A 72089-nucleotide genomic window follows, 5' to 3' on the forward strand; every position below is an offset into this window, starting at 1 on the left:
TTTTGACAATTTAATCTACTACAACGAAAGGTGTCGGTAATGCTAAGATAATGCCTTTTAGGAAAATTATGAACTTTCTACCACCATAAACTGAATTAGTTCAAATTCTTTTCATTTGTTTCTCAGACAACTGATCGTATACATGTATTCATGCATAAGTGTATAAGTGGAATTTGTGACATAGTTTATCACTGACAATAAGAAATGTTAGCTTGTAGCTACCCATGAGTATATGTAGAAACTTTGCCATGATAGTGAGTAGCTGTCTTAGTGGTGTTTATTTTATTTAGTTAAAATAAAAAACCAAATCTTCGAAAAAATAATGTATTTTTAAAATTGATTTTCCAACAGAACTTGAAAAACTTTACCGGTTATAAATTGGCATTTGTAACTACAGTTTCACACTGTTTAATGTTGTGAGATTGCACAAAGATTTTAATAATATTGCAACATGATGAATAGCTTTTTTAAACAAGATTGTTGATCTGAGACAGATTTAGCTTGCCTCAAGTAGTTAGTCAATGTGGAGCTCATTTGTAATTATACAAGGTATTTCCTGCTCAATAGGGATTTCACTGCTTGCTGTTACCTCCTCTCGTTCACACTCATCTTCCTCCCCCCCCCCCTTTCTCCCTCCTCCCCCCTTCCGTGCACAAGTCTCACATTAATCATTTGTTGAGCATCTGTATATTACAGTTGGGCTATGGTAGGTGAAGGAGATCGTTTACAGCTGTTGCTGATCTTTGTGACAGGCTGTTTATTTTTGCAGACAAATATTTTTAAACATACCGCAAACTGCTCTCATTGTCAGTGTACCTGCATCAGTTCCTATACCTACTCCCGTGGTATAAGAAATTATGAGACAACTCAACATTTTAAAAATTAACGTACACAAAGCTTTAGTTGATTTTATCAGAAAGCAATCTATCATTTCCGATTGTTTATGAGGTATGAAGTGATCTGACTGCCAAGATGTTTGAAGATTAGAATCTACCGAGCTTGATCACACTTGCATTGCTAGGCTTAAGTGCAAAGGACAGCATGAGAGATTGTTGGATGCCATAACTATAACAACAAATTTTCAAGAGTTGTTGCTGGATGGTTGATTGTTACAGCTGTCAGATGGCTGAACTGCCATGTTGAATGTTGTGAGTTCAAATCCCATTAAAAGCAATCTTTTTCTCAATTTTTGACTGTAGCTTCAAATGGATGGATCCCGCTCTTATTATAACAATGACTATGAAAATTTAGGGTAGACAACTTCAAAGCACTATTTCCTGCACAGAACCAATCATTAGTGCTTGCTGTTCTATGTTTTATATAAAGATTATATATATTATCATACTATATATATAATATATATTATCGCATTATACATGTACCTATTACAGTTGTACTGCAGGTTTAGCCACCCAATCTTTAGCAGGTAAGGTTACTTGACAAAATTTATTTTACCAAGTACAATAACTTTCATTAAAATATGCTATCTTGATGCCCAATTAGAAGTTTTAGTGTGTAAACTGCAAGATTAAACTATATAATCAAAATGTGGGTTTTTTCTGCCAAAGGTTTTGGGCACAGGCATTTGATTTTGAAGTAAAAAGTAAGATTATGAATCAGAAGCGGCTGTCTAAGTACTTCAGTTCTAAAACCAGAAGGACTTCAGTTGTTTAACTGCCAGTGGCTAGCCAAGACTAGTAAACATTGCTAAGTGCTTGTGGTAAAGCAGAGACCACAATCATCTAATCAATTGTAAAGATTGTCATGTTTTGCTAGTAGCATCAGTAAAGACAGCGATGAGAGGACTCACGGCTGCGGTAAGGCGAGATCGTACAACAGTTTGTAAGTTGACTAACTTTAAATATGTTTTTAAGACTTTTGAATAAATTTGGGAATGAAAGAATAAATAAATAAAATAAATAAATGAGAATTTGAGAAAAAATACTTTAGAGAACATTTAGGCAAAAGTTTTTTGTAGCTTACACAAAGTTTTTGTAGATTTTATCTAAAATTATCGATATTTTTTATATCGTTTGCAGTTGTTTTTGATGTTTGAGGTGATTTAATTGCCAGGACATCTTAAGATTGAAATTGATAAAATTTCATCGCGATTGAAATGCGATTAAATTATATAGACACTTTTATTAGTTTATTGGAAAGCCCAGAATCATTTTTATGGAAAAATGTTTCTTGGTATCACGAAAACTATAAAAAAACAGATTGTAAAGCTGTCTAAAAGATTTTACTAATGACCAAAGTAGATGAGGGACTTTAAATGATAAACTACAACTAAAATTATTATAATTCGTTATCATAAGAATCATGGAAAATGAAAAAACCTAAACTAATTTTTTAAAAATCAATGTGATTGATTTAAATAAATTGAAATAAGAAACACCAAAACTAGTGTAGAAGCAGGATCAAAATTTGGAGCAAAGGCCCAAAGCCTGTGGACCCAAATAATCAATAGATACAATTTGCTGCCATTATAAACCAAAGTTTTCAAACATTTTTAAAGAATTACTAGTTAATACAGATTAATGTCTACTACTACTCAGTTTTATTGCTATTGATTTTAGTTTAATTTTAAATTTCAATCAATTTTAGAAAACATCGCGACATTGAATCAAAAAAGATTTTATGCAACTCACCTAGATGCATAAAAATGTTTGTATATGATTGGTCTTTTTTCACTAAATTTACACAAGAAGACAGTTTAAAAGTCAAACTGTCTTTAATAAGAGGCAGTAGTAATCCATCAATTTTTTTAGGTAATTGGGGCTGTCGCTTCCCAACCAGTAAAAATTCAAAAGGTAGGAACTAGGTAACTCAGATACCATAAAGTATCTTTTTCGTTAATAGTACGCATTTTCCATTTATTTTCGAGTTTGTTAGACAGTTTTTATTAAGGGTGTCACAATTACTTTACGCTTCAAACATTTACAAGTTTAAATGAGATACTAAACCACACTGGCTGCTGTTATAATGCCCGTCTTTGTCTTTATCACTGCGCTTCCATGGCGGGCATCATGCACATCATGCGGATTTGCAGTCGTGTTACCATGTGAATTAAGTGTTTCTATGGACATTCGCATGATGCGAATTGATTCTGGCGCCTTGTTGAAAAAAGGTAAGAAATTGCACTGCATAAGTTAATAAATAGCAACGCAGTTCGCGGCACACGTATTAGTGACGCAAACGGATTAAACTCGGCCAAGAAAGGACGACGGAAGTATTGAAAATGTTTTAAATTGAATAGCTGGCGCGGTATTTGAATGCGCATCATTCGTATTGCTGTTTGTATTATTCGCAAGCAAGATGAATTCGATAAAGTTTTCTGAATCGCAAAACTCGCTAATCTTGCGGATTTGTGTTGTTTCCAAGATGGGGTTAACTTGAGGATTGGTTCAAAATTGTGAATCATGCGTTGTCATGGAAACATAGTGGCTGGGTTAGAGTATAGAGAAGTTTATGCATTTCATAATTTACAGCAAAAAAATATGGGCCTATCATCCTATGTATAAAACATATATATGAAGTTTGTATTATTTCCATATTTTTGTTAGTTAGTTTTTAATGAATATTTTTACCTGTGAAGTATTGAAGCCCTGAAAACTGATACTTGGGCTGAGGGATAGCTGTAAATCAGTAAGACATGTGTTTAATCAATAGCTACAGTATGTCAGCTAATCTGTGTGAGCTTATTTGATAGTCAGCTCTCCCTTCCGCTAAAAGCCTCTTACAGGCTCATATTGTTGATAGATATAGCGAGTCATCGGGTTACAAAGATCTTAACCTACGCGCTGTTCCAAACAGGTCACATGACATGAAAATATCTAAAATTATGTTTAACATAATTCTGTCGTAGAGTAGTTTATGACATAACCAACACAAACAATTGTATACTAGTATCCAGCTGCAGGAGATGAATTTGCCTTGCTGTGTTTATGGTGGAGGAATACAGCATCAGGGCCTTACTGTTTCAGTGGTACGGCCTGTTAACCAGTTTTTGTTATGTCGCCTGTTTGAGTCTTGTTTTCATTTTTGACTTCCGTTATGACTTTAAAATGCAAGGCAGATTCTTCTAAAGGTATGTATCAAAGAGAAGAAAAGGACATTGTCACCTTACACCAAACTTTGGTTGAATTTTTTTCAGAAATTGTTGGTATTTTCTAGCAATTCTAATTGTTTTTGATGTTTGAGGTGATTTTACTGCCAAGATGTCTCAAGATTAAAATCAATAAAGTTTGATTATACATATAGTTAAATCGCTCAAAAGAAATATATGTGCAATATGACATCACTAGTTGCTGTAGGTGATATCGGCTATTACGTTCCAGTTGCAGCTTTACGCGTCTCTATTCTGCCGATCTCTTTACAACTATAGACATCGTAATTGCATATTTGCTTGTTCTGAACCGCAATGAAACTTTGTCAATTTTAATCTTAAAACTATCTGGCAGTCAGATCGCCTCAAACGCTAAAAACAATCACAAATAACAGAAAAATATGATACTTTTTGATAAAATTTACTAAAATGTTGTTCACCTTTAACAAGAATACAGAGTAATTTATTCATGTTGTTCTGACTTACAATGAAATTCGAGTTACACCCGTCTTAACAATGTGTCAAAGACTCTCCTGCGCAATAAAACTTTTAGAATTAGCTCAAAAAGAATACAGCAAGCATTCACACACAGAAACAAAAAGCATTTCCTGCCCATGCTCTCATGGTATGGTCAGCAATGGCTACCTTATGACTCTATCAGCATCAGGTTTCACCACCAGCTAACAATAGATCCAAGGAACTTATCAAAGTCTCAATAAAAACAACGACAGCCAACTAATTTTGATTAGCCATGACAGGTGTGAGACAATTGCCATTTAGTGCGAAAGTCTGTTAGCTGAGCATGTTGGCCATATGATGTTGTTACAAATGTTTTGGGATGGCTTCCATGTAAGGGATACTCATATTAAGTGTGCATGTAAAACAGGCGCTATACCACACATTCCTAAGAGTTAGAGGGTTGGGGTAATTTTGTGATGATGACAAGATGCCAGCTGGTTTGTGGTGAATCACCAGCAAGCAGTTGAATGCCTCTTAGCGATGTAATATAATGTAATTTAATATAATATAACATAATACTATTCATAATATACAATATGTATACATACTAGATGAATGCCTAGCGTTGCACAGATAGTAGAATAACTACATAAAGAGTTTGGGTAACTTATCTGGAAAGATAGATCTTTACTAAAATATTTACTAAAACAATAACGACATGTTGGGCAAGCTTAATAATCATTACGTGTAACAGACAACAATGCTAGTCATTAATCTCAAGCAAGCGATTTAGGCAGGAGTATCTTAACCAATGCAATGACTATTTGCCGAATGAGTTTAGCGTATTCTGTGTAGTTTATGGTTTATTTTTTTCAATCTGAAGGTCTCGAGGTCAATTCCAGTGCAATGCGGACTTTTTATTGATATGTCTGAACAGGGTTTGACAAACAGGCAAAATTACGAACACTAAAATTGATTTATATATTAAATATGTATATTTAATAGTGTTTATATTGTATATAATTTGTTATCATATAAATATAATATACTAATAATATATATATACGTGTAAATACGTATGTAATACTAAGGTATAGATAAGATAATAAATACAAGTAGGCCTATATAATATGATGAAAGGACCATTGAATGTTAATTGGGTACACTGTTAAATTCTCCAATTTCAGAAAGAGCTTCTGAACTGCTGTCAAAATGGCAAAAAGTTTTACTTGAGCCCCTCCAAGAATATCTGGAAACCTGGTCTAAAGAAATCTATTTATCTTAATTTTCTACTGTATCTTGATATCAAGTATGAATACATGAGGCAAAAAACATAGCAGAAAGGTAAACGTGGAAAAAAATTAAAAAATTTTTAAAAGCTCAATATGGGTTTCTCTCGGATGTGATGCTTTGTTAATGGTCAACTAAAAACACATGAACTGTCAATTGCCTGTGTTGAAAATCTGTAACTAGAAACAAGCATACACCGGTGAAACTTCCATGGATTCATTTAGTGTAACATAATATAATAAAACATATTATAGTATAAGCTAATATAATATTATGAAATACAAAATGATATAATATAAAAGAATAAAATATAATGCAGCATAATATAATAAATTTTGGTAAGTAATAATGTTGGAATTTTTTATAGTAATTTGTTTTTTTGCTAGATTTGTTTAGTATTTATCATGGAATAATCTAGCTAGACTATTTTCATGTAGTATTTTGTAATAGAAAATTATGTTTTACATTTTTAAGTTTTAATATACACGTTCATTTTTATTTACCAACCTGTGTCACTTTAAAAAAGCTACACAATGGATGTTGAAAATTATTTTGGTTGAAGTGTCAAATATGTTGAAATTTTTACTACAATAAGAGCTGTGTCCATCCATCTGTTCAAATACACGCTTAGACGTTTGGAAAAAGATTACATCACATGGGATTTGAATTGCGACATTCGGTTTTGTAGACTGACACTGCAAGATCTACAGCTACATTCCGATATTTAAGAATAACTATGCAGATAGTTCCACATCTAACCATCTTTCACAGTCCACTTGATTGCTAAGGAATCAGGTTGAATAATAGAGCAAATGTATTTAAAGATTAGACTTAAATTAAATTTTAGATTTTAGCCCCTAGATTTAAGTAGGTTTACTTGAAAGTATTAACAATGAGTACGAAAAGTTAAAGGGTGTATATTTCCTTTCAGATAGCAGTTGACCACATAAAAAATTTAAGTTATCTCAATTTCTGGCTTTTTGGAGAAAGAAAAATTCACTTTTAAACTGCTAGAAAGATCAAACCTTTCAGGCTGCTAAGAGTGGGCAACTTCAACTTGTGAAAGCACCTGTCAAACTTGCAAATTGACTGACAAATTTAATTGATCAATGCAACTGGCAAATTCAACTGACAAATTCAACTAGCAAATTCAACCTTCAAATGCAACTGGCAAGTTCAAATAGAAAATTCAACTGAAAAACGCAACTGGCAAAATCAATTATGATAGGATAATTAATTAGTTTTTATTGTAGACATCAAGCTCAGTTGTTGGACTCACTTGACTTGAAAAAATAAATGGCTGCCTTAGACATATGCTGCAAACCCATATTTTTAAAAAACCACAAATTCAAATAGTCTTCTTTCAAATCACAGTGTTATACTCTGAAGACCTTGTTGTTAAACAATTTCATCATTAAATGAACTCCCTCCTTTCGCGCCTTTGTTGCACACATATGGACTACTAGCCGAATGCACAGAGTTGCACTGGTATTAGAAAACAGTTTATAAACAGTGGCAAGTAATATAGTCGCCTGCCAGTTGCCATTATTAGCCTGGCACATTGCCAGTAGTTAATTTGAGTAAGCTGGTAAACTAATGAGAGCCGAGCCGTGAGAGCAAACTTTAGTGGCCTTGCGCAATGCAGAGTGCTATGTGTATTTTGACCCAAATAATGACACATATTGTTCAATGAATCTGTTGCATTCCACGTAGCCTAATACATGTATGTCAGTTTATCGCCTGATGAACTGGATATTCCGAGATCACATATTTAGCGATACGGATTTGTCATTGCTAAATACTAGCCAGCTATAGTTGGACAAACTGAATGACAGCCTTTGAAATTGATATATACAGATTATTGACATTTATGACTCCTAATGATACCAAAGGTGGACGCAATCTCCAGTTTAACATCTTGAAAGATGTTTTATACTATTATTGTTACATATTGTAATAAAGTTACTCAAAAGGATCAGCTGGACCAAACTGAGCAGATTTAGAAATTCTATCAATATATCACATATTGAGTGGCTTACAAATACGCATAAAGTTTTGTTGTCGTATTTGTTTGTAGTGAGTGATATAGGTCAGAATCTCAGCTTTTAGGTGATAACTATATAGAATGGGTATTTTAAACAAGTACTTGACAAATTACCGTTGATACAATACTCCCAAATGCACATCTACATGTATAATGGATAGGCCAAAATCCAAGGGATGCTAACATTTATGATCATGACTTTAGCCAACTTTGTGTTTCTTCGCCATTTTTTATTTGCTTATAAGATTTTTAACAATAAGTCTTTTAACAAGTACATTGAAATTTAACGTTTTCTTTTTATTTACTGTAGATTTTGTGAGTACACGAGCAGGTAAAAAAATGCTAGGATTCTATAGAGTACATTGCAATAGATGTCACATGATATTACATGTAGATGTTTCTATAAAAAAAATTTCATGTAGCTTCTTTTATCATATTTTTGACAATTTTCAACAAGTTCTGATACTAAATTTGGCAATTTGGACAATTTTGACAAGTTTGACAATTGTTTAACATGATGTAGTAACTCCGAATCATTTTTAAGCAAGCTCATCACCAGATGAGCATTACCTGTAAGTGTCTTTTTCTAATGCTACAGTTGTCTAACGACAACTTCACTCATACAACACAATGTCATATTAGCTGTTTATCTTGTCAGACTGACTCCTTGGTTCTATTTTCAGAAGCTCTTACTGCTGCTGCAGCATTTCAATATGGCAGCATCATGGGAGAAGTGACCTTCACCGACATTAATCAGCAGTATGTGGAAGTGAAAGTTAATATTACTGGAATACAAGAAGGAGATTCGTACGGCTGGGAGATCAGATCGCTCCCCGTGCTTGCTGGAGGTCTGGATTGTACGGGTGACTCTGTTGGCACTATGTAAGAGCTTTATAAAATTTACAGACATGAAGGTTTTTGGTTAAAATAAGCTTATGATAAAATAAGCTAACAGTTTTTTTAAGTTTTAGTTTTAAAATATTTAAAATTTAATTAAAAGTTTGAAAATTAAATTTGTTTTGCGATAATTTTTAAAATTAAAAGTAAAATTTTTTTGATTTCAAGTTTAAAATCCAAAAAGAAGTTTAAATTTAATTGTTGAAAAAATTAAATTTATTTGAAATAATTTTTGACTAAAACAGAATTTTTTGTTGAAATTGATATAACGTAGCTGTACAAAACTGTAATAATTGTAGTCATTAAACTGTTATGTATAACATAAGTTATGGCGTATGTAATATGATGTATATGCACACTACGTGCATATGTATAGACCTACATGTACATGTATATCTGTATGTATGGAATCAGTTGCATGTGTCACAGAGCTATACAAACATAATTAATTTTGGCAAAAGAACTGTTTGAATTTAGGTTTCAATTTAAAATATTGCTAATTTGCTATAGCACAAATATTCAGCGTTAATTCATTTGACAGATACGCCAAACCATTTAATGTTATTTTTTGTATATACGATACATACCTCATCATTATAGTCATAGGATAGAAGATTGAAAAATGTTATTTTAAGCTGGGTAGATTGTCATCCTTACCTCCAAATAGTGAGAACTATCAGTTTTCACAAAAACAATTACCATTATTATTAATTTATTTGTTAATTTATGATCTTTTCATTTGTGTGAACTGTTGAGAAGAGTATATTTTGTTCATCAAAGTTTTGATCTATTCAGATAAAAAATCAATAGTTTCTGTAGCGGACATCAGGCTGTCTAACAAGCAAGCAAAGGGTACCAGTTATGACTCAGTAGGTGAAAGGTCAAGTTGAGTCCCTTAAAACACGTCAACATAGGAGTACCCCCCCCCCCTCTCCTTTCCCCCCGGCCCTCCCCCTCCCCCTCCCTCCCCCCCCCCCCCCCGACATTTAAGAAAATATAGATACAAACAGAATTTTGAGCAGGTTTCTTCTTTGAGATTTGAGTAATCTTTGAAACATGGTCATATGAGCCGGTTCTAGATGGCCACTAATATTTATAATAATGGGTCGCAGTCACAGAAACCTTAGTGAAAATGGTTAAGTCGCAAATCACGGAGCTGAGTTATCGGTCTTTAAAGTTGCACTAACTGAATTTATAATATTGGTAACGATTTTTGTAACACGTGTTTCTGGACCAATCAAAGAGTGATCTTTCTGAATCTGAAGTCAGTTTAGATAATAAATGTCTTTAAACCTCGGAAAAAAACTCTTAAAACCGTTGCTATGCTAAACAGGAAGTACTAAAAAATGGCATCCGAAAAATGTAATCGTTTCTTTTTTGCAGATTTGAAAGATAATTCTGACATTTGGACTCTAATAATTAGTACTTTGGTATTCTAACTGATGTCAAAAACAGTGAAAGTAAAGGGAACGACGATGATATATTCCTAACAATTATTATAAGAATATTACAATACTTAATTATAAGAATAATTATTTGACTTTTTTAAGATTTGATTGTAAGAATAATTATTCGAAGTTACAAAATCGAAGCATATAGTGACCGATAGTGTGCAATATGTTACTGTTATTATTTTTTTAAAGATTTTGTTGATCATACTACGGTTGTGCAAAATATCGCGTTACTGCCAAGCCGTTTTTAATATCTGCAGATTTAAGTAATACATTTTTATAAATATACAGCTAATTCTATGACAACCAGCTAAAATCTGTTTACATTTTTAAATTCAGCATAATGTTTTGGATATAAACACAGAAATCTAGATAAATATCACAACTTCCTAATATTGGTTGCTATGACGTTTTGAAATGTAAACAAAAATGTGCATCGGCTTTTGTTTCTCAGATTTTAACACCAGTTTTCCCGGAACTATGTTTTCGCACTAATGGTAAATGTGCATCCAGTTTATTGACCATAAAATCGGCTGTATTTAAGCTGGAATCAAAATTTTTTTTGCAAGATAACTGTGAGGAGTTTCTCCTTCTGATAGTTTAGATAACTTTAAATCTTATAATCCCGACTTAACCATGGTTTCTGTGATCATGACACATATGGCCAAGTATGCGAGAAACCGCTTTCGAGAACTGCATCACTTAGTCTTACTTGTCAAATCAGTTTGAAAAAGGTTTTTAAATTATATAATAAATACAATGTATTAAATTTTATAAATTTATATAATATTAAATTATAATTATTATAGTTTAATATTTTTATTAAACTAATTATCAAACTATTTATTATTATATTATTATTATTTAATATTTAATTAATTATTTAATATAAATATCGAAATATAAATAATAAAATATTAAAACTTAGCTCTAAGTGTGTGTTTAGTGAGCCAAAGTCATTCAAGTTAAATTCAAAGTTTATGTTACGCAGTGTGAGAAAGGTTTAGTTTACTGAACGCATTGCTGTCAAGTCTCTCTCCGACTGTTAGTGACTACGTCTGTCTCAAAGGTAAAAAATTTACAGCAGTGTACATATTAATGTTACATCTTATTACAGATTTCAATTACTAAATAGGTATTTGCTATTCTTTTAGCGTAATCTTTGAATTAAAATACTTAAAAACATGTTTTTCCGCCGTAATACATGTATCCTGTTGTATGTGGCTTTTTTGTAGCATGGTAATGGATTAATTTTTATTTAGTTATTTGTGTAAGAAGTAATGCCTTGGCCCTTGAGACACGAGTAAATTGACTCAGAACTCATTAGGTTTGTATTTCGAGGTGTGACTGAACCGTCAATTTGGACGAGCGGCTTTGGCCTAGTTGTCAAAACCGCTTGACCGGTTAGCAAGGACTGAAGTTCAATGCCCCAAAAAAGGCTTACAGCACCCCTAGGCTCCAAATTTTCACCACAACTGGACATGTCTTCCTTGCCATTGCTCAGACATGTACGGCTGAGAAGCCACTGTCAGTAACTATGTTTGTATTGTACGGATTATGTAGATTTGCAGTTGTGCATATAATATGTTCACATAAATATGGGGGATATTTAGGGGATAAAAATAGGAGATATGTTCACATAAAAGCCACATCGTTAATAATATCGTAAACATAATTGCGTAATCAAATAAAATGTTCGCTCGCCATGCCGGTCCTATAATGGTGACCTTTACCCGTACAGTGCATTTCGGGAAGGTTTTACCTGCGGAAGGTTTTGCCTGCGGTCGTTTGCGAAATTTGAGCAGCGCTAAACTATTGCGGTGCCTGCCGCCGGTAACTACCGGCGGTCCTTGGCAGTACCCGGTGCATACGTTCCCATTTCATCGCTAATAGCTTGCGGTGCTGTCGCCGGTGCTTTGCGACGTATATGGGAACCAGGCTTTAGCCTTTTGAACCCTAATGGATAGTTATCCCACATTGGGTAGGGTGTGTCAGAATACGTACATACCTACATTCCGGCATTCATGTGGCTCTGTTTACAAAAGCTGTTTCTAAGTAACAGCGTAAACCAATCAAATTATTTCTTGCACAGGATTTTAGACCAGAAATTTTACTTCCATTTGTAACAGTTTTCGAATATCTTCGTTGTTTTTTTTTGTTATATTAACTAATTCTATTAGAATGATATAACGAAAAAATTGATACAACTCGTTTGTTGGTAGCTCATAAATGATTGTGATGCAAATAAAGAATTTTATAATACTAACTTTAGTTTTCCAGTATAATTTGAGTCATGAAATGATGATGAGCGTGTGCTCGATAGATATGATACTACTGTGAATGTTTTCATGAGGTTTTAAAATCGTACAAATTTTTATAGGTTTAACCCAAATAATTATGAAATACTGTTTTTTTCTTTTTGATGGCGTTTGTTTTAGGTTGCCCGACTTTTTTACTAGTGTTTTACTAAATATCATTGTATTATGAGCACATTTAGATATATTTAATAAAAGTTTTAAAAACTTTGGATCGTTGGACAAATTTCCCAGGGTTACTAACACTCATTGACAAAAACGGCCAGGGTTCAAAGGGTTAAAAAGATAAGGAATTCTGTCAGTAGCCATAGCAGTGCACTCCTGACTCTCTTTCCAGCATACTTAAAAATAGAAATGATTTAAGTGTAGAAAACGTTTACAATGGATAAGCGCGAGCGGCATTTGCTTGCGCATCTTTCTTGTCTGTATATTTTACCAATATGAAACAGTCGATAAATAATTGGGAGTAAAAAACTTATTTTACTTTGCGGACAAATTTTCGGATTAATAGCGGATTAACAGCAGATTAACGGCGGATTAACAGCGGACTGACGGTGTCACGAAAACACATTCTTTGTAAAAGGTTGTACAGCATTTCTCTGCAGCCAGTGAAGCAGACATCACACTTGACCTTTGTCAAGTTGCCCACAATTTGACCACAGTGTTTTGACTGCGTACTGATGATTTTAGTTTCACACGATTCAAAATCTACGCATTCGTGCTTATCGAGAGTGTTTACTTTAGGTTGATTAGAGGAAGTGATGTGATGGACATGTTTACGTCTGATGTGCGGCTGATGTGCGTACCAGATGTCTCATAATCGTATTGGCACCTTGAGCTCATCAACTATTAACCTGAATTCCCATTCATGTCATTACTCTAGAAAGTTAGCATTACAGTGTTTTAGGCAAACATTTTTTTTTCGAAAGGAGGGCACTTTTCACAAACCTGCAAGAATTAGCAAGTGTGAATAATTGAAAATTGAAAATATTCCAAACGTTTTAACCATGATCAAGTTTTGTCAATTTAAATCTTGAAACATCCTGGCTGTCAGATCACCTCAAATGTCAAAAACATTCACAAGTGATAAAAAAAAATAAATAAAAAATAAAACAAAAAAAAATTGCAAATGGTCAAAAAATACTGATACTCTTTAATAAAATCAACTAGAATTTTGTGTAAATTGATCTTCAAAAGATCGGCTTTGATTAGTTGGCATTAAACCTTTCACTTCCCCACGCAAGTTTATGTGAAATCTATGATCTATGGCGGATTAGAGTGTCCTGGGCTTGCAGCCCAAGTTGATAAACCGAGATGGAAGCCCAGTATTACAACCCGAGTTCACAAACTCGAGTTTGTAAATATAAAGTGCAATATACTGGTATTACGGTAGCATAACCGTAGATCTGGTTATTTTAACAATGGTACACCGACAGGCACCCGTTAGCTAATAGAAATTAAACTATGTATGTACTGTAAAACTAGAACTTATTTTTTTACCAAGAACTCAAGTTTACAACGCACTAGTTATATGCCAATTTTAAAGAACTCGACTTCTGCAAGCCGGTTTGTAGAAGCCAATTTTGCTTTCTAGCAACCGAACTTTTTAGTTGATAATATGGCTGCCGCAAGCAACCCGTGTTAAAAACAGAATAGCTGTTGTTGATGGCATTATAGCTGATACAGATTTGAAATTAATTAAATACTCAGATAATAAAAATGACAGCTTTGACTCTGATGGTGGTGAAAGTAATGGTTTTGTAAAAGTAAGAACATTGTAGAGGACCGTTATATATTTGTAGCTGTCGTAGTTTTATATAGCTTTAGCAATTCACATAATATAGATATATTAAATTTTTTGGCATAGTTCTGGTTGTTAACATCTTGGCAACATAAAATATGTAACAAAAATGCCTTAGATAAGGTTTGAAACTAAAAAAGAGTATACATATCAGCCAGAAAATCGACAATTTTCAGTAAAATGGCTGGCACAAGGCAGTAAGCTAAATTTGTACATTGATGGTAGTGAAAGGGTTGTAGAGAGATGTATTTTTAAATACTCTTTGATACAAGCGCTTTTGATACCTTTGATACCCCTAACACATATTTGATTATACAGATTATAGGCTCTATGCTTACATTATTCAATGGGTTTTTAGTCAATTATCACCAGACAGCCCAGTCAGCATCAAACACTTCGTGTGCAGTTTTCATTGAATTTTGCAGATACCATGGAGGAGATCTTGGACGGAGTCACGGATCCTTAAGACTAAATGGCGCTGTTACCTACAGAGATATTAGATTAGCACTTGAAGGTCGATACAGCATTGTGGGAAGGTAGTATATTGTGTACACAGAGGTATTAGAATGGCACTTAAAGAGAGCTATAGCATTGTGGGAAGGTAGCATATTGTGTACACAGAGGTATTAGAATGGCACTTGGAGGGAGCTATAGCATTGCGGGCTGTAACAGCTATAGCTAGTGAATATTTATAATAGTTTTAGTTAGAAGCAGTTTTAGGGAAATAAAACTTGACACATTTACTATGCTTCCATGCTGCAAATGAATTCAGAGTTTTTTTCACTTCAAATCATAGAAATGTTAAAACCGGAATTGATTTGTAACAACTACGCCGTGCAAAATTGGTCCAGTCATTTGCAGTGAGACTACTATCTTACATCACAGAAGTGCTCACTGTTGATGGATTTGAATTGATACTACCCAGGTAAACTCTCCCCGGTGAAAGTAAAAGAATTCAGTATTTTATCACACTACCAAGCGGGTATATTCTAACTTTGATTGCCGACAACAAGTTACTCAAACGACAAAAACAAGTTAATTACTTTTTTATTTATTTTATTGTCTTATTCATTAAATAACTCAAAACACCAATTGTACAATTTTTTACTGCATTGTTGCTGACCTCCTCCTAAGCTTAACTCTTCTAGCTTAGAAAAAGGTTCTTTTTTGCTAAAAGCGACTGTAGTTCATGCGACCTTTAAAGTAAAAACTGTATAGCATGTAATGAAGTATGTTGCTGTTTGAAATATAGAAAAATTTTAATATTATTAATAATAAAGAAAATTTTGATGTGGTATCCTGGCTGAGTTAGTTTAAGAAACTTGTGAAGTGTGAATTGAAAAGTAATCATGTCCCAAAAGCGAGTCTACTTTAAGAAGTTCTGTTTTAAGGAGTACATCGCTAGTTTTGGTAAAATCAATAAAGCGCAAATCCGAATCCTTGAAACGGTAGGGTTCGTATTTGTTAGCAGAGGTTAACTCTAAATCCATTCAAAGCATGAAAACCCAGCGATTACCAATGGAACTTCAAATGCGCAAGTTTTAGAGAAATTCAGCCAAAGTCTATTTCAGTTTCCAAAAATATATATATTATTGAAAACTGTATATTAATTTATGCTTTAAATTTTGAAACAGTCTCAATAATCTATATATATATTTCTCAAAGTCCGTCTGTATGTCGTATATCTGTCTGTTGGTTTTTCGGCTATAGCTATTATTAGAACACTTGAGCTGGACAACAATGCAGACTCAAAGTCATGGCTTACTGACTCAAATCATTGGAAGCCTATCCTTATTAACTAGCTTTGTGGAATTTCCATTGGCAATATGCCAGGCTACTAGCTTGAAAGGTACAGTTGTTTGACAAAGTTTTAAAGCCTTTACAGTTGTTTTTTATTTTTTTCATGCTATGTAGTGATGAAAGTTAGAATGGCAAATGTTGTTTTATATTAAATACGAATCAATTTTCTGTCCAAATACTCTTCTATTACACGGGCAACGCCGGGTGGTACAGCTAATATATTTATATAGTTGAGATACTGAAGATCAGGTTTATCTGTATGATTCTGAATTAAAATTCTGAATTAAATCACGATTCTGAATTTTTAATAAAAGATTTTAATAAACAAATATTATTTGTCTCTTCATTATTTTCTTATTTTCATTATCATTATTCAATCTTTGTCTTTCAAAATCTTATCATTATTTTCTCTTTCAAAATATTGAAAACATTACAGAATAAATATTTAAAAATCTTATATCATTCCCATTAGCTGTTGACAGTGAATTTGCCATAAATGACAACTACTGACAGGTGATGACCATAAATTATCATGTTGCATTCCTGTGTGGTTCCGAGTTTTTAACAATCACAAGCAGTTAATTTCAGTTCAGTTGAAAAGTTACAGCATTCCGTCATCAACTTATGTTTACAAGTCATATACACATTACATAAGCTCTGAACAATAAAAATGCCATACATGACAACTAACTAACAGGTAATATTTGGGTTTCCGCTTTATTACAGGTCTCTGCTACTGATCAATCAGAATGAACCCGAAAAGAGGATATGTGCAACCATCTTGCCTCCCCATTCAGAGGTCGCTGAAGCACAGTTTGACTCCAAATCTGACGGTGTCTCTGGCAAGATTACATTGATGAGCAATAAGAACAACGGAGAGCTGCAGGTATGACACAGCAGTAACACTTTAGTTAACCCTTTCAACTCTAATTGCCGGTACTCCGGCATTGTGTAGGGTGTGTCAGAAACCCTAACGGCCGAAGTACTGGCATTCACTTGGCTCTGTTTACAAAATATCTTTCTAAATTACAGCGTAAACCAACCAATTTAATTATTGCACAGATTGTTAGACAAGCAAATGTCCTACCTTTGTTAGACAAAGGTAGGACATTTGCTTTTATTTGTAACAGTTTTCAAGTATCCTTATCCACTTCCTTCCTAATAATAACAGATTTATTAGAACAAAATCGCGAAAAAAATTGATACGGCTCGTTCGTTGGTGGGTCATAAATGATTGTGATGCAAATGAAGAATTTTTTGGCACTAGTTATAATTTTTCAGTATATTTTGAGTCATGAAATGGTGATGAACATGTGCTTGATGGATATGATACTACTGTTAATGTCTTCACGAGTTTTTTTAAAATCGTACGAACCTTTTATAGTTTTAGCGCGAATAATAGTGAAATACTGTTTTTTTATTTTGTTTGATGAGATTGGCTGTGGGTTGTCCATCCTTTTTACTAGTGTTGTACCAAATATCATTGTATTATGTGCACATTTAGATGCATTTAATAAAGGTTTAAAAATTTGGAATCGTTGGACAAACTGCCCAGGGTTACTGACACACTTTGACAAGGACGACCAGTGTTCAAAGGGTGAAGAACCAACTATCCACTTATAAATGTTAAACTTTGGAATAAAATGACTCGGCAATTCAACAATTACAATTTTATTTTCATTATGAAGCCTATACATTAGCTAGACCAATCAAATTTTGTCTCCAATGAAACAACTTGGTTGCCAATCACGTGCAATTCCATTTATAATTATTTTTCAAAACGGGAAAACCAGATCGCTATTATCATGGCAATAAGAAATTCATCGTGCTCATTCAATGCCAAGGAAGCACCAGAGATTTTGGGAGAGCAAAGTTCACTAAACAATTTTATATTTATCTTTTAGAAAGTTTTGTTTTAAATGAAATGCATTTTACAGTAAAACAATACCTGCATTGATTTTTGAGATACTGCATAAATACTAACGGTATAACGAACTTCCGAAAATCTTTTTTAATTAATTTGGTCAGAATAGCGATTTGAGCGCAGTAATGAAAAAGGTAAACTCAGTATGGCTTTTCATGTATATAATTTGGTATAAACAATTTAATTAAATTATTTGCTTCATAAAAAGATGATATATTTAATATAAACATTTTAGCAATAATAATAAATATTTATTTTAATGTTGGTTTTATTTGTATAAATTTTATCACTATTTTATTCATAGTAATTCAATTTGCTTTTTTTTAGATAATATCTGACCTATATTTCACATCTGGCACGGAGCCAAGATTAGTGGAATGGGCCGTATATAATGAGCTCTATGATCCAAGCCAGCCAATCAGAGAACAACGCTTTAACTACTTGATAGCAGACCTGAGCTCAGACTTAGGACCTGTTAGTATTGGCTACAGATCAGGTGACTGCTTTAAGGTTATTGTAAACAAATACATGTGGACTATACTACTGGATTTTTTATAAAACAATTTCGCAAGGAAATAGAATTTAATTTTTAGTTTCACACAAATTTTAAAGTAGACATAACAGCAAGTCTTATAATAGTAAAGATTACTGCATGATATGGCAATTAGTTTGAAATGTAGATAAGCTTCAAGAACCGCTAAACTGTTTTAAGAAACCCTTTAAATAACTGATTAAAGTTTAAAAACAAGTGGTTATTTCTATTTTTATTTATTTTTCATTTTATTTTGAGTTTTTTACATTTATATCAGACATTTCAATAAAGGCATAAATCAAATTAATTAAGTTTTTTGCTAAAAAGGTTTGCAGATTCATTAGTTTTATTTAATAATAACTTTTGACTTGTACCGTCGTTTGCTCAACTATATTACCAATTTGATTCAACTCACAAAAAATCTAACTTTTTAAAATTTTTAAATTTTTTAAATTTAAATAATTTTTCTAAAATTTTTCAAAAAAATCAATCTAAGTTTTTTTAGATTGATCCTAAAACGCCAGTTGAAGATCATTCACTGCAGGTATTATAAAAAAAAAGTATAAAATACGAGGGTGACTTGCTAAGAAAAGATAATTTCCTTATAAGTTAAAATATACTGACACGTGCAGTCTTTTAGATTTATGTTCTTTTAGGTGTTGTCTTCACATTGTAATTTTTCTTAATAATCTTCACTATAATAAAAGCAATGTCTGTTAATCTGTCTGGTGTTCCGCTAAGTGTAAAAACAAATTGCTTCATGTGGGAATTGAACTCCCTCACTATGTTTTACAAACCATCCTTCAATATTACTGCTTAGCCACCTTACAGCTTCAATGAATCATTACGAATAATAATAATATTAATAATAATAATATTAATAATTATTAATAATGGTTACTCATGACAATCTCTCAAAGTACGTGGAACTGCAAAGCCTACTAGTTATTATAATTTTAGTAAAAAAATTTAATAATTATTAAAAAAATGAAAAAGAGTATCCAACTCAACTATAATTTGACTAACAGTAAAATCATTTCCACTTATCAAATCGTTTCTGTATTTTTGCTTTGATAGTTTCTCACACATTCATTAGATTTAATAAAAACGATCCTGTTCTGTTATGTTTGCAGGGTTATCACGGACTCTTTTAACCTATGGAAAGTTTCTACTGTCCGACCTTATCGGTCACTCCATTCTGTTGACTGACTCCAGTCTTGACCAAAGATTTGCTGCTAACATCATTGGCATAGAGCCGACAACTCTTATAGCTGACTTCCTTTTTGAGGAAATGGAACTTGGTAAGCAGATGTATTTAGGGTAGCTTTAGAGTTTTAAAATAAATAGTGAATCATGATAAGAGTTTTTTTAATTTGTGTGGTTATTTTCGCAATTTAAAATGGGCTCCAACTAGTGTTTAAATAAATTTTTTAATTGTTATGTTCCAGTTATGGCACTTATAAACTCTAAAATTTAAATAAATTGATAATTCGCAAAATTCTTATAGAAATATTAACAAACGTGGTAAACACACATTTATAACAAAAAATACTCACAAAGTTAATAAATACATTATTATAATAGAAATATTAATTAAATTAATAAATACATAATAATAATAAAAAAAATAAGTGAACTATTAAACAAAAAACTATGATAAAAATATTAATTAAATTAATTAATTCATAATTATAATAGAAATATGAACAGAATTAACAACACACAATTATAATAAAAGTATTAACAAGATTAATAACCACATAAATACCATAAGAATATGCCCTAACTTTGATGCTTTTGCACATAAAATTGTCAACCTTTATAAAGTTGTAGGATATTTTTAGACTTTATTTTAAAGAGAAGACAACTCTGAGTATCATGTCTAATTCATTTTGAGCTGTATATATACTATACCATCGCATTCCAAACAAAAGCAATGCTGATTAGAAAAAGGTGTCGCTGGGTACCAAAATAGAAAACCCCAAGTATTAACTAAATAAACAGATAATTATATAATAAATATAATATATATCCATATTATAATATAATTATAACATATATATAATTATATTATATAACTTATATATTATATAACTTAATATATACATGTATAATATAATAATATATATAACTTCTATATAGTATATAATTATATATACATAAATTATATTAAATATAGTAATTATATAATAAATAAATAATAATAATAAATAACTAAATCTGCTATAGCTGTTTGCAATGAGTTTAATTAGAAGGCTAGCTATAAGGAAAAACAACTCTTCATTACGTGGATAATTTGGGCAATAATGATTATTAAATATGAACTTACACAGAATTTTATTAAGATTTTATTATAAAGGATCGGTATGTTTTTACCATTTGTGAGTGTTTATGATGTTTGAGGTGATCTGACTGCTGGGATGTTTCAAGATTAAAATCGACAAAACCTGATTGATGTCAAAATGCTCAGATCAAGCGAAAGTGCCATTATGACATCACTAGTTGCAAAAAACCGACAGAATAGAAATGCGTAACCCTTCAACTTAAATTCAATAGCCGATATTAACTATAGCAATGATAGCAACTCATGACATCATTTTGCACATTTTGTTTTTGAGCATTTAAACTACAATCAAATTTTGTGGATTTTAATTTTAAAACGTCCTGGCAGTCCAATCACCTCAAAAATCTAAAACAATTGTAAATATTAAAAAATATGGATACTTTCTGATAGAAACTACTAAAATTTTGTGTAAGTTTATTTGCAAAGATTCCAGAATTTTAACTTTAGTTTTAATTTTTTTAAGTGATCATCAACTGTGTTTTATTTCACAGGTAGTGTAACTTTAAGCCAGACCAGCTTATATCACCCAACAGAAGTTACTGTCCAACTGGATGGTTTAGAATCTCTTATTATTTTGAATGGCAGATGTGAGGGTGGGCGGGTCTACGACTCACTCCAGTCATCTTCCAAAGCTTCAGGTACTCAATTTGGTGTCTAGTTAATCAAGTATTGACAATATACATAAAGTTTTCTTAGGAAACTCTACAAAACGTTTCTGATTGGTTAATTAATTATCCTATCATAACTGTATTTAACCAAAAGGAAATAATCATCTGTCTGCATTGAGCAAATAGAAAACATGCTTCCAGCTTACGTTGAGCTTGGTTTTGCTGTTGAAAAACTTTATCATTTTTTCTGAAGAATCGGAAACTTCCTGTTATTAGCGATCAATGTAGAATTACTAGGGAAAAAAGATTAACGATTCAAGCTGGAAGCAAAACAACAAACCAAGTAACTGGAAATCATTTTTAATGAACTAAGAAGAAATAGGAAAAACTATAGATGACTTAAGTTTTGTTATTCTAGAATATAAATGTTGAAAAAGCTTAATTTTGTCTTTTTTATTGAAAAAGCTTAGTTTTGACTTTTTGAGTTTTTGTGACCTAAAAAACTTGATTATGACTTTATAGACTTAAGTTTGTTTTTATTGTAAAACTTTTCAAAAAATGGTCAATTATGGGTAATATCTATATCAGACATGATTATCCGTGTCAGACGCATTTTACCAATTATAGATCAATGAACTTTTGATAATTATCTATTGAGTGATAGCACTGATGATAGCGATATTATACATATTTTCATCAGTAATAATAATAATGACGAAAGGTATAGTAATAGTGATAACTCATCTGACTCTGATCACACTCAACTGGTTATTCCCAGTACCAGCACAAGTGACCAAGAATGTCCAAACTTATTATGCAAAAAATTTAATAATAATGAATGTTAAAATTTAAATGTTAAATTTAAAATAATTATGTTTCAGTAAAAAAAACTAATTAGACAGCGAAAGAGTGTTTTTTCTATAAAATTTTTCAAAAATGCTCAAATATATGTTTTAGGTAGTAGTTAGTGCTCAAAACAAATTTGAGACTTAAACATTGGGCTGCCCTAATCACTAGATATGTAGTTCGCTGACTTTGCATCTAAACATGTTGTTTTCGTTCCACAGCCATTCCTGTTGGAGACCTCACGGCACGCCATCCTAACACTATTCATCAGTTTACAGACCACAGGCTTCTTTTACAAGGAGACAACTCAGTTCACGGAAAGTTCATACAAGCCAAACTAAAAAATGGTCTAACAGTCTGCGCTCAGCTCAAAAAGGACAGCCGCGAGAGAGATGGTGAGTGGGTAAATTACAATACTGCTTCATTATATCTTAATTAGCTGTGGCACCCGGCGTTGCCCGTGTAAAGAAGAGTATTTGGACAGAAAATTGATTTTTATTTAACATAAAAACACATTTGCCATTATAACTTTCAAACTACATATCATGAGAAAAGTTTTTTGTCTTATAAACAATGAGAAGTAGTGAGGTTGCTCACTATTAGGCAGTTTAATAATGTGAGTGAAGAGCTTCTCGTGACGTTATGCTATGACCCGCGTCATACGCAAACCAGTTAGGTTTTGCTCTAATATAATGACTTATATTGGCTAACTAGTAATTCAACTTCCGTAGTCTAGTGGGCAAGGTGTTAGCCTGGTAAACGGTTTCATCTGAGATCAAATCTTTCCAGTATGTATTCCTTCATTTTTTCGTGATGTCATTTTATCGTTGTTGGCCATTTTTATAGAAAATTTTATCGTTAGAAACACGAAGCTTTTGCAATAATAATTTGAAAACAATGTTTTTGTTTGCAATTTTATTATTATAGTATCAAAACAACACTTAAAAGTACTAATAAATCAAAAGAAAAATAATCGTTTTCTACAAATGTGGCGGCTTTTTCGTGAACGAGCGCATGTGCAAACGACTTGATGACGTAAAAAAATGATGGATATTTATATCGAGATTTTAAGATCTATAGCCAGAAAACCTACATATATACGATGACATACTTTGAGAAATATATATATAGATTATTATACAGTAGACACTCCTATAATGTATACTTCCTATAATGTGACTTAGAGATAATGTACAGAATTTATCGGAAGTTTTTGCTTCGTACTCCATCGAAAATTCCATATAACGTAAAGTGTAAAGTCGGGTGAGATCTGAAATTTGATTTAAATGTTACTCTATCTCGCCACACTTGCGAGAAGAACATTGATGAATCTATTTTTGTGGAGAGTAAAACAGACTGACAGTTTCATCTACTGTTAAGGTTAAAACACACTAGGCGATATTTAGCGCGATATCACTCTGTGTGGCGCTAATCTGCGCTAGAACTCTTTATCACTAGACATTCTTCATCACAACTTTATCGCTATCGAGATGCATTTCGATTGGATGGTTTTTTGCCCAGAATGCATTTTTATGGCGGGTAATTATTTTGTATCAAAGTTCACCAACATACAGCAGCAATATTTTGCTACTTTGTTATGATTGAAACATCATCAGAACAAACACTGAATCGTTCATAAATTCAATAATAGCACTCCGTATCCTGTACGGCATAACACACAAAAATTACATATTGTTGAAAATGTTGAAAACCAACATTTGGAGTCAAACGTTGCGCAGGTTGACCATCTTGAAAATAGTAAATATTCAATACTCTAAATATAAAAAGCTACTTTACAGTAAACTATATATAAAAAACGTAAAATATTACTGTTAAAAATAGAAGAATCGTATTTTCTTATGTTTTCTTGGAGTGTACAATCCGTGAAAGTGACATAGGCTTAATAACAAAAGCGGAAATTGTTTACATTGTTGCCTAGAAGGCACCATATTTATGAACAGCTCCAAAGAAACTAATGGTACGGAATTTTATTGACAGTTTGTGAGTGTGCCCACGTTATCGTTTGCTGGTGAATCGCTCAAGTTTGTTTAGGCACACGTCAGCAATATCTCTGCGCTTCTCATGATGCACGCAATAAAATCGCCATTAAATATGAGAGGAGGAAATATTACCTCTTATCAATAAGGTCTATTTTTAGTGGCATAGATGAAGATAAGGGCTTCAACATAGAAGTAACACACATGCAGAAAAAGGAAATGGAGCTAATATGATTGTGAATATTAAGCTAGTTGATCGTCCTTATAGCAGCCTTCATCTCACTAACATAAAACTTTTAACTTTACCATTTGCTTTGGCAACAGAAAGTTTTGTGTTCATTTTGCTGTTAGTAATGATACACTGCTCCTTAAAAAAATTGTTATATACCTAAAGCAGCAACGTCACGCACCATTTGCCTCTTCCATATGGAGCACCCTACTCAGCTACTTCAAGGTGAACCAGAGGATGGAGGGTTTCTAAACCTCTTTCTGCATCTGTGTTGAACGCTTGGCCACCAAGCCTTGTGTGCACCATGTACCATGTACCGATACTAAAAATATGAACTGTTATTATTTCAAAGAACTTTAGAAAAACACATAAAAATGATCGGTGGTTAATACAATAACCAATTATGTTTGTAGGACAAGTGAAGGTCAAAGGTAGTCTGCAGGCTGACCAGATAAAGCCTGACAGCTATAGCTATGTTGTTGCACTTTCCGTATCTATTGATCTCGAAACACTGAGTGTAAGTTTACCTCAATATTTGCACAGAATATTGAACAGAATCTGTTAAAATCTGTTGGATGGATTCATGAATAAAAATCTCTTCACCCATAGGTCAGAAGTCGCAAGGTCAAAGATCGCTCAAAGATCAAAAGCTCAATGATGGCTATGGCTGACATTCATTTGTTCATTTTGATTATTATAATTGAAATTGTTAACAAATGCTAATTAAAATTATGGTTAGCATTACAATAACATTTAGATTAAAATTAAATTAGGATTAACAAAAAGAATTGTCAATATTTCCATTGGCCATTTAAATGATAATTATATACAACTCTCTCCATTTATCCATTTATAAGCCTTCTTAATTGATGAGAAACAATTTATGTCTATTTGATTGTTTGGAATGAGTCCTCATTAGACGAATTACCATTTCCACTGTAATATCCACAAAAGTAATCATTTTAATTGTGTCACCTTTCAGGCAATCGCGAAGCTCTGTACATGCGGTTAATAAAACAACTAAAATTGTGGCCAAAATAGAGCTTGAATCCATGAAATTCAGATTATTAGATTTATTCTCTAACCAACAGAGCTAATTAGACACATTATCAAAAGCGCTCTAAATAAGATTTTGCAATGAGATGATTAAAATGTTGGTCAATACGGGGTTGGATTCAATGATACTCAGCTTAGTACAAAGTGTAGAAAGACACTTTAACCAACTGAACGATTCGACGAGGTTAACTCAGGCGCATTGAAAATGAGACTATAAAAACATTGGCCAATATGGGACTCGAACCCATAACATTCAGCTTATTAGACTGACGCTCTAACCGACTGAGCTAATCGGCCACTTGATCAAAAAGGAACTTACACACATTTTTCATAGATTTTATCAGAACATATCAGTATTTTAAATATCTATTGCCATTGTTTTTGATGTTTGAGATGATCTGACTGTTAGGACTTTTCAAGAAAAAAATTGACAATACTTGATCGCAGTTAAAAATAGATGGAAAAGAAAAAAAACGGGCAAAAATGACGTAACTAGTTGCTATAGTTCATATTGGCTATTATGTTCAAATTGCAGCGTTACACATTTCTGTTCGATCAGTTTATTTGTAACTATAGACACCATATCATTATCACACTTTCACTTGATCTGAGTGTTGAGTGTTTGATCTGGCAACCAAGTTTTATCAATTTTAATTTTGATTAGTTAATATAGTTTAATTAATTTTAATCCTAAAACATCCTGGCAGTCAGATCATCTCAAACAATAAAAACAATCGCAATTGATAGAAAAATACTGATTCTTTCTGATACAATCTGCTAAAATCTTGTGTAAGTTCCCCTTTAATCCTACATTGGCGCACATGCTCTTATCGACTGCCCATGAGTCAATGCTTACTTGACCAAGTCATCATGTAGCATCGTGTACCTAAATCAACAAATAAAGCCTACCACTTTTTTGCGATTGTAGTCCGAATTTCTCAGGTAGACCAAACCATGTACCCCTTACACATAGGAAACCAGAAAGCCGCCATGATTCTATATGAATGAATAAACAGGACCTTTTCACTTTGTTACAGGAATACACAGTAAAATGGCAATCAGAAAAGCCTTCATCCAATCAGGTTGTTTCACACAGAATATTTTACAAAGAATATGGTACAGAAGAGGTGATTGGTTACGAGGATGTCCCATTGGATAAGCAGGAAGTTACGATTGTCGGTAAGTAGCTTCAAGTTTGTATTATTTTCCAAGTTTTATTGGATTACAATTTAAAATTTACCTTTGAAATTTAATTTTAGATTTTTCCAGCGTGTGATTTAAAGCCAAAATTAATTTTAAGTATACACAATTTTAAATCAATATTAAAAAATTCAATATACGTTTTAAATTTTTTACAAACATCATGTAATTTAGAGCTAAAACAAATATTCAAGTACATAAATTTTTAACGTTAAAATCACAGATTAAAAATTATTTTTACTAGCATGCAATTTAGAGCTAAGACATATTTTTAGTACATCCATATTTTTTTTTAGATTTACTATTTTTAAAAAAGTCGAAAACTCTGTGAAGTTTCTAGGATGTCCAAACATTGAACTTAGAAATTTTAATTTTATCAATTTTTTCATTAAAGAAAACTTATTCCATTTCTGACACTAATGGCATGTTAATCCAAATTAGATTTAATTTTTAACTGTGACCATCTGTGATCATTTGCACATGGAATTTGACTTGACACAGGAGCAAATGTGGCTGAAAGCCCTTCACAGCACCATCAATGGTCCTTCTGAGATTTGAACCGCTGGTCTACTGATCACATGCCAGTTCACTAACTACTGAGGCACGGCTGCTCTATACAAATATATTAGAAGTGATTCAGTTTTATTCCCTGTTCAGTTGACTCAGTTTATGAATAAGCTAGTTTTGTTATTAACTGATTTTTAACTAGAAGCATGAAATATGAAAATAAACTATGCGCTACAAAAAAGTTAGTAAATTAAAATGTTTTTTAACATTTATGTAATTATTTAAAGCAGTAAAAAATTTTGTTTTTATACTATTTTAGTTTTTAGTATAATTTTTTTGATTTGCTCACATAAAGTTGTATAAATATTTAACACAAAGAAATTTTGAAAAACTTTATATTTGACAAAAACTTCAAAGATGTTTTAAAAAAGCAGATTTAAATAAAATGTAAGTGAAGATGCAAATGTTATAAAATTTTAAAAATTTATTCTAAATGAGATCTCATGTTGAAAAATACTGAAAAGTTTTGGCAAAATTGTTGCCACTTCATAAATTCATTACATCAACGCACAAAAAAGCAAAATGCTATCAAAACCTCAATGTGTTAGAAAAATCCAGTTTCAAGATTTTTAACAAAAATTGATACTAATTACTACTGGTAAATTATTTTTACAATTTTATTTTACAGAATTTTATACTGAATGGTTGTATTCTTGCCAATATAAAAGATTATTGTAAATGTGACCAAAAGATTTTAAAGGATGTTATATTTTCAGAGATGCGTCAGACCTTCAAGAAATAATCTTTTTTTATGCGCTTCACAGCTTCATTTACATGTTTGTGTATTAAATTGGTTGAAAATATGAAAATACATAAAATTCTGCTACTAGTAAATAACAGTGTCAACTCATCAACCTGAGCTCACCCAACCTTTGTAGGCTATAAGCTCATTTTCGATAATATTATAATATTATACACGATTATATAATTAGTATTTTTATAAACAGCTATACTACACAGTGGGCTTTATTGTAATGCACTGTAGTTTACTATCTATATATATGTAAACCTCAGTCTATCGTGAGTAGTGCGGCGGTGTATATCCAGGTATCGCGCTTGAAATCTAGCAACGAAAAATTTGCATATTTGCATCACACTGATTAAAATTTGAAACCACTAGTTTGCAAGACAACAATCTAACCCATTAAGTTGCATGGGCCACTGGTGATACAAAAGATTGATCGTACAAATAGCCTTGGCATCGGTTAAAATTCGCACAATGACGCTGTGTGACCTGTAATGCCACTTCACAGCTCTTATTATAGTAAATTTAAAGTGGCTAGCTTTAAGTTACTCATATTACCCAATGGCAACTACATGTACATTACCTGCCACCATTTATACGCTGTTTTATTACTACCCGTGCTACATCTGGCATTCAACTAGTAATGTTATATATTGTATAGTACTGTACTGTCATGTACTGTACTGTGTACTTTAGTAATTTGGCAATAATATTCACAATTGTTTCAAGCATGTAACTGACAAGCTGTAATTTAAACTATTTTTGTCATTATAAATTGTAGCCCGAAGTCTGCAAAAAAATCTTTTTATGGAAACATTTTATTTTTTAGTTTTTCAGATTTTTTTCAAATTTGAGATTGCCATTTTCTGAATATTGGTTAAAAATATTATAAGCTGACAGGGCTCTCTTCTAGCTAATCTTCATGATATAATGCAGCTGAAGTTCAGAGTCAGCAATCTGTTGCAGATAAATACAGAGATCTAGAGCTAAGGTGGATGGAGCTAATGGCAGATGGTAGTGAAGGTCTGGGCACGCCCTTCTTTGACAGCTTCTATGAAGGAGAGTATGAATTCACCCTTAATGTTGCTCATGGACCAGCTCCTGGTCAGGTACGACTTTTTATGGGATCTAAGGAATGGTAGCTCTGAATTATTTGCAGCTAACTAGCTATCTTAGAAATTAAGTTGAATAAAATTATTATTACTCAGTATGACTCTCTATTTTTAATCAATTAGGAAATTAAAGCCGACTTTAAAAAATGCATTTTAAATGTTTTAGGAAAGAAATGTTTAATAAAAACGGTTGATGGAAATACAGTTTAAAAATAAACATGGTCAGTTATGTTTAGGCTAGTATTACAGAGTAAGTTTTTAAAACCAAAGAACAGGCTATACATGTTTTATGGAAATAATTAAAAAATAATATTTGATAAAAACAAACAAAAAGCCAGGTTTTTGTTTAAGAAAACAAAAGACAAAACAAAAGATCTTTTAAGACTTACTCAGAGCACAGCTGGACATGTTTATTTTTTATTTTTAAACTGTATTTTCCTTAACTGTCGTTATCAAATATTATTTTTGCAATTATTAAATAATTACAAAAAACATCTGTTTTGTGATTATTTGACAGTTATAATATTTCATTAACTGTTTTTATCAAATAATGTTTTTTGTAATTATCAAATAATTACAAAAAATACTATTTGTTTTGTAATTATTTGATAGCTATAATATCTCATTAACTGTTTTTATCTAATAATATTTTTTCTAAAACCTTTATAGCCTGTTTTATATTTTCAAAAACATGTTTTTTAACACTTTGAACTCTGAACTCAAAGGAATTTAGGATGTTGTTTCCTATCAGATCTTACACTGAGAGAACTGCGTGGCTTTGCTTTGTTTTCATCTACTTTTGTTTCAGGTAGGATTACAAAAATCTGGCCACTTTGCGTGATATAGTTTTAATATAACCTCTAATTTTAAAGTAAATTAAACTACTAATTCACAATACATGACCAAATTAACAGGGGCATTTCAACCTAGTCTAAAAAGGCAAATGGCAGCTACCAGGGAATTTGTTTCTGATGACACACTGATTGAAATTCGTCGATGCCACCGGTTCACATAATCAACGATGAACGTCGAAAGAAAAAGGCTGACTAACAGGATATAGTGTGAACCAGCCTTAAATTGGAGTATTGGTTCTAACATTATTGCCAAAATACCAAGGACACTTCTAATTGACAGAAAAATGAAAAAGGGCTTCTAATGGAATATTAGTTTTTAATGACACTCTGATTGAATTTTTTGGTAATTGGTAATAGATGGAGCTAGAAAGTTTCTTCAGCAACAAGAGCTTTACAATGAAACTATTTGTTATTCTATTTATAATAAACATACACCATCTACCAGATTTTGTGTAACACAATAACTATGTTATTGTGTTACACATGTTAATGATGTTATTTTGGTTACCTCTATAACATCCTTTTTTTGAGAAAAACTATTGATTCTATTTTATTTTGGATTTTTATTGTTTTCTACAAACTTACAGCATCAAAATGAAATTCAGGTCAAAAGGATTTGTGCTATTCTAAGGAGTTGTGCTATTCTAAGGAGTTGTGCTATTCTAAATACTTTCACAGTTGATGGAAAGTTGTTAATCCGGTCTAGAATCTTGGGTCCCACTTGTATACAGTACAAGGTTAGGTTTTAAAATGTTAACAAACTTTAAATAACATTCTAAATACTTTCAAAGTTGTTAATAGTCTAAGATCAGGGGTCCTGTTTTTACATTTATATACAAGAATATGCGTCAAAGTGTTAAATCTAACTCTATTTAATGAACATTCACTATTATATCATAATATTATATAATATTATGATACACTATTATATATATTATATATAATGTAATATGATATAGTTATAATATAATGTATATATATATTATACACTATATTATAGCGAATGTTAGAAGCTTTCACTTGAAGTATAATACTTGTAGCGAAAATTTCTAACATTCGCTATACAATCTAGTTGCTAAGACTATATCAAGGGCACTTTGATCATAATATCTCTATGAGTCATCCTACCTTAGACCAAACTAATCAAAATCGCTTCTAATCGTGTGAGCTCTATGAAATAGTTGGGTTTGATATAGCCTTTGTTCTTTAGGCTAAAAAAGTTGATCATGTTTTTTGTGAAAAACTACTATTTTATATCAGTTTAAATTTAGAAAACAGTTACTGCAGGCAAAATTTTGTGTGCGCAGAAAACTTTGCCAGTGCAAAATTTCCAAGAAGCAGCTTTCCAAGAGCCGAGAGTTGCAACTGGATAATTGAAAAATAAAAATTGCTAATTTGTGAATTTGGTCATGTTTAATAAACTTTCAATAAGCTTGCGCAGCAAATAGTTTTGATTTTTGTTATGATTAGCAAAAAAATTCAACTACAAAAATTCTTTGTGCTTTCTCGGTTTAGATTATTCTAAATTGGGAGTTGCCTCCAGCTAGCGATGAGTTCATTGATGTGATACCCGAGTTCATAGTTGAGTGGAGAACCGAGGGTGGGCAACCATGCACAACTCACATTGTTGGTGAATCTAAAACTATCCTACAAGATCTGGTACCAGGAATGATCTATTATATCAGTGTCAAGGTAAGTTTATAGATTGAATCTGTTTTCATTCACGTTTTCATATACAATCTATCAAGGCACAGAGAATAAGAATGGGTACAGCTGGTATCATCATATGTTAAGAAGGGGATGATTAGATAAAGTGTAATTGCACCAAGCCACTAATCTCGGGTTCAAATCTCATCTGATGCCATCTTTTTTCAACCACCAAACATTGATTTGGAAGAGTTGGTATCAGCTTCAGTCTAATGCACTGTGAAAGGTCATCAGGCGTAATAACTATAAGTACAATTATTCTTGCTATCCAAGTGGTGTAGTTGTTAGAGTAGCAATTTGTCATGCTGAAAGTCCTGTGGTCGAATCTTGTATGGTGTGATTTTTTCAACCTTTATTCGTGGCTTCGAGTAGACACTCAGTGAACAGGGCTCTAGTTATAACAAGGACTTGTCCCCGTGGTGGTTTGGTATGCCTGTTAAGCAGAGAGAGTAACTATGTGCGCAACTATTCTATTACTGTTGCTGTGTTACTGCGTTGGGCTACCATGCTAAAAGTTGTGAGTTCGATTTCTATAGAAAGCAATCTTTTTTCTCCAACCGTTGAGTTTTTTTGTAACAGTTATGTTTTGAAGGCAGCTATTTTAATGTTTTCAAGAAGGTAAAAACAGATTTCAGCAGCAATTTGTTAAAATGATTTACAATATAAATAACTAGCGGCAAGTCTTGCGTTCGCACGATTTCTTTCATTTCCAATTAAAAAGCCTGTCACCCGTGTAGACTTTTAGCAGAAACAACTGCGCTGCTTTCGGAACAACCATCTATGAATTCGTTCATTGAGGACAGTTGTTCTTAATGTATGCAAAGCATAGACCTATTAATTATCTATATATGTAGCCTATATATTTCTCAAAGTCCGTCTGTCGATCCGTCAGTTGGTTTTCCGGCTATAGCTATTATTAGAACAGTTGAGCTGGACAACAATGCAGCCTCAAAGTCATGGCTTACGGTCATTGGAAGCCTAACCTTATCAACTAACTTCGTGGAATTTTCCATTGGCAATATGCCAGGCTATTAGCTTGAAAGGTACATTTGTTTGTCAAAGTTTTAAAACCTTTACAGTTGTTTATATTTTTCTCAAGATATGTAGTTTGAAAGTTAGAATGGCAAATGTTGTTATATATTAAGTACAAATCAATTTCCTGTCCTAATACTCTTCTATTACACGAGCAACGCCGGGTGGTACAGCTAGTACATGTATAGTTTATAGGGCCATGATGATGCAAAGGCGCGTTCTTGAGTTTTTAAAAGGCTGGTTGTCAAAAGCCAGAAGAATTTTGAAACTAAATATTTTCGGTGATCTGGTGAAAGGCACCAAGCATATGCATGTGCGGTTTGGACAAAATTAAACCAAATTGCATTCATAATCCTTCTCAATCAGACATCGAAACTAAAAGAACGTTTATGAAACCACATTACTTAGTATATAAACAGAGAATGTAGATCTTTAACAATAAAACATTGCTGAACCATAAAAGAATGACAGCTGATTCAAAATAAATAAAAAATGTATATTTTTGAGTCAAATATGAGGAAAATTCATAGGATTTAACAAAACATTTTGGTGGGAAGATAATTACAAATTATCACAGTTCATATTTGTGTTTGGGGTCTTTGTTTTTCAGCGTAACCCATCATCCAAAAGAACTGCTGTTTTGCTGATGTAATGCACTGCTATCTATATTATTTTTTGCAAAGCTGGTAATTTTATTAATTTGCTTCTGTAAAATTTAAGCTCTGGCTCAAAGGAACTTTTTCACAGAAAACCCGGTAGTCAAGTTTAATTTTTGAACATGCCAGCGCCGAGTGTCACCTTACTAAAGTTTGACTTAAAACTTTGCTTAGCTATATGCTCAGGCCTCTCTGCAATCAGATAGGAAACAAGGTTTTTTCTGGAACTACAGTCAGCAGGTAAGATTTAAAAGTTGTTTTTTTTTACTAGTATTCACATTATTGCTTTTCATTATTATTATTGTTTTTTATTTGTTATATCTTTATTTAGCTCAAACCAGAAGATTGTTTTCCAACAAACTTTACAAACTGATTGAATAATCAATAGTTTGTACCTAATTCTAGGACGACTTATATAGAAAATCTTAACGGATCAGTTTGTTTTCCGTAATTTTTACCATTTTTAGCATTTTTTAACACTGAACAAAATAATTAATTCAACGACAACCATATTGTAAACGTTTTTTCTCCAAGTGTCTATCTTACTACACAGTGACTAGACACCGACCTACAGAGTAGATGATTAATATGATTTTTTTTTTGTCAAAAGTTTTGACAAAAAAATATGAGGCTGCCAGCTGCTAAAGTCTAATGCTGAGCTCAAAATATAGTAATATTTTGGTCAATTATTATGTATTGGTTAAGTCTTGATTTTTTAAATAAGTTCATATAAAAAGCTAACGATCTTTTAATAACAGACAATGAATTATTAAAAATTCTCTTTTATAGAGATGTGAGTCTGAACCATGTTACTATACTGTGAGGTCTCTATTTTATGGAAGACTAAAATGTATTGCCAGTCCAACATTTTATATATGATAGCCTTGCATCGATAAGTTTAAAGTTTACAGTTTGGGAGAAAACAGAAAGGAAAGCCTTTTGCTGATTGGTTGGTTCAGGAAAATAAAACTTTAAACAGTCAATAGTTAATCACTTCAAGCTTGTTTATTTACTTGTAGTAAACGAATACAATACAGTTTTTAAAATACGTTTGAAATCATTACTATAATTATACTTGTCTAGATATAATTATAATATATTATAATTAATTTAATATATATAATTGTAATATATTACAATTATACTATTATTTTAATTATAATCATGATAGAATAATATATTTAAAATAAAGCAGATTGAAAGATGTGTAAAATATTCAGATTGTAAGAAACAGCCTTCTTTTAATCTATGGTTGCCCTCTCTATAAACAGTAACAGCAGACAACTCCTATATTTTTTCTCAATTTGAGCTAGCATTTTACCAATTTGGTGCTGAATTATTTTATACAACTTTCATGTTCTTCTAAACGTCATTTCATGAAAACTATAGAATTATTGGATTGAGTCAATGAGGTTGCCAAGAAATGTAACCATTGCTAAAGAGTGAGTACAGTGTTGACATATCCAGAATAATTTACACAAAACTATTTTACCAAATTTTACCTTATATTTTACCTTATTTACTAAAAGGAGAAAACTTCAATAAATTCAGCTCTCATAATTATACGGCATCGAATTGTTTTATCAATTTTAGTAATTTTAAATTTTAGTTCAACATTCAAGTAGCTTTGGTAGTCTAGGTTCTTTCAAGGAATTGTCAATAGCTAGTGCCCTGGCTGATGTTACATAAGAAATCATCAGGTGTGCTGATAATGCACAGAGAATGACTATATGTGCTCAATAAATCAGCACTGTCTAATGTGATAGACTGGTGAAGATGTTACTGCATCGGGTTATCAAACTGAAAGTTTGGAGTCTGAATCTCGATGATAACGGTATTTTGTTCCTAATCTTTAAAACATGATTTCGGACAGACCGGTGGAGAGTTTAACGGACGCAGCTCACATATAAACCAAAATACTAGTACAGTGGCAGCCCTCGTGTGTTGTGCGAGATCGTCGTGTGTAATAAGTATGTGTACAGTTATTATTAGTGATGGTACGGCATTTGACTGGTGCAGATGGTAACACACTTACTTGAAGGTTGACTTAAAACAAAATTCACATTACGATTATTTAGTATCAAACGATTCACCATGTCTTACTCTGCTGTGTTGTTGGTGCAAAATGTGTGGAAATGTTATTAGAAGCTCTTAAAAGCTCAAAAACGAAAAGCCGCCATAGATTGGAATCAGTTTATTTCTCTGACGTAGTCAATCCATTTAGTTATTGTTTTGTCATGTGATGTTTTCATGTGAATTGAAAGGCCAATAAAAGGCTCAATATTAAACGACTCGTAGCAGTAGTTTATGACAAACACTTCCGGTTCTACCGGAAAGCCCTTATTAAATATAAATGCTCGCTACTTTTCAGTTTGGTTTCAGCTTGGTCTAATCATCTAGTCATCATCTGATCATGTGACCCATATTTCCCCTCAAATGACGCGAACAATTTTTGCAGCATTTTTCGATCATCACAGGTGACCAACAGGCTCCTCATGTGAAAATCTGGGTTTAGTTCTCATACAGTGCATTCTTTTTTCTAAATGCTCAAAGCCAGGCTTTAAATAGAAGAAAATGGCTGCTACTCTTGTAAAAATTTAGCGTAAACATTATTTTCAGAAAATAACTGCAAGTTTGTTTTCTTTTAAAACGCATAACAGGTAAAAACAGTGATAAAGTACACTTGGCAATGCAGAAGCTAAGGTTTAAATTAGTCTGATTTGGCATGCTTAAGCAGTAGTAAATAAATAAAATTTGTGAAAAAAATTGTTTTAAATAATTATTCAACTTTTTTTCTTCTTGGTTCTGCTTTAGCCTTTATTTACTGAAAGCTTTGAGAGTTTGAATTTAGTTTATTGCCATGGCAACTTCTAAGAGAACTCTGCGAGATTATTCCAATACTGCAAGTACTAGTACCAGAGTTACTAAGAGATTCACATCTGATAGTGACTTTTTAGATTAGTAGATATATTTAGTTTAACCATATGGACATATACATGTATACATATACATGTTTATACATAAATATATGCACATAATAACATACAAAAAAATGTATAAACCTTTAAAAAGAAATTGATTTGCTGGTAAATTAATTCACTCTGGGGGTCTGATATAGTCCTGAAAATTCGCCTGCGAAAGGGTTAAATTCGTGGATTTAGTTATTAGCTGGCTACAAGGAAAAGCTGAGGCCATTTATTATCAAGCCCTTAAAGCTAACATTAAACACCATATAAAGGGTGTTAGCAGAGGCAATTAGGAAAGGTTGGGTAAACCCCTTTTTTGTTGCAGTCACTGACGGAGAGAATTTCTAGAATTACCAATATATTTTAGTTTATCTTATCAACTTTTCGCATCGCTGACATTGATCATAAGAATCAAGACTTCTAAGGTAAGTTTTATGAGGTTATTTCTAGTTTCATCATATTGCAATAGTTTTTACTGTAGCAAGAAGACAAACGAGAGACCATATAGAGACCATAAACATATTTGCTAGAAGAATTTTTGCATATTAGCTAAAAGTTTCCATTTTAAAGCCTAAGTTTGTTTTCTTTTAAAGCTTCTCCTTTGGTTTTGCGTTGTTATGCACATGTAGATAAGTTCCCATGCTAAAACCAATTTTGTTGGTTTGTTTCGAAAACTTTTTTTGTTGTTTTGTGTTTATAACATAAAGTATAACTTTACTGACTGACAGTTCACTCTTCAAGAAAAAGCTCTAAAATTTTTTACTGTTTGCAAAATTCTAACAGAACGTTTTAATTAGTTGCATTCATGGTCAAAGAATTTTGTAAAAAGGTTATGCTGAATAATGTATGATCATATAAACATCGTTACTGAGATTTTTATTCCAAATACATGCTTTCTTAACACATAGATGTAACCGACTAGTTCCAGAGCATTGCAGCACTATAAAAATGAAAAAGATAAGTTCCTTTCAGCACTTGGATATTCTAAACTTGAATATTTCAAATTTGTAACAACAATCGTTTTTTATTTATGACATATCTTGCTTTTGTTTAATTTCAAAATAATTGATGTTATAATACCTTTTCATTTTTATTCAGTTTTAGTTTCAGTTATTTTTAGTGTTAATTATTATGGTGTGAGTTCTTTGTATTGGATATAGACTGCACAGATGTGTGGATTTGATTGTATTTTGGGTTAATTTTGCTTAGATTACTACAAATTGTTTCGATTAACATTGTTCTATGCAATAGATCAATATGAAGAAAACCTCGGCGCAAAGACTAAAAAAGCCAACACAGATTTCAAGGCTCCCGCGTCAAGTCACCAGCTGGAGAAAACACAAAGGTCGTCTCCACAGACAGAGCATTGCTAAACTGCAGCAGTTGACTGACCCTGAATTGTGTCTCAACAGATTTGTCCGAATCCAGAACACGGTGACCAAACTGGAAAGCATGACTATGGTAGAGTTTGGACAACAGTGCCAAGGAGTAGACTTGCTGGAAATGGAATCCACAAATAAAAGCTATTCGCAGTCAAGTCATGAAGACGTAAATACTTCTGCAGTTAATTTCAAGAAAACGTCATTGGACAGCGAAGATGAAGAGCTAGCAAGCATTAAAGAACAAGAAAGGTTGTGTATAGAAGAGGTTAACAGAAGGTTTCACTTTCTTGACGAGGAAGAAGAACCTATGTTTAGTGATTCTGATGAAGAGATGGACATTGTAATCGATTATGAAAAATATCTACCTTCAGCTGCAGTAGAGTTACAGCTCACTACAGCGGAATCGGAACAAAAGATTTTTGCTGGAGAGTCTCTTCACGGGAGTTTTATGTCAAAACGTATGTCTAATGAAGAGTGAAGTTACTAAAACCATTGTTATTCTTTTCATTATGTAACAAACAAAAACAGTTCAGCAAGTTTTTAATTTTTTTGAAAACTTCTATATTTTCCCACAACGTACAATTTTGTTTGATTCTAACTTAATTTATATATTTTTGCAAGTTTTCGGGCAGAAAATGCAAATAATTCAAAAAAAATTTTCATTTTTCATTTGAAGACTCCTCCTTTCTATATATTTTTGCACAGTGTTGTACATTCTTTGTTTCATTTTAACACATAATATATCTATTTTTTGCAATTGTTTCTGACTAATTTGCTTTTTATGGATCTGATTGTTTAGGAGTTTTGCTCCAAACCATTCTGGAATGTTTGTTACTGTTTTTGTAGTTATTTGTATAAAGCAGATACTGAGTTTAATGAAAAATATTGATATTCTCTGATTGTTTTGCCTTCATCAAATACACTACGAAACAAAAAGATTGTCATGAAGGCCAAAAGTATTCTTTCTCCCCAAGGTGTAAGGATTTGATAAAGACTTTGCTAAACATAATTCGTCTTGTTTCCAATATTTAGCACTAGTACGCTAGCAGTTCCATGTGCCATAAGAGATCGGCAAGTGTAATCACTAAATCCATAAGTATTCTATACTGCAGAAAGATTATCAAGTCGTGCAGTGGTGTTGGGCTTACCTTTAAATGTGAAGCCCATGGGTTTGATGCCTGTGTGAGGCGATCTTTTATTATAACACTCATAGCGTTGTTTCGACTTTTTGCTAACTCTTTTAACACTCCTTCGGACAGATGGACAGACACTGTTTTTATTATAGTAAATATTGGGTAAAATGAAGGCGCAAATGCCCAAATGTTTCATGTTAGCTGCACTTGGATACTGATATACTCATAGATTTTTATGCTATTTGCTTGTTATCGTATGTCTGCTTTCAAACATGAATGAGTCAAGAAAAATATGTTACTAAAAATAGCTGTTAAGGATGCTACTGTGATCATGGAAAATTCTTTGTTAAGAATATTGCTGTAGTCACTGAAGAGTTCCTGTTAAAGGTGTTACTTTAGGCACTAAAGAATCCCTGTTAAGGATGCTACTGTAGCCTTAAGACATACTCGATCAAGGATGTTCCTATAGTCACTAAAGAGTTGCTGTTAAGGATTTTACTGTAGTCACTAAAGATTTGTAGTTAAGGTATCCGCTGTTGTCACTAAAGAGTTGCTGTTAAAGATGCTAGGTACTGTAATCACTGAAAGTTCTTGGTTAAGAATATTGCTGTAGTCACTTAAGATTTGTAGTTAAGGTATCCGCTGTTGTCACTAAAGAGTTGCTGTTAAAGATGCTAGGTACTGTAATCACTGAAAGTTCCTGGTTAAGAATATTGCTGTAGTCACTTAAGATTTTCTGTTAATGGTGTTACTGTAGGCACCAAAAGTCCCTGTTAAGGATGCTACTGTAGTCAATAAAAATTCTCTGTTAAGAATATTACTGGAGTTATTAAAGAATTGCTGTTAAGAATGTTACTATAGTGACTAAAGATTTTCTGTTAAGGAATCCGCTGTAATCACTAAAGAATTGCTGTCAGGGCTGGTACTGTAACTCAATACAATGCCTTTTGCTAATCTACTTGCAGCAAGTGAGACTGGGAGCTAGAATTGAGTCACGGTTGCCTTGGATTCAATATGAAGCATCTGGTATGAAAGAGGGGGAGTTGCAAGGAGCTCCTCAACCAAACATAGACTTGACCGGTCTGAGAGCTACAGTCCAACAACAATCACCATTTGTGAGTTGAAGTATATTTTAAATAAAATTTATTAAATTTTTCAAAAAACAGAAACAATACAACTCAAGTATTGGCCTTATTCATTACTTTATTGTCATGTCTATAGAAAGCAGAGGAAAACATCTCGTTCCCCCCCCTCCTCTCATCAACTATAAGTAGTATTATTTGTCTATAAAATTTTTAGAAGTACACCTTTGCATATTTTTGTTAATATTAAAGAGTAGGAAGAAATAAATATTAACCAATCCACAATAAAGAATAACTTCATTAAAAATGAACTTACACCAGTTTGTTGTATGTTTTATCAGGAATTACCTGTATTTTTCTACCATTTGTAGTTGTTTTTGATGATTGTGGTGATCTAATTGCCATGATGTTTCAAGTGTAAAATCGATATAACTTCATTTTATTTAACAAACTCAGAAAAAGCATACGTGCGAAATGACATCACTAGTTGTTATTATTGCGATAGTTGGTATTGGCTACGACGTTCAAGTTGAAGCATTTTGCATCAAATTAAATCGAAATTGATCTTGAAACATCCTGGCAACCAGATCCTTTCAAACATCAAAAACAACCGAAAATGATAGAAAAATACCAGATAGAATTTATTAAAGATTTTGATCAATTTAATCTTTAAATTGCTAGTAATTTTGCTATGAAATTTGACCTCTTGACCTCTATGACCTTTTGAAAAGGTATGAGCTATGTGCATATAGTTTATAGGCAGCATGGGATGCATAGCAAACAGCGAGCATCGAAGGGGGAAAGCATTGGAAAAATGCAAAAAATGAACATTTGAAATAGGCAGTGACTAAAGCTAAACTAGCAATGAACAGCAAACAATAAAAATAAGCAAGAATTGATGACATATTAGCAAGAACCATTTTGAATAAGTAGTAAACCGCACTATGCAACTTTAAAAAGTGTTTAGCAAACAACTTTAGTTGCTATTTACAGGAGCTAAGGGTACGCTGGACTGCGCCCCCTTTTACTGTCAACTCGTACACAGTCTATTATAGAAATTCATCAGACAGTGCTTCAGCAATACAGACACAGTACATATCAGGAGAAGGTAACTATTAATATCCAATATTTTAAGCAATGAAGTTGGAATTTTACTTTTATTTCATTTTTTTCATATTTCAAGAACCTAAGATTTCCTCAAATCGGCAAGCCTTCAATTATCGATTTTTTCCACTGTGCTCAAACATGTCTGGCTGAGATCACAGATACATCTTAAAACAACAATGCTCCTGCAACGGCACAGCTTTTGTTTCTAGAAAGTAACATTGGATACCACATCCAATATTTAAGAGATTTCTTACGGAAGTCCTACAAACAATCTTGACCAAAATTTTGGAAACAAATTTTTGTTTTGTCTTGGGCAGATTTTAAATAATAACATGATAAAACTGTAAAATTCAACTCAGATAATTTAATTTAATAATTAAATAATTTAATTAGCCTTGTAAGAATTGTAGATATAAAAGGCATTCGGTTGATTGGCAGTTTTCTTTTTTCCATTAGCATAGTAGATTCAGTTTGTACCGATACAAATTCATGACAGATGATTGCTTGTAATGGAGCTGATTAGAGATCTGCTATCAAATGTCAGTCACCATCATAGACAGTCTTAGTCACCTCCGCTGACTTTAGGGGAGAGAGAGAGAACAAATCCGACGTTGAATTTCCAAATTGAGACTGTAAAGAGCAGAGCCTTGAACTACCTTGAAAAGTCATAATATAGTGATGGTTATAATCATGAGCCAATTTTAAATAATTTGTCAGTAATTCATAGTTTTTTAAACAATTTTAAAATTTAAAAGTTTTAAATTATTATTAGATGAAGTATGGCAATTTGCACATCAATTTATATGCATATATCTCAAAGTCCGTCATTCGATCTGTCCAGCTATCGCTATTAGAATTTAGGAATGATAGAGCTGCTTCATGCTGGAGTTGATCTCAGAATTTCCCATTTACCAGGTGATAACCTAACCAATTTTGTGATGGTTAAAATACACGTAGCACTCTGTGGTATGCAACGTCGCTAAAGCTTGTTCTTGTGGCTCTTATTAGTAAGTTTAGTAATACGAATAATAGCTTACTCAAATTAGTCATTGGCAATGTGCCAGGCTAATGGCAAGTAGCAGGCAACTACATTACCTGCCAATGTTTATAAGCTGTTTTTAACACCCAACAACGCCGAGCATTTGGCTAGTGGAATGCTAGTGGAATCTTTTACTCATGGATATTTTGTATTATTTTTATCTACATAAATCTCTCAAAGTTTGTCTTCCTGTAAAGTTATAGCCATTAATATCTAAGATTTAAAAATCCACATCACATATGATATGATCTTGGAGCCCCCCTTTAGCAGATCAGCAATCTAATCCACCACACTACGATAATCAAGTTGTTAGCACAATCATTACATATGTTAAAATATCACGCTTGAAGCTCGTTGGGTCATTAGCTAGCACGTTTGACAGTTACAAGTATCGTAGTGATTTTTAAGCCATCTGCAAACACGGCAATTATTTTAGTAAAAGTAAGCTTAGATTTACTGGCTTGCAAAGGTAATGTAAGTTACTCAAATTTATTCGGTGATTGTTTTAATACCCGTGCAATGCCAGGGATTCATCTAGCTATTATATATCTACTGTAACATTGCTGTTCTGTCACCATTTATAATACTTAGGGTCACAGATTTCTTTAGAATATACTGTTGTGATATAATTTAATTTGATTATTTTTTAAATTATTTGGTTTAACAGAATTGTGTGTTTTTCAAATAATAAATATAAAGGTAGCCGTAGATAGCAATAATTTTTTTTAATTTGTGTCAACTGAAAATAATTTACGTTAACTTTTTAAGTCTTTATTTAAAGTTTGTTGCGCAGCAGCTCAAAAGGTCAACACAGGTCATCAGTGTACTAGATGTAACAAGTAGCTTTACAGCAATGTAACTGCTCAATCTCCAACAAAAAAGTTCTCAAGAAACGCCACTGGTGGTGACAGGAATGATATCCAACCTTAAATTGCTCTCTGCATCTGGTCATGTCTTCAGTTGTTGAGGGTTCCTTGCCACTAAACTCGGACAAGTTCAGCCAAGATCACAGAGCCATACTTTTAAATCCTGCACAGCCTCTGCTTGTAGTATTCTAGGCAGACATCATAGTTGATCATTGAGGGATTGCTCAAAGGCACATAACGAACCACTTTTTTAGAATATTCTGTGTGAAGTATGTGATAAGATTTGAACTTATAATTAAAATGGTCAAACAAATAGATAATAAAACAAATATTAAAAATTGATATTTGGAAAGTCGGTCAAATATACTTTTGGAAATATATTTTCAAAAATCCTTTTTTGAAAGTTGGTCTTTTTCAAAAGACCAACTTTTTTAGATACGTATTTAACCAACTTTTACAATATACATAGCATTGTATATAACTAAACTACTATAACAACCATACAATTTCACCCACCGTATTTAAATATACTCTCATTTATCAATTTAAAAGATTTTTGTTATGTGTGCAGCAAAATGCTTTAAATTTTTTTTACTTGTTCCTCTTTAACTTGGCCAACATTGCTCTGATTTTATGCAGGTGCAACAGATCTTTTGTTAAGTTCTGTCAGCGCTGACTATGAAGTCAACCTGGTGATGTCAGGAGACTTTGGGAGGCTGCAGACTGGCTGGCTGAGTGGTGAGCTCCTATGTATCTCCTGTATCTTTTTTCTAGTTTCAATATGGAAAACACTGTAAATATGTTATTAGGCAAAATTATTTTTAACTTATTTTTGTATAGTTAACATTTTTTTTCTAAATTTAACATGTTTTTTGAACATGGAACCACTGTATATGAAAATTAATTGGTGGCATTTGAAGTATTATTAGCGTCTTAATATTTAGCCAGTCAGCTGTTATTACAATGAAGGGTTAAGATATTATAATGATTGCCCAATAAATACGTAGTTTGGCAGCTGACGATAGCCGGGCCAAGAGCCATTACGGCCGGCGGTACCGAGGCCAAGAGAATAGCTCTGCTTCTTTGAGCTGCTAGAGATTCAGATAGGCCTTGCCGAACAAAGGCAAGAAAAGACCAAGCCAGCCCTCGATCCGGCGGGAAGTACAGCCGACCAGCCGTTAGCCAGTAAGGAAAACTAGGTCGACCATCAACTTGGCAAATGAAAAAACGACCTGCTACTGAGCCGGCCTCAGAAGGACCAACCTATCACTGAGTCGGCTTTCCCGCAAAAGTGGTTGAGTTGGCCAATGTTTACGATATAAGAGAAGCCCAACGAGCGGAGGTTGGCGGAGAACAAGAAAGGATAATTAATTTTCATGCAGCAGTTTGTTGATCATACATTACATGTACACATTTAATTTTGCAAAAACGTTTTGCAAAAATACTCAAAGTGAATTGATTTTTTTATGGAGTAGTAAAGAGTGTCGCTGCAGATCCTTTACAATAATTTATATTTTTTGAGAATAATTTAGCTGACAGGTAAAGATAGAATAAAAAGGGTGCCCAAGATTGTACTTCTTGAGAATACTTTTGGTTTGGATAACGGACAGTGTCTAAAAAACTACTTTCTTAAATATGTATAGTATGTATGGTCTGAGATAATAAAGGAAATGAGTTTATGTCATAAAGGACAAACACCATGAAAGAATTATTAGGTGGTTCCACCACTGTACATGGTGCACATCTACAGTGTATTAAAAATTTGACTTGGGATCATTGCATGAAAAGGAATGCTTTACATTCATGTTATGTTATTTTAGTTTAGACAACTTGAAAGCTCTTTTGCTGCAATTTTATTGCTGCAAGACAACTCTCCTTTTGATTGGCTAACAGCTGTATTTATTTGGCAGTGGGCCAGACTGGTGGATTTTCATTTGCGGAGGCAGACGGCTTCAAGCGGTTTAGTAATGGCAACATTGGAACCAATGAACAAGTCGTCGCAAGTGGTGGATCAAATGGTGAGGGGCGAGTCGAGCAGATTATTACTGGTGGTGGATCCAACAATGGAGAAATAGTTCAGCAGATAATTACAACTGGAGATTCCAACAGTGAGCAGACAATTACAAGTGGTGGTTCTAGAAACAGCGGAAACATAGAGATAAGCAAGACTGGTGGAGGATTTGGGGAAGGTAAAAAATCATGTGTTTCTGTCACCAATACGGCATTTAAAATAATTCAACCAATAAGTTGTAAATGTACCAAACACGTATTTTTTCTTGATTGAAGCGCCAAGGAATGTCAAGATCACCATTTCTGGTCCTGAAGCTGTCATGTCATGGGACTCCATTACTGATGCCTCGCTTACAGGTATTCCTTCCGGATTATTCAAGGATTTTAGTAAAGATATTTTAGTAAATATATTTTTGAAAAAGTTTTAGTATATTTGGAGCTAACTTGGATAGCAGCTTTTGTATGCTGATCTGATCTGAGAGTGACTAAGCACTCACAAAGACTTGATTCAAAGAATTAAAAAATTTTGTCCAACTTAAGTTGTAATGTTTTCCATATTGTTGAGGTGTGTCAAAATGGCCCAAAAAACTTATTTTATTGCATTAGGCAAAATGAGAGAGTTTCGCCTATGTTTTAGCAGTAGTTAAAACCATGCCACTCTTATGTCAATGATGGTCCAATATTGAGAGGTAAAGGATAAAAACTTTACCAACAAAGCGACCAGCAAGCTATGACTTTTGGTCAAGTGGCGTCGGAATTCATCCTATATTAGTATTTGAGTTGTATTCAAATGCATATACAATAAATTAATATTATATATTATTTTTATGGTTTGTGTTTTCGTTTTTTACATAACAATTACAGGTTCTCAACTCATTTCAACTTACGTGATGTGAGCAAATTGCCTACAACCACTAACAATTATTTTAAAAATGTCATTGTCAGCTGCTTTAACAATCTTCCACCAGATATCTGCTCTCTTAGCAGAGAAAGACATTTTTAACACTCTTTGTCAGACTATTTATTCAATTTTAATAGCTAACTGTTGCTTTTTTCCCCTTTTTTTGTTTAACTATTGTTGTATGGCCTAATTTGAAAAACATTTCTATTTGTGAAATGAAATTATTGCCAATAAAGTACTATATATATATATATATATATATATATATATATACATATATTAGATATATATATTATATACATATATTAGATATATATAATACTAAATATTATATATTAGATACATTTAATTGTTTGCGGTTATGTCTGCTACTTTTAAAAGGATTAAAGTAAGTATAATTTTATAATCATGTGTGTAGTTAATAAACTCTGAAACAATGAAAATCTATAGAAAAAATCTAAAATTTAAAAAAAACTGAAAATCTAAGAAGGCTTTTCAACATAAATTTTACTAAAAAATCAGCAGCAATCAGCAGGAGGACTTGTTTAGTTGTAAACCAAAGTAAGCGAGTCGCATTTCACTACTTTTTCTTATTTTTAAATGCGTGTTTACAGCATTGAAAATCTTACCTGCAGAGACAAATGCTCTCTCCTGACCGCTTCAGTAAAAATCAATCATGGTACCAAAGCTTTGTTTGATGTAGCAATGGTTTTACCCAAAACTGTTTTTGTATTAATAAGGAAACTTTTACAGACACAAAAAACATGTGTTTGCTTCTGCCCAAGTAGCTAGCAATTATTTCTAGTCCAATTGCCAAATCAAATTTCTAGTTTTTTTCATGTCATGTATATACATGTACGGTTTAATCTATCCTATTCCATCCGGAAACTTAGTTGCTTATACCGTATATGTAGCATACCCTTTCCACTCCTGATATCATATATACTAATTAAAGTTCAGTTTAGTTTTTTCTCTGCTATTATTAATGAAGTAGACAAATTTCTATTTTCTCATGCTAATCTCAATAAATACTATATAATATATTATGTAATATATATTATATAATATAGACTATATAATATATATTACATAGTAGTACAATATATATTATACTATATATAAACAAACGATTATGAATTCAAAAGCTGAAAACTATTAAATGTTGTAAACATATTATAAGCTTAATTGATTGCTTTAATTTTATACAATACCTAATTTTGTAAACCTTTTCTGCTGGTCAATTGTGGCTCATCCACAGGGTGTCATTGGCTAGGGGGCTTCAAACATATTACAACAGAGCATAATTTTCAGTTCATTTTGCATATTGGCCTACATTAAAAAAGCTATGATTGTGGCAGGACTTGAACCACGAGCCCACCACACCACTTCCCAGCGATAAGTGCTCACCAATACACCACAGCTGCTCCCTAGTGTAGACTTAAGAATAACTAGTGAAAAGTATTGATCAAATATTGACTTGTGTGTAACTAATTATTATTTACAAGAGTCATATGTTTCTGGAAAGCCTTTGAGGAAATTTTTTTATAATTTAATTCCCTTAGGTTCAATCTTAAATAATGCATTAAGCTTCACTGCGGAAAAAATCCATAAAATGTTGTTGATTATAGTCTTAATTTTGCAAGTTAAATTTTTGCTTTATGCGAATATCCAAAAAGTAAATAAATAGTATATCAGTTGTGAATACTATATGTCAAACCATTTATTTAATTTGAGTGGCTAACTGTTGCCTTTTTTCACAATTCTTGTATGACATAATTTGAAAAACATATTGAGTTGAAATTATTGCAAATGAAGTAATATATAATATATATAGTAGTATTATATATTATTACCATTATTATATTATTTTGATGTTATATCAAAATAATCATATAATATTCTAATAATGTAATATTATATATATATTATGAATAGTTATTTTGCCGTGCATTATAATATGCTCTCACTTAAAGTAAATTATATTCTAGAAAATGGTATTGCGTTATACTATAATTCTGCACATTACATTATGCAATATTATGTTACATCATGTTATGTTACATCATGTTACGTTACATCATGTTATGTTACATTATGTTATGTTACATCATGTTATGTTACATCATGTTATGTTACATCATGTTATGTTACATCATGTTATGTTACATCATGTTATGTTACAACATGTTATGTTACATCATGTTACGTTACATCATGTTATGTTACATCATGTTACGTTACATCATGTTATGTTACATCATGTTATGTTACATCATGTTATGTTACATCATGTTATGTTACATCATGTTATGTTACAACATGTTATGTTACATCATGTTATGTTACATCATGTTATGTTACATCATGTTATGTTACATCATGTTACAATATATTGTTTTTGTTTTGCATGACCTTTTGTATATCACAGCGACTCGGCTAATAAAGGATTTTTTCATGTTACATGTTATATTTTTACAGCTTTCGTAATGCCACAATTATATTATTGTAAGAATTCTTAACTAGAAGAACTCGTGAAAATTTTATGACTGTGCTTTGTTTTGTTACAATTTTCACGAAGTTCAAAAACTATGAAACATTGCCTTCTATCAGTCTTGAAGTCCTGACCTTCAGATTTTTTAACTGGCAATCAACCATTTGCACCACTTGACTGCATGCCATATTAGAGGAGTAATCTTTATTATAAGAGTGACTAACAAGGCTTGTGAAAATTTCACAAATGCATACGCTTTTCTAGTTACAGATTTTTAACACTTCTAACATCAACACCACTTGCTAGCCTTCATTAAAGGTTGACTAGCAATAAAATTTACATTACAGTTATTTGGTATCAAAAGATTCACCATGTTTTACTCTGTTGTGTTGTAAGTGCCAAATATGTGGAAATGTGATTACAAGCTTCTAAAAGCTCAAAAACGAAAAGCCACCGTAGATTGGAAGCTCTTTATTTCGATGACGTAACAACGAAATTTGGTTATTGTCTTGTCACGTGATGTTCTCACGTGAAATGAAAGGCCAATAAAAAGCTCAATATAAAACTTATCGTAGCACTAGTTTATGACAAACACTTTGGGTTTTTCCGAAGACCCTGTATCAAATATAGATGCTCGCTACTTTACAGTTTTGTTTCGGTTTGGTCTAATCGGCAAGTCGTAATCTGATCATGTGACCCAATACTTTGTAAATAATTTCTGCAGCACTTTTCGATTATAAGAAGTGACCAACAGGCTCGTCATGATTATCAGACATTGATATGTACTCTTTCAAGATAAGGCTAAAAAATTAAACAAATTTTTACGATAAGTTTTAGGATATCACTGCTAAAAGTGACAGCATTACAATGACGATCAAACAGACGCGTAAAAACAATAGACATGGTTTTATTGAATGCGTGAAGTATATTTGTGAAAATATTTTGGTGAATCAGGTTGCATGAAAGTGTAAACAAAAACCATCTTTCACAACTACGTCACATTTGAGCCGTTTTGGAAAGAGAATCCAAACTACAGCTGTCTCGTGTGGCTGCGATTTTCTGTTCGTTTTTTAGCTTTTAAGGGCTTGTAATCACCTTTCCACATATTTTGCACTTACATCACAACAGAGTAAGACATGGTGAATCTTTTCATATCAAATAACTGTAATGTGAATTTTGTTGCAAGTCAACCTTTAACCTTTAGCAAAGCTGAGGGAAACCCATGTTAGCTTTTCCTCCATTTTTCGTCATATTTCGTTCACCACCATATTTTCTTTCTCTTCTGTTTACTTTTTCTACAGCACTTTTTCTCAAGTGCCTTGAGTTACTTGTTTTGTACACTTAATATCAAGATACATTTGAAGATCAATGTAAAACAAATCCTTTGGGATGACCAGATATTCTTGGTGATGCTCAACTAAAAATTTTACAACATGGCAGCAATTTGGGTGGGCAGTTATTTCCGCATGTCACAATGCGTTCAAATTGCACTGGTGATAGAGTGTTGGTTTACCAATTTGAACGATGCTCGTTTGAATTCCATTTATGACAGTCTTGTATCTGATGACAACCATGGCGGGAGAAAGCGACACGCAGCAAACGAACAAACAGGCACACTATTTAAATATATAGATAATAATTATTGTTGATTATGCAGGGTATGAAATAGTCTACAGTACCAGCCCGGACATGTCAGCTGGCTCACTACAAAAAGTAACCATCTCACCTTATTCCAAAGAACACATATTTAACAGCCTTCGTTCTGGTACCCAGTATTACTTTCAAATCCGACCTATGAGCATCTCTGGTTATGGGGTCTACAGTGAGGTTATCACTCTAAAAACATCTTCTTCAAATGTTGTGGTGCCTACAGGGCTTCAGGCAACAGTAGAAGGCTCAGACATGCTTCTTACATGGAGCAGGTCGTCTGATCCCACCCTATCAGGTAAGCATTACATCAGAGCTTTGCATTTCATGTACTAGTCTCATGGTTCTTGTAATGCATTACATAATAATCTATCTCTCTTTCTTTCCCTCTATATCTCTTTTTCTCTCTCCCCTCTCTCTCTCTCTCTTTCTCTCTCCTCCTTTCTCCTTTTCTCTCTCTCTCCTTCGTCCTTTCCAGCTCTCTCCCTCTCTTCCTCCCTCTCTCTCCCCTTCCCTATTTCTCTTTCCTCTTCTGTCTCCCTCTCTTTTCCCCTATCTCTCTCTCCCCCCCTCTTCCTCTATCTCTCCACCTCTCTCTCTTTCTCCCCTACCCCTCCTCTTTTTCCCTCTCTCTCCCTCTCTCTATTTCTCCCTTTCTCTCGCAGTTGGTTGTTTCAAAAAGGTCTGTTTTATGGTTTAGGCTTCATCACTGACTTTCATGAAACTCTGTTTTTCACCTTCTCTTACCATCTGTTTGGGTCCAGTTCTCTCAACTTCATGTTACGCTTAGTTAGATCTTTGTATCTCAATCTGGGCTTGTCCTGATTCCTCTTTCCTTCCTAGACATGTACATATAGTAGTAGTTGTTTTGGTGATCACTCATGACTCTTCCTGTTCCCATGTCTCTGCCAGCTAGCTTAGGCATTTTTCTATTAGTATGTGAGCCATCAATGGTATACCAGCCCGTTTTAGGATTTCGGTGTTCTTGGCCTTATCTTTCCAGGTGAGAGTCTTTATGACTGATAGCGGTCTCTTCATCACTATTTGGTCCACTGTTCAGGTGTTAGCTCCATATAATCGGGCTGTTAGAATTAGATTACGTAATATAACCCTTCTTTAAAGATTGTTTTTAATTTAATTTAAAAATAAAAAATATGCGAGTGTTACCATTCTTTCTCAACTTAATAAAGTGGTTTAACTTTAATTTGTATATTCGGTAAATTTTTGTATACAACCGACTTTTAGCTATAAAGCTACAAAGACGAGCGCAATACATTTTGGGATGCAAGAAATAAACACTATTTACACCAGTAGTCAACTCAAAACATAAAAAACAAAACATGAAGCTGCCATTATTAAAGTGAAACTATCTGATTATAGAAAAATTTATTTTTGTTCCATCTGTTAAAAAGGTCCTGCCTCCATTTACATTGCTCAAGTTGAACACTGAGGAATCTAAGTGACTGTAAATAGATGGACCATAGACTACAAGTTTCTTTTACAATCAAATAATACTCCTTCTTAAATTCATGCCAAACATAAAATCTTTTTATCACTTGTTTTACACTTTTGGTAATTAAAAATTTCTGTCTAGCATATTTGAAAAAGCAGTTTTTTGTAGGTTATGAAATTGCCTACACGACTGACGTATCTGGATCTTGGAGGACAGTAAGAATAGCGGGAGATCGTCAGGAATACAGACTGACTGGTCTAGAACCTGACACACAGTACTTCTTTAAGATACGATCTTTTGACAGCTCTGGTTATGGAACTTACAGTTCGGTAATGGAAAAATCTATGGGAGCTGTCAGCAGCTGTAAGTACAGCATGGTTCAAATTGCCGTAAAACCTGTATTTGAACGCTATGGCACTCTATTTTTCAGCCTTCCTTTATATTGGCGTTCAAATACAGGCTGGCGCTTTATTTTTCAATGCTTTTCTCATAGTGGCGGTCAAATAGAGGTTTAACGGTGATTTGAATTTTTGTCATGATTGTTTTAAAATCAAATTAATTTTCTTAGCAGATCTTTGTGTAATTTTATTAATTTTTTCCTTGACGAACAAAATTAAATCATGTCTGATAAATAAAATTATTGAAAAAATGATTAAAATTTATTGTCCTCTTACAGAATAGAACAATAGTAGAGGAGTTGTTTTCTCATGCTTCTCTATTTGCTTCTATGGTACTGGCTGGGTATTGGACTTACCCATAATGCTTTGTTTTAACCATCTCAACTCTTCCTTGTGCTTCTGCTTAAAAAACTGAAGCTAAAAAGCGGATTTGTTGCATTTCTTCAACAGGTTGAAACCAGAAATGTATATTGTCATTTCAAAGACACTGAATTGCTGCAGACATGGCATTTGCTGTAATATAAGTTTGTATAAAACTTTACAATGACGGAAAGCAAAATTGCAAAATGGTTTTTTAGTTTTTTTTTAATTTTAGTGTTAAACCCTTAAAATTACGATGTTTTTGCAAATCATTTTTAAAGTATATTATATTGAATTACGTTTAAAAGTTGGAAAAAGAAACTTAGCATTGTTTAATATGCAAACGCCAAACTTTGTCTGTAAATTATTGTAAGAAAACCAAAATTAATAAATAATAATAATATTTTAGCATAATATTATCTGTGTTGTATAATGTTCCAAAATAGTTTTCCTATTTGCAACTTGCTAAATACGTTTGACTGTAAATTTATGGTATGTCTTTGTACAATACCACCTACTTTACAAAAATGAAAAAACTGAAAGAGGGTAAGTTTTTTATCTTTTCAAACAGTGTAAAAATGAAAAATACACATTTTTGTATTTCAAATTTACACAAATGCTATTCAACTATGGGATGTATACATTTTTTAATTAAAAATACAAAAGCTTTGGTTTAGCTGAAAAGAATAAATTTTTCAGTGTTGGGCATAAAATTGCACTGCAACAGCACAAGTTATGTTGAAAGACCTACTTTTCAATAAAAGTGAGAAACTTTTGTTTCAAGCTAGAGTTGTGTTCTCTTAGCCAAAGAAACAACGACTCCTATTTACATGTCAATTTTGTTAAGTCAATATTTTTCGTTTCTCAGCTCAATTTGATATAACTCGTCATGAAAAAGATTATTAAATGCTGGTGATTATTATTAATTAATAATAATTAATTAATAATTAATTATTATTAATTAATTATATGGTGATGATTATTGAACATTATTAAATGTTCAATGAAAAAAATGCAAATGCTGTTTAAATGATTTGCAATAAATTATTATTTGTTCTTTTTTGTGGCTTAAAGTAACACTTAAGGTAACACTGAAAGTGATTTTTAAATTTTTCCAGTATCCTTATTTGTATTCAGCCAGAACCCGCCGTGGCGTGTTAATTTTCATCGATTCATTTGCACTAAGTTCAGTAGTTGTTGATAGAGATCCGTAAGTAGTAAATATACATTGCAGCTTCGTATGGAGCACCTCGAGATCTAAACCTCGAGTGGGATGGGACAGATATGACAGTGTCGTGGAGACGGGAGGACTCAGGTCGTGCCATTGCAGGTAAAGCTGTTAGTGATAACAGAGCAAGCAAAAGTCTGATCAGACCTTTGAGCTGAAAATAATTGATATAAATGAGAGTTGTTATGAAGGGAAAAGTGAGTTCTATTAGGTATATATATTATATATATTATATAATTTTATATATAGTATATTATCTATATCATATATAACATTTTATATATAATATATTGTATATATTATATGAAAATATAATATATACATATATAATATATTGTATAATATGCAATTTAATATAAAATATATTATATTATATACCAAAATATAATATAATACATTTTATAATATATTATATACAGGCAAACTCGGACAACTCAAACTTCATGGGACCGAGTGAAAGAGTTCGAGTTATCAGAGCTTTCAATTTATCAGAGCACTGTCATAAGTTCATGTATTTTTAGTAGATACATTTACATATAAAAACTATATATAAATCAAAAGCATAGATGGCTTGTTGCAAATTAAAAGGCTTCTAATGTAAAGTTTAAAACAATTTTATCAGAAAGTTTAAATATTTTTCCATCACTTGAGATTTGTTTGTTGTTTTAGGTGATATGACTGCCAGGACGTTTTCAGATTAAAATTGGCAAAACTTGATCGCTGTTAAAATGTTCAGAAGAAAAGACATCTTTTTCTTTTGAGCATTTTAACCAAGATCAGTTTTGCCGATTTTTCTTTAAGATTATCTGAAGGTTACCTCGCTTCTTTTGAATTTTGAAGGGCCATTGCTAAGCGGACGTTTGGTGAAATTTGATTTTTTGCAAACCTTTAGAAAAGTCGTTAATGAAAATATTTTGCCAATGATGGTAAATACGACGCCTAAGAACTACTAAAAGTTGAGATTTATCTCTATGGTTTGGAATAAAGTGATATTCTAAAGCGATAACTACCGTCTCAATAGCCGCTGGGCAAAAAAATGTTCGAGTTAACGAAGTTGAGGTCGAGTTATCTGAAGCAATTTATGAGTGCCTGGGAACGGACCGAACAAATCCGCTCGAGTTAACCATGTGTTCGAGCTATTCGAGGGCGAGTTAGCCAAGTTTGACTGTATATAGTATATTATAATATATAATATATTTTATAGTATATTATGTATCAAAACATAATATATAAATTTTTATAATATATTATATATATTATGTATCAAAATATAATATATTATTTATATTATATATAGCATATTATACATGTATATATTATATATTATATATATTATATGTAATATTATATATATTAGAAATTCCACTGTCATACAGCCCACGACCAAAGTGATAATAGAAAAAAGAAAGGGTAATAATATTTTCCTTTCATTATTGCTATTTGTTGTATATAATAACACCCGCACCCAGTACATTACAGCCACCATTGCAGTTATCCTATTGCACTGCAGTGCCATTGGACTGCTAATATTGCATTTCTCAACCATAAGTACCCTTTTTTTCCAATATCGCTTTGGTCGTGGGCTGTATGACAGGGAATTTTTAGTGGATATTACAATATTTGTTATAAGTATATAGTATTTGTTAAAGGTCGCGCAGTCTAGTCTCCTCTCTTTTGCGTTGTAAGATTTGGTCATCGATATCTAATCAAGTGATGAGCTCCTTAGCGAAGTGGTTAACATGTAAGTCATTGATGTTTCGAACTCGAGAAAGAGCAACAAACGATATTCTAGCGGTCATTTCGTGGTGGCCTATATCAATGACAGCTTTAGCCATGGTAAGACCTTGACCCTTGTGTTTTCGTCATAAATGTTCTTGTCATTAAGGTGCATTGTAGTTCGGTCCAGCTTGTACATAAGTTGTAAAGAATTTTGACTAACGTTTTAAATAATGAAACCTTCGATGATTGGACAAAAAAACATAGGCTGATAAACTGTGTACCACAATTTCGTATCTGTAAATCAGTCTACGCCTCAAACGGTCTACGTTTATTACAGAAACCTTCGAATAAATTCGATTACAAATAAACAATGCCATAGACTGGTGAAATGAGCACTGTTTTCTTGAGAAATGCGCACTGCTAAATAGTTCTACTATTTGTCGCACGACTTTATTGACGTATCGTAGGCTGGTCTTAACGTTTATTAAACTAAGCTTTTCAAGCGTTTTGTGACGATTTTCGGCCAAATTAATCTGTATAATTGTGTATAATCCGATCAGATGGGTAAGTTTTAAGAGACTGCCGACAATTTACAAATACTTGGTAACATATTTAAATAGGCTTATATGTGTTTTGTATCGTTATTATACTTTAACGACTCTACAAAACGATGGTTAAATTTACTGATGAGATTTTGAAACAAGGGTTTGCGACGTGGTTTATGAATAATTTTCGTAAGTTGTGTGCACATGCATTTATCATAAAAACTTTCAAACTTCGCTCCTGCTCGTTTGGTCGTGGGATTATGTAATCTATATTATATATCAAAATATAACATACTATGTATACTATTTATAATGTATAATATATATAATCTATTATATATATTATGTATTAAAATATATTATATACATTTTATTATCTATATTCTATATCAAACTGTAATATTATATATAATATATAAAATTATATATGGTAGATTATATATTATATATCCAAGTAAGTTATATATATTAAACATATATTCTATATATATAAAGATATTATATATATTATATATAATGTAATGTTAAATGTATTATATATATTATACACCAAACTATGATACATTATGTATATTATACATAATATATAATACTATATATAGTATATTATATATATTAGATAATAAAATGTATTATACATAATACTAGCTGTACTACTTAGCGTTGCCTGGGTAATAAAAAGAAATTTGGACAGAAAATTTACCTGTATTTAACATATAACAACATTTGCCATTCTAACTTTCAAACTAAATATCATGAGAAAGGTGTTCTGTGTAGTTGAACTAATTTAAGAGAGAAAATAAAAACAACTGTAAATGAATAAAAGCTATTATAATGGTTTTCAAATTTTGTCAAACAACTGTAACCTTAAAACTTCATAACTTGAAAGAAGTGTTTCGTTGAAATAAATTAAGAGAAAAACTAAAATTGTAACGATGTTCAAATGTAATTGTGAAATCATTAGCAAGTAATGGCTAAATATTGTCTGCTTTGCTACGATTACAGTGAAAAATTATTTGGTTTACAATTATATAATTTTAGTTTGTTTCAGTGTTGGCATGCAACTGCAATTGTATGGCTCAGTGGTGGAGCGCCTAGAATTTAAACTTGCGGTAGCAATCTCTGCGAGTTCAAATCCATCAGATTGCCAAATATTGAGTCTAAGGTTTTAATAGCTTTAGATGGACATATACAACGACGATGACACACACAGACAAACTTTGATAAATATATGCATAGATTATGACATTCTAGTGGGTTATATTATATTTTGTTATATTTTACTTCACTGTATTATGATCTATTGCATTTTGGGTTATATTTATACACTATCTTATATTTTTATATTACTTGATTTTCTGCTACAATATATTACCTAGTAATAGTTCTTATCTAGTTCATTACATTACGTTACTTCCAATTACATTATATTACAATGCTATTTGTCATATTATATTTTAATATAATTCATTATACAGTAAATAATTTCTTTCTGTTTGGATTGAGGCAGAAAAATACGCCCAATTATGTGGCAAGATTTATTATAATTAATATTGTTTGCAGAATATGTTCTTAAATTTATATAAACTATTTCTTGTAGAAATGTGTAAATTGATTTATAGGCTTATATAATTTAGCTAGTAGCTACCATGCCCTGGCAGACTAGTGCCAAATATATGAACAGCACGATCGAGACATGTTTCCCCAAAAAGGTCACTGGTGGCAGCGGTGGCCTTTTCTTCAACTTTACACTGCTGTCACTTTACTGGACGTAAGATTAAAGAAAATGGATTATAGAAAAATTTATTTTTGTTCAATTTGTTAAAAATGACCTGCCTCCACTTACATTGCTCAGGTAGAACTTTGAGGAAACTAAGTGACTGCAAATAGATGAACCACAGACTACAAGTTTTTTTACTAGTTTTAAAATATCCATCTAACATATTTAAAACAGGAGTTTTTTGTAGGTTATGAAGTTGCCTACACGACTGATTTATCTGGATCCTGGAGAACAGTAAGAATAGCGGGAGATCGTGAGGAATACAGAGTCGGTGGTTTGAAACCTGACACACAGTACTTCTTTAAGATACGATCTTTTGACAGCTCTGGTTATGGAGCGTACAGTTCGGTGATAGAAACATCTACAGGAGCTGTCAGCAGCTGTAAGTACAGCATGGTTCAAATTGCCATAAAACCTCTATTTGAACGCTACGGCACTCTATTTTTCAATCATTCCTTTATAGTGGCGGTCAAATAGAGGTTGGCACTTTATTTTTCATTGCTTTTTCATAGTGGGGGTCAAATCGAGGTTTTACGGTGATTTGAATTTTTGTCATGATTGTTTTAAAATTAAATTTATTTTTTTAGCAAAGTTTTGTGTAATTTTATTAATTTTTTCCTTAAAAAATAAAATTAAATCATGAATGGTAAATAAAATTATTGAAAAGTTAATCAATGATTAAAAATTGTCTTCTTATAGAATGGAACAATAGTAGAGGAGTTGTCTTCTCGTTATTCTCTATTTGCTTCTATGGTACTACCCGTAATGCTTTATTTTAATCAGCTTAACTCTTGTGATTCTGCTTAAAAAACTGAAACTAAAAATAGGATTTGTTGCATTTCTTCAACAGGTTTAAACCAGAAATGTATATTCAGTAATTTCAAAGACACTGAATCGCTGCAGACATGGATACAGATGGCATTTGCTGTAATATGTTTGCCAAAGAACTTTACAATGACCAGAAAGCTACATTGCAAAAAGTTTTTTTTAGTTTTTTTGAAATTTTAGTGTTAAACCCTTAAAATTATGAATTAAAATTCTATAACACCAGTTGCTGATAATGAGCTATTAGTCAGAACCCAGATATAATATATCTGGGTTCTGACTAGTAGCTCATTATCAGCAACTGGTGTTATAGAAAAACCAGAATATTAAATGATGAATCCTAAACTCACACAGAACAGCTGGACATAAATTGAAAATAATTAAAACAATAAACATATTATGTGAACACATCCATCCAGATTTTGATTGGATTGTAAGTTAAGCTAGTCATAAACTAATTCATCATGCCGAAGGTCATGTATTGTTGTGTGTTGTATGCCTGCTGTAAAAAAATTTATATTATGTTGTTATATGTTTAGATATGTACAATAAAATGAGATTATAATTTGTATCGGTTATTTTTGGTCGTGTGAGTTAAAACTGCGGGAAATTAAATTTATGGAAACGCAAAAGGGTGACTTTAATGAAAAAGGTTGGGAACTCCTGCGTTAATTTTTATCGAATCATTTGCAATAAGTACAGTAGTTGTTCATCGAGATGCCCAAGTAGTAAATATACATTGCAGCTTCATATGGAGCCCCTCGAGATGTAAACCTTAATTGGGATGGGACTGATATGACAGTGTCATGGAGACGGGAGGCCTCAGGTGGTGCCATTGCAGGTAAAGCTGTTAGTGATAGCAGAGCAAGTAAAAGTCTGATAAGGTTTTTGAGCTGAAAATAATTTATATGCATTAGAGTTATTATTAAGGAGGGAATAGTGGGTTATATTAAGTATATGTATATGGTATATATAATATATAACGTTATACATAATATATTATATATATTATGTACATAATATATTATGTATATATAGTATATATTATATATAATATATAGTATTATATATAATATATCATATGTAATATATAATATATATCAAAATATGATATGTTATGTACATACATTTTATTTAATATGCACTATGATATAAAGCCTATTATATATATTAGATAATAAAATATATTATACATAAAACTAGCTGTACTACCCAGCATAGCCCGGGTTATAAAAAAGTCTTTGGACAGAAAATTTATTATTATTTAACATATAACAACATTTTCCCTTCTAACTTTCAAACTACATATCATGAGGAAGGTGGGTGGTGTAGTTGAAACAAATTAAGAGAGAAAATAAATACAATTGTAAAGGTTTTCAAACTTTGTCAAACAATTGAAACTCTAAAACTTCATAACTTGAAAACAGTGTTTCGTTGAAATAAATTAAAAGGAAAAATAAAAAATGTGAAGGTTTTTAAATGTAAATGTGATATCATTAGCAAGTAATGGTTATATATAGTCTGTTTTGCTATGATTACAATGAAAAATTATTTGATACACAATTATATGATTTTATTTTGTTTCAGTGTTGGCATCCAAAAATATCATAAGTTATAGACATACATAGAGGGGTATAGAACATTATGTTAACCTTAGTAACTATAGCTACCTACAATGACTCTAGTGCATTTTGTGGTTATGATCTGCAAGATAATATAACATTACTATGTACTCCGTAGAGAGTTCTTACCTTTGAGACAGGCGTGTATCTTTCTATCACACGTTTTACACTTTTGGTAATTGAAAATGTCCATCTAGCATATTTAAAACAGGAGTTTTTTGTAGGTTATGAAATTGCCTACACGACTGACGTATCTGGAACCTGGAGAACAGTAAGAATAGCGGGAGATCGTGAGGAATACAGACTGACTGGTCTAGAACCTGACACACAGTACTATTTTAAGATACGATCTTTTGACAGTTCTGGTTATGGAACTTATAGTTCAGTGAAAGAAGCATCTACAGGAGCTGTCAGCAGCTGTAAGTACAGCTTGGTTCACATTGCCGTAAAACCTTTATTTGAATGCCGTGGCGCTCTATTTTTCAACCCTTTCTCTATATCGGCGGTCAAATGGAGGCGGCATTCAAATAGAGGCTGGCGCTTTATTTTTCAACCTTCCACCATAGTGGTGATCAAATAAAGGTTTTACAGTTATTTAAATTCTTGACATGATTTTTTAAATTAAAATGATTTTTTTAGCAAAGCTTTGTGTGGCTTTATTAATTTTCTTTTTGAAGAATAACATCAAATCATGACTAGTAAATAGAATTATTGAAAAGATCATTAATGATTAAAAATAGTTTTTTTACAAAATAAAACAATAGTAAAGGAGTTGTCTTCTCATCATTCTATATTCGCTTTTATGGCATTGGCTGGTATTACACTTACTCATAATGCTCCATTCTAACCATCTCAGCTCTTCCTTGTGCTTCTGCTTAAAATATTCAAACTAAAAAGCGGGTTTGTTGCATTTCTTCAACAGGTTTAAACCAGAAATGTATATTCAGTAATTGCACAGACACTGAATTGCTGCAGACATGGCATTTGCCGTAATATAAGTTTGTAAAAAACTTTACAATGACGGAAAGCTAGATCCCCAAATGTTTTTTAGTGTTATATAAATTTTAGTGTTGAACCCACAAAATTAAAATGTTGGCTAATGTTTTTACAAATTATTTTTATAGTGTACTAGCTGCGCTACTAGCATTTCTCGGGTATTAAAAATCAGCTTATAAGCAATGAGAGGTAATGAGAGTTGCCTGCTATTTGCGATTAGCCTGGCACATTGCCAATAAATAATTGGAGTAAGTGTACTAATAAGAGCTACCCCTTTCTGTGATGTCACGTCGTAGTGAAAACCCATATAGCGACATATGTCGCCTAGCAAATCTATCAAGCTCGTGTCGCTGAAATGGTTAGGCATTGGGAAGCGGAAACGGGGAGTCCAAGACCAAATCTTTTGCATTATGGATTCTCAATTCCAAGAATTAAATAGCTATAGAAGGACATATACAACGACGGATGAATACACAGACTTTGGGAATCATGTATATAGATTATATTTAATTACGTTTAAAAGTTTGAAAAAGGAACTTAGCATTGTTTAATATGCAAACGCCAAACTTTGTCTGTGAATAATTGTTAAAAAGTCAAAATCAAAAATATTTTAGCATAATGTTTTTTGTCTTATATAATGTTCCAAAGTGATTTTCCTATTTGCAACTTGCTAGAAATACATTTGGCTGTAAATTTACGATATGTTTTTGTAAAATTTCAACTAATTCAAATAAAAGTTCAAAAACTGAAAAGACATAAATTTTTATTTTTTTCAAACTGTAAAAATGACAAAGGCATGTTTTTGATAATTCAAATTTGCACAAATGCTATTGAACATTGTGATGTACACAACATTTTTTTAATTAAAATTACAAAAGTCATGATTTAACTGAAAAATAGATTTTGCACTGTTGGTCATCAAATTGCACTACAGCAGCACACATTTTCAATGAAAGTAAGAATGTTTTGGGAATCGGCTACATTTTTGAAGTTAGCTAAAGTTGTGTTCTCTTAGCCAAAGAAACAATTACTCCATTTTACATGCCATTCTAATTAATTCAATACTTTTCATTTGTCAGCTCAATTTGATGCAACTTGCCATGAAAAAGATTATTAAATGCTGGTAATCAGTAGAAGAAAAAAATGCAATTGCTGTTTAAATGATTTGCAATGAATTATTATTGGCTATTTTTGTGGCTTATAGTAACACTGGAAGTAATTTTCAAATCTTTCCAGTTTCCTTATTTGCATTTAGTCAGAAACCGTTATGCTATAGCGGGTTTCCAGCCAGGGAGAAATTTTGAATATACAAAGGGGAACAGAAAGGTGTCTGATTTGATAAATTTTTAATTTATGTCCAGCTGTGCCGTGTGAGTTTGGGTTTCATCATTTAACATTTTGGTTTATTTATAACACTAGTTGCTAATAATAAGCTACTAGTCAGAACCCAGATATATGTGAACACATCCATCCAGAGTTTGATTGGATAGTAAAGTAACCTAGTCATAAACCAATTCACCGCAATGCTGAAGGTCATGTATTGTTTGCGTGTTATATGCCTGCTGTAAAGAAATTTATATTATGTTGTTATATGTTTAGATATGTTCAATAAAATGGGATTAAAGTTTGTATCGGTTGTTTTTAGTCATGTGAGTTAAAACTGCGGGAAATCAAATTTATGAAAATGCAAAAGGGCGACTTTAATGAAAAAGGTTGGGAACTCCTGCGCTATGAGGTGTTAATTTTTATCGAATCATTTGCAATAAGTTCAATAGTTGTTGATAGAGATGCCTAAGTAGTGAATATATATTACAGCTTCGTATGGAGCACCTCGAGATGTAAACCTTGATTGGGATGGGACTGATATGACAGTGTCATGGAGACGGGAGGCCTCAGGTGGTGCCATTTCAGGTAAAGCTGTTATTGATAGCAAAGCAAGTGAAAGTCTGATCAGACCTTTGAGCTGAAAATAATTGATATGCATGAGAGTTATTATGAAGAGAAAAGTGAATTATATCAAGTATATATATTTCATATATAACATATATGTATAAGGTTATATATAGCATATTTTATATATTACATATCACAATATAATATATTATGTATATTATACTCAATATCTAATATTATATATCATGCTGTCTAATATATTATATATATTATACAGTATATCAAAACATAATACATTATGTATATTACATTTAATGAAAATAGTATATATAATATATTATATATATGATACATTAAAATATATATAATATTATATATATTATATTATCTACATTATATATCAAAAGATAATATATTATGTATATTATGTATATTATATATGATATATAATATACAACATTATATAGGGTATGCCTATATTATGTAATAAAATATTTTACATACACGTCTATATAATATTATATATACTATATTATCTATATTCTATATTGAAGTATAATATATTATGTATATTATTTATAATATATAACATTATATATATTCTACTACATATAGTATTATATATAATATATAATACTATATATAGTAGATTATATATCAAAATATATTATAAATATTAAACATATGTAATATATATGGTAAGATAGTAAGGCGGATATTCTTTCGTTTTTCGTCAAAGAGCCCTCAGGGTTAAGAAAGCGGTTCTCGGGAACCAGACAAAGTCTTGAGATGCAATATTTTTAGCTACCTCACAACAAGCAAATGAGCATTTGAGTTTGAAGTCGGACATAGCCTTTATTTAGTCTAACAGACAGACAATGAGAAGTTGAGGTTTATTAATAGAGATGTTGGTATGCAGATATATTTTAACAACCAAATGTCAATTAGCTTTTTGATAAGATTCAGGAATTTCTTTTCAAGATCAGTCATACCTCAACGTGCAAGTGCATCAACTATGAGAAAATCGAGATACGAGCAGCATTTTGTGAAAGTTTCTTCCTTGAGATACGAATAATGTTCAAGACACGAGCATATGAGTCGGTTCTTGAATGAGCACTATATAGCCAAGTATGCGAAATATCCAGCATCACTCGGTCTTTAGCCTTGATTCAATTTAAAAACAATTTTTAAAAGGTTTACTAAAAGTTATAAGAACGCAAAGAGAAAAGCGCCAAACCAGAAACAGATAGTAAAAATATGATGATGAAATTAAAGTAAGTTTAGTGAAAGTTAAAAACTTGAAGTGTGTATTTAGTAAGCTAAATTAATTTAAGTTCAATTCAAAGTTTCTCTTACGTAGCGCCAAAATAGTTTAGTGTACCAAACCGAACACTTAGCTGTCAAGTCTCTCAGACCGCTGTTAGCCACTATATCTGTCTCAAAGGTGAAAATATACAGATGTGTTTCTAGAAATATTACATTTTATTGCAGGGTTTATCAACTAAACAAGTATACCTTGTTAGCCTAGGTACTAAATTTCAACAGGTAAAAACACATTGTTTCACCATAATATGTTTTATGTGTTTTTTATAAAATGGTAACAGATTAATTTGTATTTAGTGATTTTATATAGGAAATAGCGTTTTGAGACACGAGTAAATTGACATACAAGCTCAGTTCCAGTATACATTAAGCTCTTATGTCAAGGTATGACTGTACATAAAATATGTACTTGTAAGGAATGCTGATAGCTTCTAACCTAGGCACTTATGGTCATTATGTGTAAAAATCTGCTTGAAGGCAATGTTCATAAGCTAATTTTGCTACGACAATTGTCTGAAGACCCAGAGCAAGGCATGGTAGTCTTGTGACCGGAATACCTTCGTCACAAACCACCCCCCTTTTCGTAGGAACTCTGATGCAAGCTTGAGGGCATGCAGAGTTAGTCCAGCTAAAGAACAAAGAAAACAAATTTTGCTACAACAAATACAACGACGGGAAAATACGACTGGACTGTGAAATTAATTAATTAAATTAAATAAATTAATTATAATAATTGCTAAATATTAAAAAACTACACAAACAATAATAAGTGTCCCAACAAAATAACGTTGTAGCTCTGGGCTTAGGCAAGCCTTCCATGTAGACAGAGACAGTGAAAACTTAAAAAACCGACGCTGAAATATACTCAAAACATATAATTTTTCTAAATATAATAGGAACAAATATTTTGCCCTAGACCCTAGGTCTGTTCCAACGTATGACTTATAAAATTTAATTGTGAGAATTATTGTGTTTTTTATAAGTTTTCTGAAATAAAATATCTATCACATTGTCAAAAAGTACAATAGCATGAAAAGCTATGGTGATGCTTTGTAAAAATATTACTGACAATTTAAGACTTTTTGAGTCAAAGTGATGAAGACATTATTATTGTTATTAATACTGTTATTATAACAGTATTAATAACAATTATATTATTATTGTTATTATTACTGTTAATTAATATTGTTATTAATTATTAATGTTGTTATTGTTATTATTATTATAAATATTATTATTATTATTGTACAGTAGCAGTAAGCCTGGCATTACTCAGGAATTTGGTCATTTCTAAAGCAAATTGCTATACCACTTTTACAACAAAGATTCATGAACGAACACGTTATGGTTATTTAGGAAAATTGTCCTTGATGCAGCATAGACGAATTGTAGAGTTTTTAATCAGATAGACTGTGGCCCATTTCTATTAAAAACTAAGTTTCTAAGTTTGCCAATTGAGCCTGGCATTACTTGGAGTTGTTTTATTTTACACATTAATTAAACTGTAGTGAGTCTCCTCTTACAGCTGTTCCCTCACATGAGAATTTGTGAACATCACAGAATATCACTCTTATTATAGTAAATATTATTCTACAACAAAACACTTGCCCGATTAGCCTAATTGGTAGTCCGTCAGTTTACAAATCTGAATGTCATGTGTTGAAGTCCCACACTTGGCTACCAGGTCTTTATGACACTTTACTCTGGCTTGCTGAAATTGTTCTTCTGTTAGGCAATCCTTACGACTGTAGAGTTAGGATTATTATCTGTAAGCGAATAACAAACTTAACCCTACATGTATACGTATAATATATCTAAACAATAAATTATTGTTTATCTTTATTATGTATTAATATATAATGCATTTTAAATAATATATATTTATATATATTATTTAAAATAATATAAAAAAAGAATTATTATTTTATAATAATAATTATAAAATAATATATATTTATATATACTATATACAAATACTTTATATATTTAACTATAAAATATTATAATATTGTATTAAAAATATATAATATAATTATATGTATTATATATTGATTTGTAATATATAATATAACATCTCTCTTATTAAAGTGATGATTATTCTTTAACCCAGAAAGCAGTTGATTAGTGTACATAGGTAGTAAGGTGTTAGTGTTGAACACGTGTCAGTTCCTGAACGCCCCGAGTTCAAAACCTGTATGAAGAAATCTTTTTTGAAGCACTTTAATTACTACATGTTCAAAAAAATACAAAATCATTGTATAATAAGGATAGATAGATGGATCAAGAACGATTCAGGTTTTTGTTTTTAGGTTTTTACTAAAGGTTAATTTAGAAATACAATATATTTTGGCAAAAAGGTTTATTTTTGGTACGGTACCGATTTTTATCATAAAATGTCTATTAATTTTGAAAAAACAACATTTTTTGGAGGCTATACCTCTATCAGTATTTTTAATCAAAATACGCGGCTTTCTAAAATTTTTAGTTGTTTTTACGTATTTGTCCAAATCTAACACGTTGTATTAAATTAATAAGTTTATAATATTTTATGAAATATTATCAAAAACCTTATCTACTCTTGCAGGTTACCAAATCATGTATAGCACTGACCCACGCCTGCCAAATGGAGCTTGGCAGATGCAGTCAACCTCCGCAAGTGCTACAAAGGGTGTACTTACCGGACTGAGACCCAATACTCAATACTACTTCAGGGTGCGTGTTGTCGGTCCTTCAGGCAGCGGCGATTACAGTGAGATAATGACACTAACAACTGCGGCTGAAGTACCTGTGCCTTCTGGTTTCAGATCTACAAAAACCGGTTCATCTGTGGTATTGAGCTGGTCTAGATCTGCTAGTCCAACCCTGACTGGTAAGTCACCACACGAAGGATTAGTGTTTACTCTGTAAATAGAGTACCATATTTATTTGCGTACTAGCTGCACTCGTGTATAGCGCTTGTTCTTAATTCTTGAATGAAAATTAGTAAAGTAACATTCTTTCACGTTTTCTGATCTGGTCTTAATTATATTCGGACTGTATACCATATGCAGCACTTTCTCACTTACCACAGTTGAAGATGAACTTGCAAAACATTTTAGTAGATTTTATTAGAAAGTATTTGTACTTTTTTATCATTTGCAATTGTTTTCTTGCATATTATATAATATTATATTATATTATATATTATAACTTATAATATTATATATTATAATATAACTTAATATATTATATATTATAACTTGCATATTATATAACTTAATATATAATATAATAATATATATAATTTGTATATGATATATAATTATATATATAAATTATAATAAATATAAAAATTATATAATAAATAATAATAAATAACTAAAGCTGCTACAGCTGTTTGCAATGAGTTCAATTAGAAGGCTAGCTACAAGGGAAAACAACTCTTCATTACGTGGATAATTTGGGCAATAATGATTATTAAATATGAAATTACACAGAATTTTACTAAGATTTTATTATAAAGGATTGGTATGTTTTTACCATTTGTGGGTGTTTTCGATGTTTGAGATGATCTGACTGTTAGGATGTTTCAAAATTAAAATCGACAACACTTTTTCGCAATTTAAACGCATAAAAGGAAATTGCTTGTGAAATGATGTCATTAGTTGCTGTTGGTGCTATATCAGCTACTGCACTCAAGCTGCAGCGTTATATCGGTATCATTGCAACTATATATGACATAATCGCACTTTCACTTGATCTAAGTGTTTTAACCCCAATGAAATCGTCAATTTTAATCTTTCAAGATTAAAATCAACAAATCAACACTATTGTTTAATTTGAACATTTTAACAGCGATCAAGTTTTGTCAATTTTAATCTTAAAACTTCCTGGCTGTCAGATCACCTCAAACATAAAAAGCTATAATAATAATAATAAAAAATACCGATACTTTCTGATAAAATTAACTCGAATTTTGGGTAAGTTCCTTTTCATGATGTCTTCGTATTTACGGAGCACCGTGCAACTGCTAGAACCAGTTCCACATTATTATTATATTATTATACTATTATTATATTATTATACTATTATTATATTATTATACTATTGGCGATTGCGTATTACAAACTTTTAGCACTCAAACACTTGAACTTTGTATACTTGTATTTATTGCCTGAATCTTCTAAATAAATAAATTAAAGTTATCTTGATTGGCTTCCAGTTTATATTTCAACTTCAGTCCCAGTGATTTAAGCCAAACTAGTACATAATTGATCTGATTTGAATATTTGTGCTTGTGGATGCCAGAGAATGAGAAAGATTACTATATTTTAAATATTTAATTTTTTTAGTTTTTTTCTGTTTTTTTAATTGTCAAATTTTTTTATCCAGCAATGTGCTGAAACCCCAGAAGGTGAACCATGAAATAGCAGGAGATTCCTTTACTATAATATTTTCTCAGTTTACATACGTTATGTGGTACAAAAACCAAAAGGATCTCATCTATATTTCATGTCAAATATATAACAAACTGTTGTTAATTGATATTGCAGCACATTAGTGCTTTCCATGTTATACAAACATTATATTTCAAACTACCAGTAATGCCCGAGATGTCTTTCCGTTTTAATAAAATGGCCGCTTGAATCCAAATGATTTGGCAACCTGATGAAAGGCATGACATATATGCTTGTAAAGTTTGAATGAAATCCAAAGTTTTGGAAACGCTGACCCCCTAAAACGCTGACCATCCTTATCAATGTGTTTGCGCATCCCTGGGATATTTGTTAAACACTACATGTTTTGAAAATTTTGTTAGATGTATCTAAATATGTTCCTAATCCAATTATATTTGGTGAAACACTGGTAAAAAGGTTCGACATCACACAGCAAATGTCATAAAACATAAAAGAATTTGCTTCACAGCTCAACCGCTAAAACCATAAAGATTTTGGACTAAAACCATGGAGATTTACATGATTTTAACAAATTCTGAAAGTCTTTGCACTAACATTATATCTATTGAGCACTCATACATAATAGTTTTCTGACTCAAAATAATTGGCAAAATTATGGTTACTATCATATAATGTTTAATAATAATAATTATTATTATTATAATAATAATTAATATAATGATAATAATCAATATAATGTATCACAGTCATTTATCGCATACCATAAATAATTCTCATCAAATTTTTTCGCTATTTCGTTCTAGTAAAATTGTTATAATACCGATGGAAATTCAATCAAAATATTTGAAAACAATAAAAATTAAAAGTAAATTTCTGGTCTAACGCTGTGTAAAAAATTAACTTGATTAGTTTATACTGTTATTTAGAAACATCATTTGTAAACAGCCATGTTGATGCCGGAGTTTCGGCTGTCAGTGTTTCTGACACACCCTACGCAAGCTGAAATTCTGGCTTTCTTGATGCAAGAGGTGAAGCGAACTAAAAAACACACACACAAAAAAACAATGAAATGGAATGCAATAATATAAATTCCTTAGTTTGTAGCATGGTACCACACAGTTTAATTATAAGGCTTTTGCCATTATTAAACTAACATACAGTTATGCTACATGCATATAACTTAAAGCATAACTCCTAAAATTATGCCTACTAAATGAGACACAACAACAAAGTGAGATATATTAATACTAGTGCTCTGGTAGTACTACGTAATGTGTAATAACTATATACATAATTATTCCATAATGTAAAAAGTTGGCTGTGCGGTTTAGTAGTATTGCATTTGGCTTCGAATCTGTGGATCTGAATATTCAGGTTCAATTCTTGTGTGATGCAATTTTTTTCTCAACACTCTTAGCGTGGCTTCAAACAGACAGACTTGGCTCTTATTATAGTAACGATTAAATGAATGCCCAGCTAGTCTCACAGGTAATAAAAAACTTTTCGCACAAAAATACATTTTTATTTAACAGATGTATTTATCATTTTAATATTTAAATGAAAGAGTTTGTTTATTTCTATATGTATGTCCGGCCAATGCATAATTCAAATATTTGAAAGTTTGCGACCTAGCTAAAACAGATTATTGAAAAACATGTTTTACTTATACTACACATTTGTTCAAATTTTAAAACAGCCTTGAACAGTGGCAGGTAATGTAGCTGCTATCGGCTAAGTTTTTTTAACCAACGGATTTGAGTAACTTAAGCCAGTAACTTAAGCTAGTAACTTAAGCTAGTAACCTAAGCTAGTAACTTAAACTAGTAACTTAAGCTAGTAACTTAAGCTAGTAACTTAAGCTAGTAACTTGAGCTAATCTAAATCTTTATAATAATAAGAGCCCTGTCTGTCTGCCTGAAATCAGCAATAGGAAAAAAGATTGCACCTCACAGGAATCGAACTCATACATTCGGATGCCAGGTACTCAAGTATTGTTATCGTATGATGCTCCTTCAGCATTTCATCATGACCCTGAAATCTAAAAGCAGCACAATACTGTGACTTTTGGTTAATATTTCATCATTTCAATTTTAAAATCTTCCAGAGCATGTCATCAGTAATATATCTATGTGACAATAATAAACGTACATGAGAACAGATTTGATCACAATGCATCAACTATACCCTATATGTATAGTTGATGCATCACATTATAATGCATCAACGTAATGCATTGTGCCAAGTTCCATACTACAGTCATGTGCAAATGTATGGAGCCACTTATAACAATTTAGCAATTTTTAAATATATATAATCTGTTGTAATTTGTTTTGAAAAGTACAAAAATACTGAAAACTTGGTATCGTTTGAATGATCGGAATCTCCTCTATCGGTTTTTTCTAATTGCTAGTCTTTAAAAATAATTATTTAGCTATTACGTTGCTGAGCAGTGTTAAATGTAAATACTGTCAATTGTAAAAACATTCAGTTTCACTAAATGCTGTTTTGAGAAATGAATGCTCAAACTGAAAAATGAGTGAATTGATACTGCCGAGGAAGTAGAAATTTCTACCATTTTAAAAAACTTCAAAGGATTTTGTTTCTTCAAAAATCAAACAACTTCTGCTAGGGTTTCATTAATACAGAGCAGATACGAGAGTACTATGCAATTACGAAGATTAAAATTTTATCTCGCAAATTATCCAACATCACAAAAAAAGTACATTCTCAAGATAGAAAGCATATACATTTTTGTTATATTTGTGTTGACTATATTGGGCTTATTGAGTCTTGAAGTTCAAGAGTATGAGAATTGATGACCATTATTATAATAGTGTAGTTAATACTATAATACTATAACTATAATATAGCTATAATACTATAACTATAATATAGCTATAATACTATAATACTATACTGTTACTAGTTATACTATAATTATTATTATAGGGTGGTTTTATACGTTTTCACATGAATGTAAGTTCAACTATGGTAAATATGTAACAATAGATGCAATGTGGTCTCATGCAAACAAGCCAACTACCAGAAAGTAATACTATATTGAAGGATATGAAATAGTCTACACGACAGACTACACACTTCCTACAAGCTCATGGAGAATATTTCAAGTAGGAAATATTACAGACTACACACTGAACGGTTTGCGCCTCGACTCCCATTACTTCTTCAAGATACGAACTTTGGATGAGTCTGGGAACGGGAAGTTTAGCTCAATGATTGGAACTGCTATAAAGGCTAACAGTAAGTTCTTAACTAAGGGATAGATGTTCAATGGTTCTAAGTCTATATACTAATGAGAAGAAATTTTGTATTTCATACCTGTTAAGACCTA

The 72089-nt window shown here is 31.9% G+C and overlaps 1 non-coding gene across 1 annotated transcript; it reads right to left on the bottom strand.

Annotated features, from left to right (window-relative positions):
* Positions 1 to 25924: 25924 nt before the first annotated feature.
* Positions 25925 to 25998, bottom strand: Trnai-aau (transfer RNA isoleucine (anticodon AAU)). The gene has a single exon. It is a non-coding gene; the product is annotated as a tRNA-Ile (tRNA).
* Positions 25999 to 72089: the final 46091 nt, after the last annotated feature.

The sequence above is a fragment of the Watersipora subatra genome, chromosome 6 (genome assembly GCF_963576615.1).
Source record: "Watersipora subatra chromosome 6, tzWatSuba1.1, whole genome shotgun sequence".
Lineage (NCBI taxonomy): Eukaryota > Metazoa > Bryozoa > Gymnolaemata > Cheilostomatida > Watersiporidae > Watersipora > Watersipora subatra.